Raw genomic sequence first — 72,089 nt, forward strand, 5'->3', positions numbered from 1 at the left:
CAGTGACCGCAAGGTCATCATCATCCACTGTTTTCAAGTAAGAGACATCCTTCAGGCAATACAGCTCGCACATGAGGTCCATCATGAACGAAATGTGCCTCAAATACCTGCACAAGGTCACGTGGTCCACAAGCGAGCTCTGGCCCACCTGCCTCTGAAGCTGCAGGTAGTTTTCGGTTAAGAAGTCCTCTGTTATCCGCCACGCCCTTATATTCGGTTGAGCGAGGTTCTTCTTGGCGTGTTGTTTGCGGTTCTGGCGGATGTTGCTGACGATCCTGCTGAGGCACATCAGCTTTGCAATGGTCACGTGCTTCGTTTCGTCATGCTTGACCGCGAACTTTTCGTAGAAGAAAACGAACATTTTTTTTTAATGTTTAAAATAACAATGTCGATACGATTTGCTATTGTTAAAATGAAATTTATGAATGGTTTTATTAATTTTTGACGTTACGCAACTGAAAGTAAATAGATACATTTATGAAAGCTGAAAGTTTATCTACTTTTGTTTTAAATGCTTTTTTTACAAAATATTTTTTTAAATTACACATAATATCTTTTTAAAAGTGTTTTATTGATAAAATAGTTTTGGAAAGTATTTTTTATGCTTGTCTTGTGTTTTACGTAATCTAAAAAATATGTTAGTTTTGCTGATCGTAGAAATAAATACAATTTATTATAAGTAAAACCTTCATAGTTCATTAAAATTAATAAAACATAATTAGGTTTTATTTATTTAACTTGTTAAAATACTTTAAAATCTTTGAACAACTTAGTTTTTCTAATTTACTAATTCAAATAAAATTTATAAAGCTATTTATACGACTAATAAAAGAACTAGTTTACTGCAGATTACTAAAATAAAGATAACCTTTTATAACCTTTTGTAGTGTAACTTAAAGTTTTCTCATTAAATCCAGTCTTAGTAGCTAAAATATAGGAACATAACTGAAATATAATTTACGAAACTTTAAAAGAGTTGATTATTTTTAAAACATAAGATTATTTAAGCGAGTTTAAAAAACTTAAGTTTTTAATAGAAAAGTTACTTCAGGTTTTTTAGTATTTATATAACAAAAAACCATATACTTAAAAATAGTATATTGAAACTCCAAAAATACGTTTTGTATACAAGAATAAAATTTAATTATTTTTGAAAAAAATTACAAACAAATGTTTATATTTTTTAAGTAAACATTTAAATTTTGTCTAGATTACAAGCTTATAATTTTTTGTAATTTAATGGTTTAAACAACTTTATAGTAGTTTTTATAAAATTTGGTAGTTTAAGAATATTTACTAGCTTTAAATTTTCTTTTTTAACATATTTTTCCAATTAACTTCATATTTTACTTTTTATTTACTTCAAAGATAATCTTAAATTGAAGTTTTATGATGTGGTAGTTAGTACACTAAATTTTTATGACTTAATAATTAGGTTTACGGTTTGCAATGAAATTGTTTATTTTTCTAAGTGTTTTTTATCTAACAGTTTATCGTAATAAAAATTTATACTAATAAAATTTATCTTTATTAAAAATGTTGATAATGTATTTAATAGACTTACTCAAAGGGTTGGCAACTTATCTAGATGGTAGGTCAGGTTTCATAAATAAGAATTATCGAGGACCGGACTACGAAAAAAGAATCTTAGCAGACTATGTAATTTTGAAAAACCGTATATTAAAAAAGTTAAGTGGTAAAACTTCAATGAAATTGTAATTTAATAAACGCTTTTGTGGAATTATTTGTTATGTAAGTATTTTGAATTGCCCATTATGTTCTTAAGATTTATTTTTTAATAAATTATACGTTGCGGACCAAACATTTGTTGAACATATATCTATTTTTTCCGGCCGTAAGTTGCCCAGTCTTACATTAGACAGTAAAGACTGTGTAGAAAAAATATTTCGTAGCCCGCAGATATTTTAAACAATTTAAATTTATCACAAAAACTTATTTCAATTGTTTTTAAATAGTGAGTTTGTAGCCGAAAATACCTTGCAGGACGCAGTTTGCCAACCGCTGAGCTAAACTGATAAGCTACTTCAGTGTAAAAGTTCACAAAAAAATAAAATTCTATTTTTTTATAATGAGTCTTTTTGTTTATAATGTCAAAATTACTTAAAACTAATAAACATATATTCACAGATAAAAATATTTTTCAACTACATGCTTCTAACACAAATATTAAAATATGTCTGTAAATATTATCTATTAGTATTAGGATTGATACTAAGAAAGAAAAAAAAATAAAACTAGTAAAATTTTTAAGTTATTTTAATTTTACATAGTATTGTATTAAAGTTTAATTTTTCATATATCTAATCTATTTTAACGTATTTTAACTCCAATTAAAATTTCTTTTTTAAGTAATTTACATTTATTAAGCAAACTCCGTTTACTCTGTCAACAATTTTAAATCTTATACAAATATTAACAAGCAGTACATACTGTACTTTAATTATATCTTATTAAATAGGTAACTAGTAGTTATTTTTTTTTTGTTCAAGTAACAAAGTTCAACATCTTTCATCAACCTTAACAGTATGTTTAATAAAATATTGTAAGTCATACAATCACATTTATTGTTTTTCACAAAATTACAATTTGAATAGCAAAAACAGTAAAGACATCGGTTCAAGGCGCGTTAGCCGAGCTACTATGCATAAAACTCACTCATCTGATTCAAACGGTAACTTTAACACAAGAAAAATCTTCAAGATTTCTCGTCGCTTCACACCAATTTTCGACATTTTCTTCCTTTTCAATGTCATGGAGCAAAATGCTTCCTTTCGCTCCGTTGAGCACGCAAAGTTTGTTTTCGATCGCGACAACTTCAACAGGACGCCTTAAACACGCCAAAAAAAGACTCTTTCGCCGGCTTCAACAGAGCCAACTTGCTGCAAGACCTCGCAACTTCACCGCCCTTGTTTTTGAAATCTTGTTTTTACCGGCCACTGACTTGTGCTGGTTTCTCGCTTCAACCATGCCGGGTATTCGCGTCCATTCATCAGTCACGTGGTCGTACGACTCGACAGAACTTAATGGTCCATCGCGATTTTATTCGCCAGAAACATAAATCATCCCTTCAAACACGAAGCATCACTTCTCGCTAGGTTCATGCTAGCCATCTCTTCCCAAGCACAGTCTGTAGTGTTGAATTTAATACTTGAATTGTCTTCTTCATAGTGATCAATCGAAAAATTCCGCGAAACGTAAACGTCATGCATGAAGAAACACGTACAATAATTAAAAACGCTTCTGGTGTGTAAGATACGGTTTGCCAGGAGTTGGAAGATCTTGAGTATTTTTTAACTTGCGTACTGAGATATCTATCTCGATATTCGTCTCCGATCGCAAATAGTTTATCTTTAATGAAAACCAACTCGATGTTAATACGTCCTTCTTTTATTAGTGGTAAAGTATTTACATTGTTTAAACAGCGTGTTTAGATTCTAAATGTATCACTAACAAAATTCTTTTCAGTAACATTTTGTTTTTACAAAAAACAATTTTAATTTTGTTTTAGTTGTAGTACCTACTAGTTAACTTTAACTTGTTTGACCTCATTTATTTGCGTTTTCCTATAGCTAGTATATTTATACGAGTAAAATTATCAGTAAAACACGAAGTTTTGCTTAAAATATAGTTAAAAGCTGAGTCTGATAACAAATACAGACGAGTGTTCTGCATACTACATTGTTTATTATGACTCAACTACGAAGTTACCCGACTAAAAACCTTAAGCACTGAATCTATACTTAGTTCTTTGCTTGATAAAACTTTTGCAACATATTTTAATTATAACTCCAAAAACGCAACGGAGTCTACAAGCAGTAAAGAGCTATAACATTGTTAATATTAATTTTTTCTTGTATGCTATTGTAAATTTTGTTTCCTGCAATGCATCCTTCAACAAAAGTTTGTTTTCCTTTAAAGATTATATGAACTGTGTCACGTTCGCGTCTGTTATAATATATTGTGTAAGTTTGCATTGTATAGTTCAAAACCGTGGCAAGTCATTGTTTATTGAACAACAAAAAAAGCACTCAAAAAATTTATCCGAGGACTTTGTATACGAAAAAACCTTCCGGTTATCGAATCATACACCAAGGATACAATTTTCTGTCTTGTCCAGAAAAGTCCGTTTCTTCTCGTTTTTTAATTTACATCTAAATTGATTTATTTATTAAAAATTGATTTAGTTTCATTTCATGGTTTGTTTTGTATAAGTTAATTATCTTTTATACGCTTTTAACTTGTAAGAAAAAAGATTTTCAGTTTTTTTTTTAATTACTTTTAAACCTTTCATCATTCATAACAAAAAGTAAAAATTCTGATAAACACAAGTTTTTCAATTGTTAGTTAAAGTTTAAAACATTATAATTAATATTTTATTAGTAAATTTAAATCTAAACTTGCGAAAACTAAGAGACCGGGTTTTGTTTTGTAACAGGGAATTGTTTTCTTTCCACTTATTTTAAGTTCAGATTGTGCACATGTATGAAAATGCATAGTATAGTGAAGTATAACTTATGTGTTAAACATTATTAAAAAGTTAAGTTTTTGAAACTTTATAGCACACAACGTAACCTTTTAACTTTTTTACATGAATCGGTTTTTAAGATATACTTATTATTCATGTTATTTTATTAGTATTGATGAACACTGACTACTTTATTTAATGATAAACTTTTAAATTGATATTAAAAGTAAGTTGTTTTTCTATAGGAGAGTATTTTTCCCTTCACATATCTCTTTGCTAGGAGTATGCATGGATACCCAGGCTGATCAATACAACTTTGCTGCCCTTCATGCAGACACCTAATTGACAAGCTCAATAAGCTGCAGTGCACAAGCAGGGAAATCCATTTATTTTTTAAGTTTTAATTACTGCATACTAAAATATAAAACACAATAACACTAGAGGTAATATAAATTTTCCTGTACCCCTATTACGTCATCATGCATTATGCCTGTTGTTTTTTTTCTTTTTTGCAGATTCATAAGTTTTTTGAACTAGCTACACCCCTGGTGCAATGGAAGTAAGATGATTGAATCTAGCAAAAGAACTGTTTAACCTGTATAAAAATAAGGTTGAAAACTTAAGATAATTTTAAGTCTTTGGTCATGTATTTTAGAATAAGTATTAATTAAGATTTTGGTTTAGAAAAGTTAGGAACTTTTTTCAGCTCAATCTGTGCCAACCCTGTAACTCATACTAATCCCATCAATTTTTGTATGAAATGTTTGATTGTATTTTATTATAATGAAATAATTTTCCAATAATTTTATTAGATTTCTTATTGGATTTGTTATATTTAGGCAATTATCTATATTGTCTTTTCAATGATTTATGAGTGAGTATAAAACTACTTCAAAAGTTGTATAATTTTCTCAAACTTTTTGTTCACAATCTGAAATTTTTTTAGAACTCCCAATGTTTTTATGGCTGTATGTGTCAGGCTAAATCAGTTTTTGTTTCAAAATATTGGCAAAATATCAAGATTTGTCAGTAGAATTTCTATTTTCCTCAACAAAATTTGAAAATAAGTTTGTTTTTTAGCAGATTATTAAGCTTTTTTTTTTAACAGACTATTTTTATTCTTTATAATCTAATAATAACAAATTTAAGCTGTAGTCTTTCTTTATTAAACAAGTTAAAACACTCTTCAACAGAGTTATGAAAATTGAAGAATAACACATAATTGGAGTTTCAACTTTCAAAGTTTAGAGAACAATTTTCAAAGCTCTGTTGAAGTGTTAGTTTTTATTAAAGAAAGAGTACTGTTCAAATTAGTTATGATCGTATATTACAGTGAAGTAATTTTGCTAGGATCTATTTTTTCACAATTGGATCTTGTTTTATATAGTTCTTACTAAGCTACCAGATCAAAGTTGAAGGCGACAATAGGTTTTATTTTCACTAGACTATTTCACTAAAAATCTATCTTCTCCTACTTTTTTTGAGATAAATGGTTCAAGCTTTCAGGAAATGCTCCTTGCAATGTTTAGAAAATTCTGTTGGAAAGAATTTAAAAAAAGTTAAAAAATAAAAATTTCATAAAAAAACTAAACAAAAAACAGTTTTATTATCGATTTTTAGTCATAAATTTTTTAGTATTTTTCAAAAATTTTTTTGACAGTATTTTCTAAAGAATCTAAGGAACATTTCCTTAAAGTTTTAGGTATGTATCTAGAAAAAATGTAGGAGAAGATAGATTTTTAGTCATTTCTAATTATTTGCGTTTTAGTTTGCCCCTCCTATAAGGTCTCTATTGTTGCCTCCGACTTTAACCTGCTATATCTCAAAAATTGTTTTGAATTTTTAAAGTCTGTTAAAAACATCTTGTAGCTTAGTTAAAACTCATTAAAAAAGATTAAATTGTGAGAAAGTTATTTACAACCCTATGCCCTTCAAATAAAATTAGTTTAGAAGTACAGCATGTAAAAATAAACTGTAAGTAATTTATTTGCACAGTAAAGTTTGATAAAATACACACTTATAGAAATAATAATTTCTGCTAGTAGAACAATTTTTTTTTGCTTAACCCATACACTCAGGATAATTTGTAGTAACTTAAGAATTTTTGGAAATAAAGATAAGTAACTTTATGATTACTACTTTTCAAACCTTGTATAGGTATTATTATAGAGTTTTATAGTTTTTTGTACATATACAACTTATAAGTAATTAAGCCCAATTCCTAAAAGCTATAAATATCTAAAGTCATTGTATCAAGGTTGCCAAACACTCAGACTAATAAATATTCTATAAATACTCCTGCCAGTTTTAATTTTTTTGTTTGTTTGAAAACTAAGGTTTGTTAGGATTTTTTTTTTCAAAACTCAGGCTGGTTTAGATTTGTTTTCAAATACTCAGGCTAGACCTAATAATATATTTTAGAATTATTTTTCTTTTCTGATAAAAATTATTTTGTTTTTATTATATTTGTTAAGTATTAATATTAAAGTTTCATAAAAATACATTTTTTCGAATACCTTTGTACCTTTTTTCAATTTTATAATAAACTTAAGCTAGCTGGCTTTTTTTGCCTAGAAGATAGAACAAATTTGATGAAGTTACAAAGAATTGTTTTTTAATATATACCAATAAGCTATAAATTACAGTGAATTTTTAAACATTTTTACATATTTAAGTACTATCTTTAATGAATTTGAACTTAAGTTTATTATTTAAATGTATCCAAACTAAAATGTCTTTATTATTTTTCTCTTAAAGCAAAAAAATCTACAGAATTAAAAATGTCATAAAATCTCTAAATCTGTTGTTTTTTAAAAGAGTTGAGACAGGATTTTTCTATGGTTTTTTTAAACCAATTTTATTATATACCAATAGTTTTTAGTTAATATTAAAGACAAGAAAATCTAATTTTTCTAGTTTGGATGTAATCACATTATTTTCAATTTATTTTTCGAGTTATTTCAAGCTTTTTATACATTATCAATAGACTTACAAAAGTGTCTGAAGCTAATTATTATTTTGAAAACGAAACTTCAATTTATCATACAGTGTGTTACAGTAAATACTAAATTGTATTTGTAAAGCAAGTTTTGTTTTTATTATTGCTATCTTAAAGGTATAGTTGGTTTTTGGATGCAAATTGAACTGTAGTCTTAACTACTTCAGTTTTATGATTTTGGCTGTTAATTTTTCATAATTAGATTTTAATATTTGAATAAGTTGTGTTTTATTGTAATTAATATTTTTTTTAGTTGGTAATTTTTGCTTTTTTTGCCTTAAAAAAAAGCGATCCGTTTATAATTATTTCAATTTTTTGCAATTTTATCTTGTTTATGTTCCCATTTCAAAATTTATACATATTTAAGTGCGTAGTACTAAAACTCCGTAGCATAATTGTGATAGTCTGAATAAATATCAATCAAAACCAGGGTGGCCACTAAACCTGGAATTTTAAACAATTTTTCATGTTAAATAGTAAAATTTTGATTAGACACAAAAAATTTATCATATAGACAGAAATTTTTTGTTATCATCAACATTTTTTTAGTAATTAAAACATTTAAAGTATTTTTACAGTATCTTTTCAATGTTGTTATACTGTTTATCAAAGTTTTTTTCAGTGTAAACTTTACTTCAAACTTAAGATAGGCTCAAAAACGTGTAATTTTAAAATCATGGAAGAAATTCAAAAAACCTGGAAAAAAATTCTAAAAACCAGTGGCCACCCTATAAAACTCAGTATTAATACTAGTATGGTAAATAAAACTGATAAAATAGGTTATTCTATTTAAGATAAATTTATATCACTTGATCATCTAAAGATTATGCATTGAGTCACTTGATCATCGGAAGAAAAATAACACTGAAATCTACAACTTCATACCTTTAATGAAAATTATAAAAAACACAGAAAACTGGTATTTAAACTAAACTAAAAGTAGTAAATAAAATTATTTTTTACAAATAGTAACTGTTTTTTTTTTTGTTTAGGTTGACTGCTGAAAAATTAAAATTTTAAGAAATAATCTATTAAAATTCTCAGCAACCTATTCTAAAATTTAAACCAAAATTAAGATATAAATTTAGTTAAAGGAAAAAATCTGTATTTAAAAATATCCTAGATATTCAGTGAATAGCTTGCACAAAAATTACTTGTAAATGTAGTAATTTAGCATTTGACATGTTTATGTACACAGTAAAAATAACCAAGTTTTTATGATTCAAGCTTAAAACTTGACCATATAAAAAAACATTTAACTGCACATTTTAACTTATCTGTAGAAAAACATTAAGTTTGTAGATGTTAGAATGCATTATTTTTCTTTCTTTTTCAATAAAACTGTTAACTAAACAAAATTAAACTTTAAAGTAAAAAAAATGATTTAGATCTTTTTACTATGAATTTAATGGATGCAGATAGTTTAGAAGTTTTGTATAAAAAATTCTTAGAGGATAAAAAAATTAAAGTTATACAATTAAACCTGCAATGTCATAAGATAGTACATGATATATGGGATTGTGATGAAAGTATTATACAGTTAAATGAATTGAACAAAGTTTTTAACCTTAAAATAAAAGAGCTGCAAAAATCTATACACCTTGTTGATGATATTTCAAATAAAGGTGTTAAATCCTCTACCTTTTCAGAACTAAAACAATTTGTAAAAACTCATCTGCAGTTTTGTAAACACATAAAATTTGTAGTCAGAAAGGCAAATATATCAAGTGTAAATGCAATTTATACAAAAAGCAAAAGTTTACTTTTAGAATCAAATAGAAAAAAAGCAGAGGATCTAAAGAAAACGAGAAAAAAAGACCAAAATCAAATGCTTGAAACAGCTTTAAAAGTAACAAATGATTTAAATATTGTAAATAGACGCATAAGTGAAAACATATATCGAGCTAAAGCTTATCTTGAAAGTCTTGTAGTAAGAACAGAAAGTATGAAACGAATTTATAAAGAACAACAAGAACAAGCTAAACAGATAAATATTGGTAATAGATTATTGTCAAAAAAATACCGTAGAGAGATTACTTCTAAAGTTTTGTTTTATTTAGCTGTAATACTTTTTTGTTTAGTAGTAATTTTTATTTTAAAATCACGTATAATTTTATTATCTTTAAACTTTGAGGCATCTGTTTATAATTATACAGGTACCTAAATCATATTGGTCCTTAAAAACTTTATAATTTACTATTATACTTTAGTTTTTTTTAATAAGTTACATTATTTTATAAAAGTCGTAATACTTAAGTTTATTATATATTAACTATATAGTTTTTAGAGATTTTAAGACTTTTTATATTATTGTAAACAGTTTTTTTTTTTATGTTTACAATTTTCTTAGTTAAATTGTCTTAAAATATTACAACTGCTGTAAATTTTGTGACTCATTATTTAGAAAATATCAACTAGTAAATAATTTGCTGCTATATATACTGCATTTTTATCAAATCTGTTACATAAATTTAAATTTTAAAACAAAAATTTTAATTTATGTATCAATTTCTATCTAAGATAAATTACATTAAAATGACATTAAAAAAGCATATTATACTATAATGCAATTCAAAAATATTTGCTTTAAAAGCATATTTGAAAATTTTGTAACTGTTTCTTTTTTTATTAATTTAAACACTGCCTTTTTTATTAGTTATACTAGTTGTGAATTATATGTCTAGCTGAACAAATAGTTGTCAATTATAAGTTTTGTTAGTTTTACTAGATTATCTTAATGATTTTTTTACATATAGTTTATTATATTGAGAGTTGTATCAAATGTATAATTCCAGAAAGTTTTTAAGTATTTGATTTTTGAACTTAAACTTCATCTAGTTGTCTGATCTTATAAAAGAATCAAAACCCAACACCAAAGAGACTCAAAAAATCAAAGTTACTAAGGTAATACTTTGTTTATATCTTCAAATAAAATTATTTTTTATTTAATCTATATATATGAATTATGTAAAATATATATAGAATTTTTTTTTAAGTTAAGCCTTTGAAATTATGTAGTGAAATAAACTATTAAGCAAAAATAAAGCTTTATTAATTGCTAATATATCTGAATATAAGTTCTGAAACTTTTAAACAATTGAATATGTACGTTTAGTTGATTTGTTTAGTATTTAGTGTTAACTTACTTTTAGTCAGTAATTCTCATATGGTTGCCAATATCTCAAGTTTCAGGGTTGGTTAACAAAAAAACTAAATAGAACCTTAAAAAAAAGTTTAATTGTCTTCGTTTTTTCTATGATTAATCCTTTGTTTAAAAAAAAATATTCTGATTTAAAAGTAAAAAAATGAATAGAAGCGATTCAATTAATTTTAATTCTACTATTTTTACCACAGAAAACTTTAAAATGGCAACTGTTAAACGACCAAGAATCAATTTGCACATTCCTTTTAGTAAAGAAAACAGGTGCATTTGCATTGAGTACCCAGGCAATGTTAAAAACCCTAAAAAAATGATACAGACTCTTGGTGGATTAAAAATGATTGAACATGTTAGTATTTATTTGATTTGGCTTATACTTTGTATTATTTTTTTTGCATTAAGTACTTTTTATGTTTTAATCATTATGCAATAATATTAAAAGATTTGTATAAAATTGTTTAACTATAAGTGATATAATGATTAAAAATAACTGTTTTATCTTTATTAACAGACAGCTTTATTTTTTAATAGTTTAGTATTTATAAGTTTAAATTTTTAAGTCTGGTGATATTTATTTTCATAACAAGTGTTAAACATATCTAAAACGCAAACTTAGCACCTGTTTTTTAGGCTAATTAATCAAGAACTATTTAGTTATATAACAAATGTTTTATTAATACTTCACATACATATGCACACTTTTTTATTTAGTTATAGGTATAATAAGTAAAAACAATGTTTTCAAATAAATCTCAATTAAATTATCCAATAAATCCTTTGATAAGGTTATTTAATGCAATAAATTAAGAATTAATATTCTTTAATATACGAAAGCTTGAAAGTGATTGAATTTTCAATTCCTTGTCTTAAAATTAAAGCTTATTTTAATTAGTAATTTTTGTAAAATTATTATATAATGTTTATTGAAAAGTTGTTCAAAATCAACGAAACTAAATAATTTTTAGTTCCGTTGACCAAATAATACCATAATCTTCCAAGGCACTTTTTTTAACAAATTTAAACATACTCTCGTAAATAAAAGAACAAGTTGCTAAAACAAACAATTAAGATACAGCTAGTTTTCTATAAATTTTCTTGAAAACTTTGAAGACAATGTTTTTATTGTTAATCGTTTTAGTAACCGTTTGGTTTTTTATCTTAATTTTAGTAAAATTTAGGCAATATTGGCTAAATGTCAGCTTTTGTTATTTCAAATGCTTGAAAATTTGTGAAAACAAATTTGAGAACCCGCTCTTTTTTTTTTTTTGAGTAGATTTACTTCCTTACCAGTAATATGCTTATCAAATGACGCATTTTAGGGTTTTTCGCAAATAGGTAAGTATATTAGTAGTGAGCGGGGAGTATCATAAAATTTATTGGCGTTGCTGTAACTAAAGTTACTTTAAAAAGTTAAGAAGACGTGAGCTAGCATTCTAGAAGTAAAATGCTAAATGTGTCTGTAGTGTTTGAATACCAGTTTAAGTTTCTAAAAACTAAAATAAAATTGATAGCTTCCGGAGGTCATATCTAATAAGATATTTCAAACAAAAAGTGAATAAAAAATCTGCCCAAAAGTTCTAAAACAATAGGCTACACAGTTAGACTAATCCAGTCGGTACATTATTTAATCTAGTTATAAGCCCAACTTGGTGCAAACTAACGATGGTTAGAAAAAATGAAAGTCTAAAATGTGGAATGTCAGTCTAAATTTTCTAAACTTAGCGTACGAACCATGTTTTAAACTTACACAAAAAAGTTTCAAATGTTAAATTATGGATTTCATCCTGAGCTTTCTTCGAGCCAAATTCTCAGCTTTAGTAATTTTTTTTATAAAAAGCATTATTTATACACTCTATTCCATTTCCACTGATAAGTGTGTACATTTATCTTTTATCTTTAATAATTTTAAAAAGAGGTATTAGAGTACTTAAATTATTTTAGGAACAAATGCTACTTGCCATAAGTTAAAGTTTATTCTTTTGTATATTTAGTAAATTTATTCCTATCAGTTGCAAAATATTTTAGTTAACAAATCATTAACTAACAATTTCTAAAAGTTATATACTAGTATAATACATAACACTCCTACAATCAAAACAAAAATATAAACATAGAAAGTAATAATGTTTAATATGATAGTTATTAACAATGTTACATGACAAAAATGTTTGAATAAAACAACAACATTCTTCAAAGTACTTAATTTATTAAAGCTAACAATTTTTGTTCTAGTAACACATTCCAGTTTTGGTCATTAATATATTCATAAATTTTTGATTTTATTGTACTACACTTTATTTACTACTTTAGTACCTTATGACCAACTTAAAAATTTGTTTTCTTATTAACTCAGAAGAAAACACAACAGGGTGGCTACTAAGCCTAGAATCTTGGAAAAAACTGGAAATTAAAAAAACCTGGAAAAACCAGGAATTTTAAACATTTTTACATCTTAAGTAGACATTGGCAAGAAATTTCTCCAAATAATAAACAAATACTTCGGAGTAGACAGTAAATTCAAAAAATACTTGAATAAGAACAACATCAAATTAAGTTACAGCTGTTTGCCAAACATTGAGACAATCATAAAGAATCACAACAAGAAGCTCACAAACTGCAACAAGAATAATGAAGATGAAACATGTAACTGTAGAAACAAAGAGAAATGTCCTTTGAAAGGCGGTAACTGTAGAGCAAAAAATGTCATATACCAGGCCACAGTAAAAACTGACAATGCAACCAAATCATATATTGGTCTAAGCGCCAACCAATTCAAAAAAAGAGTGGCAACCCACAGAACAACAATAAATAGCAACCCAGAAGATAGAAATTATATGCAATACAAACAAGCAACTGAACTATCAAAATACATCCACACATTGAAGAACGAGAATAAAAAATTTGAATTGACTTGGACAATACTAGAAAAAGAATATGAATCAAGACCTGAATAGAAACATGCAGGTTATGCTTGAAAGAAGCATTAAAGATCCTTCAAGCAGATATGAATTTTATTAATAAAAGATCAGAAGTAATGAGTTCTTGCAGACACACAAACAAATTTTTATTATTTTATTGGAATGAATCAAAAACCTAATAATTTAAATATTAATAGCATTTTAATCATCTGTTAGTTTTTTTTTTTTTTTTCAGAATTTCGTTAAGAATTTGTTGTGTTTTCGTTTACATTGCATTTAGTTTTTTTTTTTAATTTTTTTATTTATTTATTAGTTAACACCAATATTTAGTTCACCTAATTATGCATTTTTCATTAAAATTTGAATAGTTAATGTTTATTTATTTTTTTACGCATCAATGAGTTCAGATTCACATTACTGCCAATGTCTAAATGTTATTTACTGTTTTGAATTTATTTGACAAGGTCAGCTAAGCTCACCGAAACCAGGTAATAAACCAAAGCAGTGCTTAAACATTTGTTTTATTATATTTAGCTCTTTACATTGTGTAAGTTGAGCACCTTTTTTGCAGTCAATTTCAATAGTACATCTTAAGTAGTAAAATTTCAACTTGACATAAATGTTTATCATTTAGATTAAAAAATCATCAACATTTTTTTTATTAAAAACACATTTAAAGTAGATTTTCATTAATTTTTAAACTTTGTTATAATTTTCAATACAGTTTTTTACCTTAAACTTAACTTTAAATTAAAAACCGAAAAATGTGTACTTTTAAAAATCTGGATAAAATTTTTCAAAAACCAGTGGCCACCCTGCACCATTAATTTTGATATAAAAGTAGTGATGCTTATATAATTAAATTTGATGGCTATTATTTTATATAATTATTTTAAAAATTAAGCACAAAGTCTTTAAAGCAATGAAATAGTATGTTTTTAATTCGTGGAAATTGCAAAAAGTACTTGTATTTTTTTGTAGTGTTTAAATTAAAAAGCGTAGAACGTATTTTTTAATATATAAAATAAACTAAAAATCCTTAAATGAGTTAGTTTTAACACGAAGCCATTATTTAAGTGTATTTCATTAAACTAAATATTTTTGCTATAGCATGCAGTAGTAAAAGCAGTATTTTAACCTAAAGACCAATATAAAGTTGTATAAACAAAAGGTAAAATACAAAGTAGGCTGTTAGAATGCATTTTTGAGAACAGTATACCAAAAAGTGTTTACGGTATTTTTAATGTTGCATATTGTACTAAAAAACCATAAATGTTTAAAAATAAGTTGCTCTTCACTTTTTATAAAGTTAAAATTATTTTGGTTAAAGTATACAGGGTTGCCAAAAGAAACATGGATTTTGAGAAATTTTAAAATAAGTAAAAATTTGGAATTTTAACAAATTTTACATGTAAAACGAAATCTATATAAGATACGAAAATTCTATCATATACTATAGAATTTTTATGTTTTTAGATTTTTTTAGTAGCATTATAGTTATTTTCTATAAATTTATACCATTGAAGACAGATCTTACCTTTAATTTTATTTTGTGCTAAACATGGAGTAAAAAACTTATACTTTTATAAACTTGGAGAAAATTTTCAAAAAACCTTTGGCAATTCTGAGTATAATGTTTGAAATTTGTTGTGGTACTGCATAAAAAAAGTTTGTGCTATGTATCAATTTTTTTACAAGTATTTCAAGCTTAATTAGTATCTATATTTTAAAACAAATTTGTGTTTTTTCACTCAAAAATCAATCTATCATATCAAACATATTCCTACACAACTATAATTGTGTTATTATCATCTTGGTATTGAGATTTTATCAATTTTTAATAGTTTTCTGCCGCATCCAAACGTTGTGGCTCCAATAAGACACTTTTTGCAGAACAGAATTATTAGTTTTAAATATTCACTTAAAACTGATCATGCCATTTCAACTATAGCAAAACTTTATTGATCTTGACTTTACTAAAGTGATTCTTAAACTTACTTGTTTCATTTGTCATCTCAATCAAAAAAGTTACAATGTTTCAATATTTGGAGATGTATAACACTACCAGGGCTAAACTCTTATTTTTTTACTACAGTGTTATTTCTTCCTTACTTGTCATTTCAAAAGAATTTGAAAATTTTTTAAGTCGAAACTTTAAAGTTTTTCTATACTATCATATTACCTATTCGATTAAATATGCCATTTGAATATCACTAGAGTTAAGCTGTGGTCCTAAAGTATGTTTAAATGCATTAAATTGTAAAGTTTTAATTATTTTTTACTTGATTGTTTCAGAACTTACTGCATACGCAACAGTTTTTCCTTTATTATTTTTCCACAAAAACGAAAAGTTTTAAATTTTATAGATTTTATTTTCTTTTTTTAGGCTTTGAATACAGACAGTGATCTCTTATTGAGATTCAGACCCAAAGACCCCACCTCCAACCCGATCAGAGGAACAGCCTGCGACGGAACTAACTTGGTGCTGAGGTTTATTTTGCACATGTTTGTATGATACTTACTGTATTTTATAATTGTTTCCTGTTGAAAAGGAAGTTTTTATTTTTCAATTGTCGTATACGTAAAATGTTTTGATTTTCATGATATTGATGTAATGTTTGTTTGTTCTAAGTTAAATCTCAAAAAAGATAAATATAAAATATCTTTATTTTTCAGTTTTAATGAATAACATTTATTACTAATATAGTTTAATTTGTTTATTATGTTAAAAGACAAAAATTCAAACTTAAACAAACTACAGACACTGTATAACTTTGTAAAAAATTAAATTGAAAATAACTGCTATAATTTTTCAATATAAAAACTGATATCAGCTTCTTTTTATATGATAAAATATACAAATTGTAGGATTAAGAAATACCGTAGTAAGAAGACGGGAGAAATAAGATACTTTGCTGACATAAGCAGAGTGGTATCTACCACTTACGAGTAAGTTTGTTTACTTTTTTTTTGTAAGATTTCGAGTTTTAACACCAAGCTAAACTGTTTCTTTTCAAGTTTACATTAATTTAGAACGTAATTGTTAAGAACTTTTTTTTACTTTTATCATAACCCCTAAACCGCTAAATGCTTTTTTAACTAATTTTATATCTTTTTATACAAAGTAATTAAGATAAAGACTAAAAAATCACAAATATTGACTGATATCATGGAAGGACGGTTTCAAGTACTTTAACAACGTAGATACCAAAACACTTTTTCACCAGGTTCAAGCAGCTCGCCGACTTCCAGTCGGTTCCCGCCAAAACCGACCCCACCGACAAGCGTTTGAAGAGCGTTGAGAGGTCGGTGGACTTCAACCGGGTGCTGAGGAAGTGCCAGGGCGCGAAAGAGGTCAACGACATGTTCGACAAGGACGCCCCGCTCCACACCCCGCCCTTCTTCATGAGCAAGGGCAGGATCGGCCAGTACAACTACAAGGACATTGCGGCTCAGCTGGGACAGTGAGTGGTTTTGAGTAGGATGTTTTTTGTTTTACGTTATACCCATTTTGACGTCAGAATATTTTTCAATTAGTAAAAAATATTGTGTTGAAAGAGTTAAGTTTCTTTTTGACGTTTTTTTTTTTTACAAAAATTAAACTACAAGGACATTGCGGCGCAGCTAGGACAGTGATTAGTTTAAAGGTTGCCTGGAAAAACCTGGTATTTTAAGAAGTTTTTAGATGTAGAATAACTAAATTTTGATTAGTTAAAAAAAATCTATCATGTACCATAGTTTTTGTGTCATTGTGAAATTTATTTATTACAAAACACATTTTAGGTAGCATTACAGTATCTTTTCAATATTTTCATGCTCTTAAAGACAGTTGTATCCTTAAATTAAACTTGAGCTACAAAGTAACAAAATACATGTATCCAACTTTTTCTTTTAAAAACCTGGAAGAAATTCAGAAAACCTGGTAAAATATTTCAAAAAATTTGACAACCTTAGTAACTTTTCTATAGTACTTGTTGATGCATTTAAGCTGTTAGTTTGTAAACTTTATGAAAATATTTATTTAAAAAATAGTGTTGTATTATTGTATTTAAAGCTTTAAGTTTTTTTTAAGTTTTCTAAGTAGTTATAATTGATATTTTTACTAACAGAGAGGATTTTTTACCTAAAAAACATGAGGTTTGATATTTATACAAAAAAAGAAATTTCGAACAGTTTTTTAATCTAAAATTATGAAATTTAGATTAGATAAGAAACTATTACTATACACAACAAATTTTTTGCATGTTATTCAGAGTTTTATTTAATATAAAACACATTCTTCATTTTAGTAATTCTATACTATTTTATGAATTTTTTAACCTTAAACTTAATTTTCTACTAAAAAGGCACAAAAAACTTTTACTTTAAAAAACCTGAAAAAGAATCTGAAAAATTAAAATAGTTTTGTTAAAAACCAGCAGTCACCCTTAAATATATTCATTAACGCATGTTTTTTTTTTGAATTTACTATATTATATTTTTATGTTTCTAATAATTTTAAAACTTAATTAAACATAGAAGCAGTTTACATTTTGATAAATAAGTTTATAGAAACACTACTTATGTTTACTACTAAAGTCAGCTGAATAAACTTATATTTTCTGCATTAACTTTTTTTTATATGTCATATAATGAGGAATAATATTTCCAGCAACAAGCCACACAACCCGATCAATTATTCGTTTTATATAAAAGACACGGACGAAATTCCCACTGTGAAGCGGCAGGAAACTGAACTTGTTAAAAAGTACGTCGGAAACAACCTGGAAAAGTACATAGCTGCTGCTGAAAAGGTTGCTTTTCCTTAACTAAGTCATAAAAGAGTGGTATTTTTATTTTTAAGCAACAACTAATCAAACGGTTGGTGTTTTTAAAAAAAAAAATTTAAAACTGTTCCAACAAGTTTAATTCCATCAATATTCTAGTTAATAAGTTCTTCAATAGCTGGAAGACAAAAGCTTATTTGAAGCAATATTTCACAATAAGACTACTTTTATTTTTCGTTTGTCGCCCAAACGACCTAGAAATTCTTCAACTATTCGACGTTCATCTTACCAACAGTTTGCTTTCAGGTGCTGACCGATCGTCCCGTCATCTCCCGTCCCGCCTTCAACGTCCTCGTCGAGGGTATTCCCCAGCACCACATCGACTTCGTGCTGCCCTTCTGCGCGTTCAGGTGAGCTGAAAACCATCAAGTTTTATGAAAGACATAGATTTTAATAAAACAAATAAAAATACAGTTCACCACGTGTGAACATGTTAAAAAACTGTAATATCACTGTGCTGCTCAATAAATTGAAAAATTAATCAATAAAAGTTACTTTCGAATTTTCAGTTAAGATATCACTGCTTTTGTTATACCTAATGTCAAAACATCAAGTACCAGATGAAACCAACTTTTTCTTTTCAGGTACGAAACGGGTCACTTCAGGTCGTTCTGGGTGAAATACGGTTTCGACCCGTCCAAGCATGAGGAGTGCCACCAGTATCAGCTGTGCGACTTCCGCGTCAGAAACAGTCTGTTTATTTGATGATCTTTTTTTTTTTTTACTTCCTCAAAGGTAGAATTTTTTCCCTTTTGTATTTCTAATGAAGTTTAACATCATTTTCACATAAAAAAAATAGTTTATTAATAAGGTCTTAGGGAGGTGCAATATTTTTTTTGCAAGATTAACATTGGCTCTTGTTTCCGTGAGAAACTTTTTTATTTATAATTCTACCTGCTAAGTATCTTTAAAGTAAAAATTTATTGATTAACGAATTTATTTTTAAAACAATGTTTCGCTTTATTTAAAAGATTAATGAGATCTTCAGTTATAATAAATACTTTAAAACCAAAAAAATACATTTATTGAGACATTAAGACGTAACTTAAGTTTGCAAATTGTATTTAAACACATAGAAACAACTAAAATTTTAACTTTCTTGTTGGATGCTAGTCAAGAACCGTGGTTGTTGCTCTTGAAATTAACTAGGAGTATGCAATATATCTCTCAAGTACCTTAAGAACTACGTAATACACTTATAAAGCTATACTGTCTTGTTTTAACACAACTCAAGTTTTTAATGTATTTGAACTTGTGTTTTTATTTTTAGAACGGCTCACTTTGGGAGTTCCAATAAACCAGAAAAGCGAACAAGTAGCACAAGTTGCAAAAAAAAATAAAAAAGTTGGTAGGGTCAGTTACAGGAAATACAAAAAACCTGTTAGTTTTGTTTGGTATTTGATATTTTATTTTAACAAAAGCTGTAAAATCTTGAGTTTGAACGTATCTTTCACTAATTTCATTGTTTTTTATATCTTAAACAACAAAGTTTAACTAAAGTTTTAAATAAAGTGATTACTTAAGGTGTTTAGTTTTTTTTATCAATCAAAACTTGTAAGTTTTTTTTTAACTATGAATTCTAGCTTACGTTAAAATTCCCTTTCGAATAAGTTAGGGACTTAAATTAAATTATTTTCGCGACATGAAACAAAACATTAGCATTTAATTAAAATAACAACAACTAAATTGGACTTAAAATGCAACATAATTTGTTTTGAAAATTTTTTTTATTTTAAACAGAAGCCAACAGCGAACACTTACGTGTTTTCGGAAGGAGCGCTGCCGCCCCACCGGCAAATGTTGTACCAGGTGTGTTTGAATTTTAACAAAACTGCTTAAATACGCTTTTTATTGCAGTTTAGTTTGTTTTTAATTAGTACATTTTTTAAAGGTTTTTTCCAGCTTTTTTTTCCTTTGTTTACTTTTAAAGAATTTTTTTGTATAAAATAAAACTGTGTATCAAACTAATTTTCAGATTAATTAGTTGATACTAAATACACAAATATGATGAAAAAGACAACTTTGTAAAAACGTAGTTGGTGTTTTTTCAACTGAAAAGAAAAATTATATAAGAAAATAATTAAGTTATTTTTCTGTAAAACAAGATTTGCGACATCAAACTGAAGGAGGTGGAGGAGGTCGTGTCGAGTTCGAGGCTGGAAAGTTTCGACAGGAGCGGGGACGGGTGGTTCAAGAAGGGAACCCTGGTGAAAATAAGAACCATCCTCGACAACGACATTCAAAAGTTAGATTTAATGATCAGTTAGCAAAGATTTCACACATTTTTTTGATGCTTTTTTAGATAAAAGAATTAGGTATTTGTTATTCACATATGCTTTAAGGGTAAATAGGATAAACAGTTTCATTTTTCAAATAATTTTAAAGTAACATTTTATCAAAAGAGTGTATAGTTGTACAAACTTAATAATGAACAATTTTAAAACTAAATAAAATATCATAAACTGATAGTGATATGTTTGTGTTATAATTGTCTACAGGGTTGCTAAAAAACTTGAGATTCTGGAAAAACCTGGAATTTGTGAAATTTTGAAAAAAAAAACTGGAATTTTGAACAAAAATCACAAAAAAACCTGGAATTTAAATAACTTTTACATGTTAAATAATAAAATTTCTATTTAAAACGAAAAATCTATCGTATAAATAAGAAATTTTTGTCATCATCAAAAATTTTTTTATTAAAAAAAACATTTTAAGATATCTTAAGATATTTTTCTATGCCGTTATTTCTATTTAACACAGTTTTTTACCTTAAACTTAATTTTAAAACTCTGGAAGAAACTTTGAAAACTAGTTTGACATTTGGCAACCCTGTGTCTATCTATTGTTCACAAACATACAATTTTCATATCTTAGTTTTCAAAAAGTTGTTTAATATAATTTAAATTAAAAACTCCTAATAAAAGTAGTTTAATTATAACTGATCAGTATCGAAATACATTATCTTTAAGAAAATTATTTAAAGTAACAAAAGTACTTCAGCATTTATCTATACATGATGTTTTTATATCTAAATAACAGTTACTCTTAATACGGTAAAAACATTATTTTTAAGTTGTTTAATTTAGATAAAAATTTTACTTGACTCTAATATTTTTAGAAATATTTTATATTTTTTACTCTTTCTTGTTTTTTGTTTTATTCATTTTTATAGTGTCAAAGACATAATAAGAAATATTAAAAGTATGAAATAAGAGCTCTTTTTATATTGAAATTATACTCATAAGTTTTTTGTCCTCAATAAAGTTTTTATTAAACTAATTCAATTGCCTTCGACAGAGTTGCAGCCATAAAGTATGCGAATCAAATGAAGAACTTGTGCGAGGACGATGACGCGCAAAGTGACGACGAAGATGACGATTATGACGTCATGGACGATGAAAATAATGAGTACGAGGACGAGATGGATCAGAGCTTCGATTTCATCAGTTAGTTGAATATTTTTATTCTTTTATTTAAAAAATAAGTATTACTCATAGTATGTTTTTAATTTGTATTCATATTGTTTAGTTTTATTACTAAACATTATTACTTTTGTTTATTGTTATTACTTTTTAATATTTTATTACAAATATTATTAATTTATGTTTATGTAAATATCTCAGGTTATTAATCAACTGTGTCACATCGAAATTTTAGGAGAATTAAATGGTTTAGTGCATTTAAGTTGAATTATTTTTTTAACTTGCACTTTTATAAAGTACAAGGTGTTGAACAAACTAAAAATTACAAAAAATTATTGTTGTTAATAAAGTTTTTTTTATGTTTATTATACGTACAAGACTGTTTCTTTGACACAAATGCTTTGTAAACCTTATCACAAAGATAAATGAACTGATGACTTAGATCAAACTAACTCAAAATTTGAAAATATGTTAAATTTTTGCATCTTAAGTTTAAAGTTGTTCTAATGTGCACTATTGAAAATTGAAATCTTTTTAATATAACATTTAGAACAGTTTTTGAAAGTTTTGTTCTCATTTTATGTTGTTAAGTTATATTCATACTCATACTATTATGTTTAGGTAAGTATCTCAGGATAACTGAGTCATAACAAACAAAAAATTTAGAAGAATTTAAATAAATGAAAGTTTTTCTAATGTGCACTCTGAAAAGTAAAAGGTGTTGACCCGTTTAAAATTATAAAACGTTGTTATTAAAGTTTTTTTGTGCTTATTTTACGTACGAGATTATTTATTATTTATAAAAGCTATATAAACCATCTCATAAAGATGCATAAACTTAAAGCTATTACAGTATAATTGTAAATTTATATACAACAATATCTGTTGTATATATTATGAATATTTTTTTGACATTTTTAGAGTTCTAAACTGTAGATATAAATATTTATTATATAATAAAACAATGAAATTTGCTTTTTTCTAATGACTATTTAAGATTTTATTATATTTAATTAGCCTGTAAATAAGAAATATATAATATTAAAACAATATTTTAACAACTTTGTAAAATGTATTTTATTTAATATTTTTATTCACAGATAACATTGCATGACTTTACTAAAGAAATAATTATTAAGCTTTCATTTTTCTGCTTTTATTTACTTGTTATACCTTTTAGCTAATTCTTTTTAATTTACTATCTCAAAAAAGAATTTTGATTGTTTTATGTGAAATTTAAATTACATGATAAATATTTATGTTTTTTCAGATTTTAAAACTTTTTGAAAAATATTTTTTTTACTTCATATAAAACATTTTCTATATGTTACAAAAAGGTATGTAAATAATGAGCAATTAATTAAATTATCTTCTATTTTATAAAATTTAGTTACACCAATACGTTATATATTTGCTGGTGTTAAAGTATAATTATAACTATTATAAAGTATAACCGACAATTAGTTAATTAATTTTTGAATATGTTTGTGTTGAAAACTAAAATTTTGCAGATGATTTTGAGGAGGATTCTGATTCAAATGAAGATGGTTTGTGTTATTTTTATATACTTTAGTTATTAATGTAAACTTTTCAATATATATATATATAATTTAAGATTTTTAAAAATTCTAGTTAAAAATGTAACTAGATTTACTTTACTAGATTTGAAATAACGTTGTTATTATTTAAATTTTTTTTTTTTAACAGTTTTTAATTGATATTTTAATTATAAAACGAAATTCATTTTTCGACTACTATTTATTAGTTTGAAAAAATTTTGTACTCAGCTTAAATACTTATGCTATTTTCTTTTCTTTTTTTTGTATAGACAAAATACTATAAACTGATATACTTAATTATTTAAATTTATAGGTTTTGATCAATCTATAACTGAAGAAGCCTCTAAACTAGTAGATAAAGTGACAAGGCAACAAAGTTAAGATTGAACTGCACATATTTAAATATTTTATATGGAACTGTTAGTAAAAACACATTTTAGTATTTTTAAGTGGAGGTGTTTTTTTTTTAAATCGAGTTGTCTTACTTATAATTTTGTTTTTGCAAATATCTGTTACAATTTTTTTTAATCAAAACTAAGAAACATTTTGGTATATTTTCACAAATTTGTTAATATAATTTTCTATTAGGTAATTCAAGATAAAAAAATTAGGGAGTGTTAGTTTTTAAGAAAATCTTTACTTTTTTTATAAATGTTTTTTTTTTTATTTATTTAGAGCTAAGTTTAATTGTAAAAAATATTAATGTAAATTAAAAAGTTAGAAAATCTTTAAATTTATGATGACTCTTAGTAGATATTTAACATATTCATATTTTCAAAAATTATTTTATTGTTATGTATTAACACTTTAATAATATATTGAGTAAACAACAACAATTATTCTGGCTGAAAGTCTGATATTGGCTTCTGCACTGCTAATTCAAAAAAATAACGCTATATCCAGTCCAAACATGTATGAGTTTTGATAGAAAATGATGCTCCCATAAGTAGTGGTATAAGCAATTTTTATAGAACTTACGAAATAGTTTTTTTTTAATTGAATTTATTTGTTACACCAACTAAAACAGGTTTTACTTTTTATAGTTTGTACTTTTACGTGAGATATATTTTGTCTTCTTTAGTTGATAGTAATTTTTGATACTCTTAAATTACCATTTATTTTTGTTTTTATTTTTTTATGCAGAAACTGCGGCCTGCAAAGCAAAAATCTGCGAGCCAAGATGTACTTTTCAGCTAAAACATATTTTTTATAAACAATGAAAAAACAAATGTTTATCGTAGTAAAAACGTACAACTCTTAATTTAATAATTACTTGTTACAAGTGCCTTATTATTGCTTGTTTTGTCACATTTTTAGATTAAAATACTATTTTCTATTTATCACCGCAATTGTTTCAAACAACTGCGGCCCGCGAGCAACTTTTTCTACAAAAATTTTCCTTGCTTGTAAAAGGCTTCCAACCTTTATATCTTAGTGAATATACTTAACTCATTAAAAAAGTATTTTTCTTCATCCTAAGAAAATCTTAGTTTCAAAGTTTAAGAAATGTTTATGCATTAGTAGTATTACTTGAGGCGCTCATGTTTTCTGTCAAGTATTTTTAAATATACTTTTTCACTACTGAACTATCTTACTCAAATATATGTGCTTTAAAAAAACTTTAAATTGGTTTTAATCGAACTTATTTTTAATTGGATGTAGTCTTTAAATATGCAAGTATTAATAATACAGACAAACTCAGTACAACTTTATTAAATGTTAATGATAAACTTTTATTATCAGTATTATAACTTGTTCGCGTTTAAAATAGAATCGTATGTAAGTAAATTTCAGACAAAAGTTCACTACACCCCCAAAGGTAAAAAAAAATGTACTGTAAACAATAAATGTTTAATTAATTACTACATAACACTTAGCATAAAATCAATTTAAGTTTGGATAGAAAATAATTTCTGTAGGTATTTTTAACTTATTTAAAAGTACTGTAACTTTCTGAATACTGACAAGAATATTCCTTCAGGAAAGCAAAATTCTGTTTGTGTTCAAAATTATTTCGAAGCTAATTTATTTTAGTAGTGTTTTTCATTGAACTTTTATTTGGGGGTTTGTTAATTTATTTTAAATGGATATGTAGCGTTTTCGTGATTGTATATTTTTTGATATTGTTAAAAAAACCCACATGTGTAACTAAGTTTGTTTTCAGACTAAAAAATTTTTAATTACTAGTTTGAATTTTTTTTTTTTATCTAGAAAAATTACTTTCAAAAGTTAACAAACAAAAAGTTCTAAGTATTTAAACATGGGTTTTTTATTCTTAGCTTTTTCAGTAAATTCCGTCTTATTCTAGTGTTTTTTGTTTATTTTAAAAACAAATAATGCTAATTTTCACACCTGCTAGACTAACTGAAAAATTTTGCTGTTAGCATCAAGTATCATTCCACTCATAAATTTATTTAAGAGAAACTATTTCTAAACACAACGGTAGTATGGTGTCTTCCCACCCTGCTATAAATAAATTTCATCGTGTCCAAAGGCTTTTTTATTGCACGGTATAAAATCGTGTTGCTGCAGGTTTAAGATAATCAGGCCAGTCGCGCAGTAGCATTTTATAATTTTTTAATGACCGTATACTTTTTTTAGACGTTTATATATATAAATATATAGTAGTATGATTATATAAACTTGATCACTTTATTAAAGCCCACTTAAAGAGCTTTTAAATAATTTATTTATAAAATTCGATTTTAAAAAAGCAGAACGAGCGTTTCATTAAAAACAATAAAATTATGAAATGAATAGGACTTTGCTAAACAACCATACAAGAGTTATACGAAAAAAGGAAAAACACAACGACGTAATTATTAAATATTGTACAGTTCAAATTTTCAGTGCAAAAATTAATCTTCCATCTAAACAAACAACTAAAATTCAAAATTAAGTGACTATGCTATATATAATTGAAGACCTTTTAAATAAACATATTTGACTTAATAAGTTTTCTATGCGCAGTAGTAAAATCATGTTAAGAAACTTTTTTAATTATTTAACGCACGAGTAAAGTTAATGAAGGTGTCTTTTTGTTTAATTACTATTTTTCTAGGCAGTTATGTCAGTTTTTGCTTTTACAGTAGTCTTTTTTATTTATTTAATTCTCTAAACATATTTATAAAATTTCTCTGCAGAACTATTCTCGCAATTCTTTAAAAAAAAACTTTTAAAAAGTTAATATTCAACTAAGAAATGTGTAAGTTTAGGTGTGCATAATAAACCATATTTAATTAATCTAAATAATAAACATTGAATTAAAAGTATTTGGAATTAGCATCTATAGGTAATATTTATAAATTTATTCATTAGTTGGTCATTACTAAGCCAATTCAGATACATAATGTTACTTTGCTTCTAAAAATTTGCTTCAAAGACAAACTTTTAACTATTGGCAGTTGTTTTAAATGCTATAAGTATATGTCTGTTTTTTCATGGCGAAATATATGTATAATAACTATACTTTATAACCAGAAGATTACGCAAAACAAGGTTTACGAAATTTTAAAATAATGCAGTTGATTTTTTCTCCTTAAAAAATGCATACATATATTTTTTACATCTTTACTTCTTACTTATTTTAGCTTATTGTTTTTACTCATAACTATTTTCTTTTAGTTCTAGACTTTCCAAACTTTGGATTAGAAACTAACCTGGATATCCAAAGGAAATTAGCTTTGTCAACTTTCTAAGTAAAAATTTTACATAGTACCTAAAAACTTAAAGATAGTTAAAAACTTAAAACATGTTTTATTATTGTTATTAATATTCTAATTAATAACTAAATCGTTAGGTAGGTTAATATAAAAGCTTTTAAATTTTTAAAATTTTATCATTCAAAAAATTAAATTTTTTTAAATAAAATTAAAATCTTTAACGTAACAGTTTTTTATAAAAATAAAATTTTCTAATATCTACTATCTTTTAAAAGGTTCAAGATTTTATTATAAAAATGTTTTTTGAATAAGTTAAAAACTAAAATGATATAACTCTTGGAGACTATCTAAAATTATTTTTATGTATCCTCAGACTAAGACTTTTTTTTTATACACGTTCTTAAAGAGTCTTTCTTTGTATAAGCTACAATAAAGTGTAAAATTACAAAAAGGATAATAACATAGAGGTAAATTGCAACAACCAATAATCTAAACTGAAATTTTAACTAAGTCAACTACTTAATTTTTTAAACGTCCATACTCAGAATATTCAACTCTCGGAGTTGAATGTTGCAAAGTCAGAAACCAGTGGTCGACAGATACTAAACATGAAATCATTAATTTTTAAATCTTGATTTCATTAATTAATAAACAGTTTATTTTTAGTCAAATTATTATTATAAAAGACATTTTACTTTATTTAGAATCTAGTGTGAGATCATTAAATACTTTTTCTACGAATTTTTTGTTAACTGATTCCTAATGACTTATCTAAAAAACTTTTCTACCAAGAAAACTTTTTTTTTTCAAGTTCTGAACGAAATTGTTTTATAAGCATGTGGACATGTTTAACATAAGTACGACCTATGAAATTTTTTTTTAAGCAAAAGTTATATTTGTACATAAGAGGTTTTTTTTTAAAGAAAATATTTTTAAGATTCACATTAAAATAGAATTGTGTGAGCTATGGTTCTTAAAATTTCAATTTTTCAATTGAATAGACATAATATTCCAAAGGTTTGAACTCTAAACAAAACTTTCAGTTTTTTTTTTAATATCATTTAAAGAAAAACTTGATCAAAAATACAATTTTTGTTTTAAAACTCTAGAAAGGTCTGAAAAAAGAAAGGTCAAGTTTCGATAGATTTTAGTAAAATTTTGAAATATTTGTGGAGCTTTTTAAAGGGGTCATTTTATAGAAACAGAGTTATTTTAACTTAGCTAATAAGCTATGCTATAGACTGCATGCTTGTTACAAAAAAATATTTTTTTTACACACATAAGTATAAAGAGTTTTTAGTAGTTGTTACTAAATTAAGATAAATAGTGTCGTTTTTTTTCCTCGGTGTTAGTATTTACAGTATATTTTTTTAATAAAAAGTGCCTGTAAATTTATTTGAGTCGAAGAAAATATATTTATTTTATAGTTTACATTAATAAAAGAGTAATCAGATAACACAACATTTTTTTTTAATCATTTATTATACAAACAAAAACTTCACACAAACAAAAATTAGAGGATGTAAATTATAAAATTGCAAAATTAAACTTAAAATTAAAGAAATGTAGACCAAGGATGATTTCCTTTCAACTCAATGCAACATTAGACAAAATTTTCTGTAAAAAAAATATTAATTTAGTCTATTTAAGGACTATATTTGTCATGAATTTAAGTTAACTTAAGATATATTTTCATCTACTCTGGAAAAAAATGTAACTAGTCAAAACAATCTGCTGTTATTTAAACGCAAAAAATACTTGTAATGCAACCAAATCTTGTGGTAATTATTACAATTAAATATTCAGCGGATTAAATTAGTTATACCCTAGTAAATTAAAAATAAACACAAACAATTTTTAAAAACTACTTCAAAAAAAATTACCTTTATATCTAAATGAATTCGGATTATTTAAAACTGTCGCTGTTTTTTATAGCATCCATCACCATTAGTCCAACTTCTAACCAACTGTCAGGTTTCTTCGAGTTCATTTGGCTATTTTGAAAACGCTGTTGCTCGAGCCTCCTCTGCTCAGCCAAATGCGCCGTCTCAACTTTAATTTCTTCCATTCTTCGACGCGCCTTTTCCTCTTCAACGCGGTTTTGATAAGCGCTTTCCCGTTCCAGCATGGCCTTGCGGGCGCGTTCATTTTCGATCCGGTGCCTGTGAGCTTGTTCCCGCGGAACCATGTTACTGCGGACCCTGTCTCTGTCAAGCACGTTCTTATTATTTCCTTCGCCCACCATTGCACTTCGTCTTCTTCTACGTACAGGTCTTTGTTTTTCAGAACTAGCTTCAATTTCTCTTTGCTTGTTCAAGAGCTTGCTTTCCATATCTTGCAGTTGTTGTGCTTTACGGTTTAGCTCATCCGAACGGTTGAAGTTTTCTTGCAACATCTTTGCGTAAAGAAAGTCTTTTTCAACGTTTTGTTTTTCAATAGCGATTTTCGAGATTCTTTCGCTTTCAAACAAGATGCTTTCAACTGTAGCTAGTTCTATTTCTTTTTCATCCCATCCGTCCGGTTCAGACTGGCTACGGGATCCATTTTCCTTAACTGTCCTTTCAGCTCGTTCTCTTTCGTCTTTTTCCTTCTCAATTAATTCTTGCAACTTAGCAACTTCGTTGTTGTTGATCACCGCATCAGTCTTGAGCTGTTTTTATAATTAAGTTGTATATTAAAAATGATTATTTATTTAGCCCATATAAATTATTTTTAGATGTATTATCTGTTTAATAGAGGACTAGGTTTCAAAATACTTTAATTCAAACTAAATAACTTATAACTCCTAGCTTAAATATTAACTTATTTCCAAGTTACTTAAAAAATGTTTTTACAAAACAAAACCACTTTAATTTACTCCACAGATTATTACGTTTATTACTATATTTCAAGTACAAATGAATGAAAAGAATTACTTTTTCTGTGAGAGTAACAAACTGATTAACGAGAAAGTTGTTCTTCAATTGATCCGGCCTCTTAAATGTGTCTTGGCGGCAGAGAGGACACTTTATCTTTCGTTTTCCGGAACGTTCCCAGACACCTAGGATTTATTTTAAAATTAGTTATCAGTTACTTTTAGATATATTTAGTTTGCCCAGTCTTATACATGATGAGTAAAAGTATAGTATTTACAAATTACACAACAAATTTATGTCAAGTATTGAAAAATTTAGAAAGATTTTATAAAGAAAAAACAATAACTAACATTTTATGCACTCCAAGCAAAATGTGTGCTGACACTCAAGAAGCTTAGGAACATGGAAACTATCGCAGCAGACAGAGCAAGTTAAAAAGTCCTCTTGAATCTTGTCAACCAATGGCAGTACTGAACTCATGTTTTCTTTAACTAATCAAAACAGGAGCTTAAATAAGAGTACACCAAATTTTTAACTTTACTTTTATTTATCGAGTTTTAAAATATGTTTTACTTAATTTAGATACTATTTAGTATGGTAAAATTTAATGAAATCATGAAAATAAATAGTTTTAGTTTTGTCTAAATTCAGCTGTTCATTATATTTCGATATTAAATTTTTAATTGTATGTATTAAAAGTTAGCTTATATTCAAAATCTTGTTAAAAAAAAGTTTAGCATTTGATAAACTCTTATGAAAGTATAATTACAAAAAACAGCACTTAATAAAATCAAAAAATTTTTTTTTTGTTTAAGGTTTTAAATTATTACTAAGTTAAACTAGCCAGCTTAGTTAATCTATTAAGAAGAGCTAATCTATTTTTTTACATCACTTAAATATTATGCAATTGTAATCATAACAGCTTAAATGAATGTATTGCAACTTGTAACACAGTAGTGTATTTATATACTTTACAGAAATCAACACGAGATAATGTGAAAGTAAAAGTGCTAATTGAATTACATTGGGTAAAAAATTAATCAACTATCGGACAGTCTTTAGATAATATTTTTTCACTTTAAACTAATATTAAGTTTGCTTAAACTTTGCCTAATGTACAAAAAAGTATAAATAGTTGAATTTTTTTTTAACTCAAATCACTATGTGCTTTTTTTTTAGTTTTTTAATTTCTTTTACTTATTTGTTGTTTAAAATTATAGAATAAAAGGTAAGACTTGTTAAATGGCTGTTTAAAAGCTTCAAGTCTTTTCAAAACAAATACTAACGACGGCTAATGTTAGACAGAGAGGTATAACTAGTTTTAATAAATTAAATACTAAGAAATAATCTGTCAATATGGTAAAAACAATATTATATAGTTTGCTGTCGAGTTTTTTTTTTTTTTTTTAAGTGACACGCTAAGTATTTGATCTTTAAAAGAGCTTTTAAAAACAATATTTTTTTTGTTTCTTAATCATTTGCTAGATTATAGTTGTAGTTGTGCTACAAAGCTAGGTTTACGGTTATTAAGCACAAAATTTGGCTTATTACGACTTGAAGACTGAATCGGCTAGTCAAGAATAAGTTTTCAGTGCTTTTCACGAAACTTGTCTAAATTTATTTTTAAGGCTTTTTAACTAAAACAAGAACTAATTTATTGACGTCGGTCGTTTTCGTTATAATGTAAATCATTAAACTTGTTAACTAACTGTTAATAATCAAAACAGTTTTGCTTTCTAACTTTTCTTAAACTTTATGAATGTAAAAATTGGTCATACTTTTTTTGTTTAAGTATAAACAACAATCGGCTATAAAAAGAAGGTGTATGCTTTTTACGAGTTTGTATAATGTTTCTAAATGCGCAACGTTTGAATAAAAACTTCAAATTTTAGCTTGAAATATTTCAGACAGAAAATTTTTGGTATACTTTTATAAAATATAATACCATTGATGCTTTCATAATAATTTTTGCTTCAACCATGTAGTTAAAACAGTATACTGTATGTATAAAAAATTTTAATATATAAAAAAGACTATAAAACATCTTTACATTACTGTAAAAACTTAGAATAAAATGCTAACATTGACTTATAATACTTAAATTTAAAGGCATTTTATGACACCATACTTATTTAAGTTTCAATAATAAATAATTTTTTAAACAAATTCTTTTAAATGATTGTTTGTTATAAGTAGCTCTACTGTAGTTCGAAATCGAAATACAAATTTCCAATTGTAAAAAAATTAAAACAATAAAATTGTTTTTTTTCTGCTAAATTAAAGAACAAACAGATTGACCGATATTGACGTGTATTGAGTAATTTTAATCTAATTGGTTTTGAATGGCACTGAGTTCTACACGTAGGAATAAAATGCATATACAGTGCTTCCTCGCTAATCCGGCCAAGTTGGGCAAGATTTTTTTGAAAATACGGCCGGATTTGCCTTTGGCCGGATAAGAACAAAATATCGCTTTTTTTACAAATTATGGACCTTAGTTATATTATGAATGTATATAACAAAACGTACTACAAAATTTCTGTTAATTTAATTTATTTTACTTTATTCAAAGAAAAAAAATTAAAACAGACAAAATTAAACCAAACAAAATTTTATAAGTTCAAAATTAATGGAAAAAACTACACTGTTAACACTTTAACTAAATTAAGATTTTTTTTGAAAAAAGAAAGAATGGAAGATTGTTTTACAGTGCTTTCTCGTTTCTTAGCAGAAAACTCACGAAATTTGATGAGTTATAACAGTTTTAGGCACATTATTGTTTGCCATTTCGCAAACTTTTAACTTGTTTTTAATTGTTAGTTGAACGCGTTTTCGTTTCTTTGCTATCTTATCTATTTTTAACCAGATATGTTGATTGTAGTATATTAAAGTGTAACTTGCTTAGCATAGACAGAAAAATTGCAAATGAATAATAAACAAGTTTGTTACAACTAAGCGGGAAAAGTATGAAAATAAACTTAAGATTATACAAATGATACTTTATTATGACGTAACAATACATTGCTTGCATACTTATAAAACGTAAATTGAATACTTTTTCGAAGTAAAATGAAATTAAACGCTAAAAACGCTAAAGTAAATAAGTCGACTTCTCGACTAAAACCGGCCGGATTAGCGAGGAACCGGATTAGCGAGGACCGGATTAGCGAGGAAGTACTGTATATTTTTTTTATAAGCATTAACTTTTGAAACTATTAAAAAAGAAATAATGTTTATATGTTGCTCATCAGAAAGTATAATACCATTTGTAGATTTAGCTTTGATATTTTTTTTTTGCATTATAAAATGTAAAACTGCCGATTAATTGAAAATTTAAGAATACAAAAATAGAAATGCCACTAATTATCATGTATAGTTTTTTCGAACTTGATTTAGTTTCTTTAGGTTTTTTTTTTTGGATTCTGATTATGAAATAAAGTTATTTTTTAATGTTCTAGTGTCTAAATTAGAGGTTGATAACCACATACGTATTTTTTAGCTTTACAAAACAAGTATAATTGAGCTTTTTTATACAAATGTTTTCAAAAATTCTCTTAACTTGATTTTCAGTACTCAGTATAGCTTAATTAAACGGTCTTTTAATTACATTTTTATGAATTAAGCGCCTAGCGAAGACTTTTTGTTATCAAATCTGGCCCGTTAAAGACTTTATTTGAAAAATCTGGCTTGTCAATTAAAAATAATGCATATCCTTAGTCTAAATATTTCAAATAACAAACTTTCTTGAAGCTGTTTTACTTGTTTTAAATTTTTCAGGAATAATAATTAAAAATATTTGATTTTGTTGGTTTTTGTTGGTTTTCCTCCTACTTCTAACTCCGACTTCTACTACAACAACTTACTCTGAGCTAACTAACTAAAGCCTTTAACAACTTTCAAACAATTCAAATTGTGTAGTTTGACCTTTTTTATTTATGCTTTTTTTATATCTGCTGTTATAAACAATGCCTTAATGTTTAAATGTAGACATGTTATCATTTGTACTTAAAAAATAAAATGTAACTGTTAAAGTATTTTTGTGTACATTTTACAAAAAATATTGACAAAAAAGCATTTAAGTTAATTCTTTTAGCAACACTTCTTTTTTAAAAGGCCATGTATACTGATCTAACTTTACTAATTGTCAACTTTTATAAACTTGTTTAGGTATAAATTAATTTATTTTTTTTTGTTTACTTTCTAATTTTTTTATATTACTTCAACATTTTGTTTTATTCATTGCGTTATTGAAATGCTACTTTCCATTTTATTTATTTTAAACTGGAACTTTAAGTGTTGTAAGTTTCTAGCAAACGATTATTAGTTAAAAAATAAAAACAAATGGTATACCATTTCAAAGACAGAATTTGAAAACTATGTAGTTTTTTACTGTTCTTATCAGGGGCGTCGCGTGGGGTGTTGCACTGCCGCAACTGCACCACCTTGAAATTTTCTAAGAAAAAAAATAAGCATCTATAACGTTTTCGTTATTTTTTTGAACGAAATCTCTTTTAAAACTTCAATTTAAAAACGACCATTTTGCCCACTTCACTGCCGCAAACTCTTAGCTGACTGCCGCAAATGAACTCAAAAAAGCAAAATTTCTTCAAGAATTACCGCAAAATCAATATCTTGCGGTAATTAAGCTAAGTTGAAAATTCCCTAAAACAGGACTTGCTTAAGTATCATCTACAAGCTATTGTAAACATAAAATAAAAACAAAGCAAGCTACTGCAAAGGATTAAACTTGAGTTTATGTACCCACATGATTTTTTAAATTTAACAGATCACTTCTATTAAAAGATTTGTCATAAATTGGATATTTTGAAAAAAAAGATAAAAACCCTAAATCACCAAAGTCTTAAAAATTTGATTTTTTATTTTAATCTGCATACATAAACTTAACTATAACTGATTATTGTTATCATAAAGTTAATAAAATAAATAATAAAATTCAAGTTCTGAAAAAAAAAATTAAGAAGTTTATTATAAACTTCTAGTTCACTCTTACAGAAAAATATTTTAGATTCATATTAAATAAAAAATAGTATTATTGAAACAATCACATATTTAAATAAAGTAAATAGCCTTAATTTAGAAACTTTGATTACTTAGAGTAGTTTAACATTTTAGGAAAATTTAGTCTACCTCTACTTTATATAACTTTTGGTTTAATTTTTTCATAAACAAAGCAAAAATTTTAGATAAAATTGTTGAAACATGGTTGCTTTGCCTCATAATCAGGATAACTTAGAAATGTTAAAAACTCAAGATGACCCAAGATAAATTAAAACAGACCAAATTAGAAAAATGTTCAGGCTGACTAAAGCAGTTTTAATTTTTACTCTGAAAATAACAAGGTTATTTAAAATTAAAAAATAAGTGTTTTACCCCTATAGCCACATGAAAACTAACTAACCAAACTTTTACTTCTATAATGATTACATATATATAAATTATCTTTAAAATTCTTGAAAAGTTCAACAGCCTCACAACTAAACTTAAAAAAGTTGAGCTCCTGAGAAAAATACTGTCATCAAAATGAAAAACAAATAAATATCAAATAAAGAAAAGATACCCTTAAAAAACTATTGAATTTTAAACCTAGAACAAAAAACATTAAAATTAGAAAAAAAGTTAATAAAAATGTTAATGTTTGTAAAAAAAAATGTGCAAATTAGTGAGGAGTAAGGGGGGAGGGTGTATAGGCACTTTTTTACATGTTGTTCTTATTTTAACTTTTTCAGAAAGCTAATAGTTACTCTTTAATAAACTTGAAATTTCCAATTAAACTTTTATTTACAACCAGTCAAAGCCAGAGAGTACAATGGTTTATTATACAAGGAGCAAACCAAAACAGCAAAAAATACAATTTTACTGAAAACCTATATTCTCCATCATTTTTAAAACAATTTTTAATTAAACTTTTTCATCCTAATTTTTTTAAAACTTTATACTTTTGTTGAAGAGAAGTTTTTAATTTTTAAGTATCAATATATATTTTTATATATACAAAAAAAACTTTTGTTATAACTTTTTTTTTCTTGGTGTTTTAAATATCTAATTTAGCTATTTTTTTTTTGTTATATAAAAGAAACATCTAAAGATTTTGAGGCCAACTTATAAAAAAAAGATATTATTTTAGTAATTTGATTCATTTGTTGTTTGAGTTTATATTATAAAAATAAGGATTCATTTGTACCTCTGACTGTGAATTACCATATCTCAAAACTTTTAAGAATTTTTTATATTGATAAAAGATGACTTGTAGTTAAATTAAAACTGTATAAAGTAATTTCAGTAAAATAATTTTAAGTAGATGTTAAGGGCATAAAGGGGGGGGGGGGGTAAAACATTTTTTTAAACACTGTTTTAGTGTGTGCCTCCCATTATGAACCTTTTGTTGCCTTTGACTTTGACCGGCTATATCTTAAAACATATACTGAATTTTTAAGATCTTTAAAAAGCATCTTGTAGCTTAGTAAAAACTACATAAAATAAGATCAAATTGTTTCATCCCCCCTATGCCCTTAAAAGGAAAGCTTATCTTCAGGTGTAGCAAAAGTTCAGTTGTTTTCAAACTTGACAGTAAAAACATATTTTTATTAAAATAATTGATATTTTTTTAAATTCTGCACCACCTAAAAAAAATACCACGCGACGCCACTGGTTCTTATATTTGTTATTTACTTATATTTATTAAATAAATCATACTTAATCTAACTTATTATTTATATTATTTTAGATAAAAACTATTGGAGAACCTAAACTATTTGTACTTGTTCGGTTTTGCTTGATAAGAAATTTAAAGTTTTTAGAAATAACTTAATTAAATTTTTCCCGTTAACCAAAAGTTTTATAAAGCTACTCTTTACATCCTACATTTAAGTAATTTTTTGTTTGCCCATGTATTTACGCTCAAAATTAATATTTGTAAGATTGTTTCAAGAAACAACAAAACTAACTCACTTACATTGAAACTAAAACACTTTGATTTTTTTTTTTGACTAATTTTTTTTTTTGATACACATACATTTCGTTCTATAATCAAACATTATAGTTAAACTTAAAACTAAACTTAGACGTTTATTAACATAAGTTTTAACATACTTAGTAGTAGTAAAAGTATAAAATTTTAAGTTTTTTATTATTATATTTCTATAAGTTTAACATCTAACTGTAAAATGCTTTTAGTTTTTAAATACTTAATGAAAAGTTGTAACATAACTGTCAGTAAAAAATATATCATTTTGTTCTTAATTTTAAAGTATTTTTTTATAAATCTAAGCTTAATGCAAATTTAAAATTAGCTCTGTTGAACTTATTTACTTTCGAAATATTTGCAACTTTATCAGCAAAAACAAAATTTATATTTTAATGTTTTTTATGGTGTTTTTAATGCTAACCTGAGATTTTAACGTTACACTCACAAAAAGATAGGATCTTGTAAACGTTGTGTGAATAATGAATAAAAAGTTACCAAAAACATGTAGAAACAAAAAATTAGAATCAATTATTTTAAACATTTAATACATGCCATCTCTTTATACATTATTTGAGTTAAACAATTTAAACTTTTAGTATACATGTAAACTCTTAGCATAGCAAATACTAAAAATAGCAAATACTTAAGTGCTACTTAATATTCAAAAAGAAACTAAACTTTGCTTAGTTACTTACTGCTTAACGAAGATGATAATAATAATTATAGTAATTCACATATAAATTACGCGTTACTGGAGACGTTGTTTCAAATATTTTGACACTTAAAATCAGGCTTACCGTTTTGATTTACAGTTATTTGCAAAACTTACTCGAGCATGTAATTTTAAGTTGAAACAAACAAATGTTTGTTATGTATCTAGAGTTCAGTTAGAACAGCAATTAATTTGTTGCAACCCAGCTTAAAATAGTTGTAACATACTTTAATATATTTTCTATACATAGAGCTACCTAGTTTTATGTTACTAATTTTTATCTAAACATTATAAACGGTAAACATCAATTACATAAACTCAAAAGCTAATTTTCAAACAAAATAAGAAGGAAGAAAACTTGTTAAATATTAATATTTGTCTATTTTTAACTTTTAATAAAGTTTTCTAAAATTTTTCCGATAAAAGGTTTATAAAATGTGTTGTATGAACTATTTTCATGTCAATTAATCCTATTTACTATGAAAACGTCATTAATACAGGTAAGAATTTCAAACCGCAGAACTATTTTTCTGTATTCGCTTCATAAGCTCATGTTAAAGTAATTTATCAGTAAAACTTACGTAAGCTTTTTCGTGAAAAAAAGAAAACAATTTTTTTCAGATTTTAAATTTCTCGAACTGCAATTAATTGCTTTCAATAAAAAGCTCTTATTTTCACTGTCAGTAAGCTTTTAGCATGCTTATAGTTTGAATTTACTTAATCAGTTTAAGCTTCAAAATAAGAGATGTTTAATTATTTTTTTATTAAAAATTTACTCTTGCTTGAAATGTACTTGTAAATACTATAAATTTTTAGTGCATAATTATTTTTTTTAAAACATTGCAGCAGCTCAATTTCTTGATATATTTAAAGAGTTATGAGGTTTTGTTTTAAGTTTTAAGGTATCTTCAAGTTTAGTTGCTGTCTTTTGTTAAACATACTCAGAGGTAGTCAAAGATAAGTATTTAAAGTTTAGTAAATATAGATTTATGAACCATCAGCTAATTAGTATTAAAAGTTGCTAGTAATTGTAAAAAAAGCTTGGTTAAAGCTAAAAAGTTTGTTGAAAGCAAAAAGTGTCAGCAAGTCTATTTATTTTCGGTTTATATTTTTCTGTAAGAAAATATTTACTACTTTTAATATCATTATTTAGATTAGCTTTTAGAAAATTACTAGACGTTGCTAAATCATGTTTGTACTTTTCTCCTATTTTACCCATGTTGATATATTTTAGAAATATCTAAAAAAACGTTTTTTTATTTTCGTTTAGTGAATCATTCTAAAATTTTAATATAGGTTAAAGTTGAAAAAATTAAAATTAAAAGAAGAAGTATTCATTGCAAGCTATTTATAAATTAAACTATATTAAAAAAAATATTTCTTTGTTTTGAAAAATTTGTGAAGACGAAAACTTCTTTGTTACTTTTTGAACTTTCACTGATTTTAACTTGGCCATAATTGTGCAATTGACACTAATGGTAAAACTTAAACTTTAAAAACTTGTTTAAATTTGCAAGCATATTAAACGTACACTACTTAATTAATAAAATAAAACAAGTATAAACGATAATTTTTCATACAAATGAAATCAGATTAAAATAAAAAAAAATGAAAGTGATACTTGTCGGACCTTCGAAGTGCGGGACTAAATCAATGGCAACCGCTTTTGAGGAGTTGGGTTTGAAAAACTACGACTACCCAGAGCAGTTCGTGTACCTTAGAGATGACTGGATGAAGGTGATGGCAAGGGGAGGAACAAAAGAAGACTTCAGGAGAATGTTTGCAAACTGCGACTCTGTAACCGATTCTCCGGCGTGCTACTTTTGGTACGAAATATTACAAGCTTATCCCGATGCAAAGGTTATTTTTTTATGTTAATAACAGAATGCAATTTGGTAGTCCTTTTTTTATACGATTAACTTTAAAACATTTTTGTGATACAACAAAGTGTGTACATTAAAATATGACTTAGAAAAGTAGAATTATAAGTGAAAGTATGTAGTTGCTTGCAGTGGCGTAGCGTGGTATTTTGGTCAGGAGGTGGGCAAATTTTTTTCTCAAAAGATCTCTTAAATTAAAACTTTTGTAATTGGCTGTAAAAAGATCTTTTTTTAACTAATATAATTCAAATAAATTAATTAAGTAAAATAAGTTTCAAGTAAGTGTTTAAAAAAATACTTATATATTACAAAATTAAACAGAAAAAAGTATAAGTTTTATTAGAATTATTTATACTTGCACAAATGTAAGCTTACTAAATAAAAACTGTTTTTACTACTTACAGTAAACTTTATATCTTTAAAAATGAATATATTCAATAAAACGAAAGTATCTGTTTTATTTACGAAAAAAATATCAATTTCTTTAATATACAATACAACACTGATAACAACACCTCATTGCACATAATTTAAATAAAGTTACATAGAAGTTAAAACAGACCAACTTTATAACTGTTATTACAATTTATCACAACTTTGTAAAATAGTTAAAAGTACCCTTTTTAAATTTAATTCATCTGACTGTATTTGTTTAAAATAAAAATCACAAACAAAGTTTATTTCTCATAGGCCGACACGCTTTTTCTTGTATGTTTATAAAAATAAAGATCAGAAAACTAGCAGTAGTCTTAACATTTATTGTAGCATAAAAAAAAAATTGTAAAATTGTTTAATTTTTCTTTAAGCGTGACGTATTTTGTAAACTTTTTGTAGAAAAATCTGTCATAAGGTTATACTACGGCGGTGCACTAATTAGTTGCGTTCTTTTTGAGTCTAAATTCTTATGAAGTTAATGAATTTATAAAAATTTTCCTTATGGAGTTTTTCATCAACATCGGTGTGCACTTTCGCTTGCGCACCAAATCAGTATATTAGGTAATTTCCCTTTGTTGTCACTAATTGGTATTCAAAATTTCGTTTAACTTTTCGAATACAAGATAAAAATATTTGAAAAAAGGCAAATTAGGCAGAAAAATAAACAATAAAGGATAAAGATATTACATTCTATCTTTTTACTTCTTTTCTTTTTTTTTTGGGTGGCACGCATGCGCCAGTGTCCCTCCCCACGCTACGCCCCTGGTTCCTTGCATCCTTTAAAATCTTAATAACTATTAAAAAGTTGTTAAAAAAGCTTTTTATGTATAAAAACTTTGAAATTCTTGCAGTAGTATTTAGCTTTATTAAAGCTTTAATTGTAGTTAATACATTTTTTTTTTGACTAAACATTAGAGTTTTGTAAATATTTAGTTTTATCAGTTTTACATTATTCAATAAATTTTATTAAAGATACATTAGTCTAAACTTATCAAGTTTGTTTATAATTTAAAGTTATAGTTTTATTAAAATCATACACACATTGTTCTCAAAGTTTTAAAGTATTTCATGTTTTTAAAACATTATTCGTTTCACTAATTTATATGCTACTTTTTTTTTAATTAAAAGATTTATTTTAAAAAAACTAAAGTATAACTACAGGTTTTTTTCGTTTTTAGCAATATTTTCGGTATCTGTTTTATTTTCAACAGCTTAATTACTACATATGAACAATATTTGTTTACAAAATTTTTCTGTTTTGAAAAATTAAAACGTTTTTTGTACATTTAGCTGCTGTTTTAAACTATCTTAGTATAAATTTTAGTTAGTTTTGACACAAAGAAAAAACGAAGATGTTTGGTATGAAAGTTTCCTCAATCAAGTAAATATCATTAATTCTTCACAAACTATTGCAATGAAATTGTCACCATTATGTCGATATCATCAAAAATATATTCAAAATCAGTGTTAGTTTTTATTTATAATGTATGACAGTGGTATTTACGGTGTGCATAAAAAAAATTTGTAGTGTGCAAGAACTAGTGGGGTGAAACCTTATTTTCATATGACATTTGTTTTACCTTTTTCTATTATAAAACATAGTTATACCATAAACTAACCGTTCTTAACCAGTTATATTTATAATAAGACACTTAAAACATAAAAACTTGTATTTTTTAGTACTAGTTTATACTCTTTATAGTCTCGTATACACAGAATTAGTTTCACTGTTAATATGTGTGCATTAATTTTGAAAGGGTTATTGACCACTGGTGTATGAAATAGCGTTATAATAAGTTTATAACTATTTATCTAGAAATATTTTATTTTAATTATGTATGATAGTTATACTATTTATTTTTAATTATATAATAATAATTATATAAATTTAACTAAATTATTATTTTGAATATTTTTAAACAGTTAAGTTTTTTCTTGGTCACAACTGTTTTGAACGTATGAATGACACTCTTTGCAAGCAGGCCTACAGAAAGCACATAGCCTGCGTGCTTCAGGTCTGTTTTTATATTAGTCTTTAAAACTGTAAAAACTTTACTTTGAAACCTTTAAGTTTTCCTGCTCTTAAACTATTGTATAAATTATAAGTTTATCTTATGTACAACATTATAATTTTTTAGCGAGTTTAAACAAAACTTGTATACGAAATGTAGTCCTAAGTTTTTATAAGAGAATATAGTTTAATAAGATACGATATTTGTCGCTCTAATTATTTTATGTTGAAACTACTAAAATCATCTCTGCTATCCTGACGTTAGCTGAAATACTATAAATAAATTATAGGATAGAAAAAATAACAAAAGGTTTAAACTTTATTGATACTTAAGCTTCAAAGAGCAAATGATATCTTTGTTAATTAATAAACCTTCTTATGTTGCTGTTTTATATCTTTTGAATTACAAATTAAGATAAATAAAAACTTAAGTAATTGGAATTTGAAAACTTTCAAAAAATGAAGGAAAATGATGGTATTATTGAAAACAAACAAAGTATTTACTACAAAACTGGAAAAGTATAAAACATTTTATTTTAGTCGATGTTTGTGTTGTCTTTTTTACCAAAACTTTGGAACTATGTTTTTTTCTTTGCTTAACTAAGTATTTTTTTTACTTAATTTTTATACGCTGTTGAAGAAACGTGGGAATTGCACATCTCTTTTATATATTTCTTACTTACTTGATGTCTAAAAATAAATCATCAAACAGAAGTAATTACTAACTTCACGTCTGAATAGGAAATTTTTAGTTTTTAAGTCATAAAATAAAAATTAAGTAGAGAAAAGTTTATTTTATTGACTAAAAAGCTTTATTAAACACGAGTTTAGAAAAAGCCTAATTTTTCTGAAATTTGTTTAAAGTTAAATAAGCTCTTAAAACTTTATTTCAGTTCAGAAAAATGACAATGCCACTATCGACAAACTATATTTTTTTAAAGGATGTTATTTTTTTCTTTTGAAGGACATTTAAATTTCTAAACTAAAAAAATTTGATTAACATCAAATTACTAAAAGTAAAGTAGTTTCTACTGGAATTTACGCTGTTATTACAACATAGCTATTACTTTACAGTATAAAAATTATTTTTTTTTCAAAAGAAACCAAAACATTTATTGTTTAATGAGCAAAGCTTACCAATACTGCTAAAATAAACAGAAAGCTCCAAAGGAACAATTGCTCGTCTACAGTCTCGATCAGGGATGGGATCCTTTGTGCAAGTTTCTCGATCTTCCGGTTCCCGACAAACCTTTTCCTCATCGCAACAAACAGGGATCGATCGTTCAAGAGATAATAGACACTCACCCTATGTTTGTTCGAGTGAAGAAGGAAATTCTTACGTATGGTTTATCACTTTTGGTGTTTATTGTCTTACTCGTTTGCGCTGTTGTACTTATGATTGTTTATTTGTGAGCCTAATCTTGTTTAGAAAATAGAGCTTTGGTGCTACTTTTGATAAAGTTTATAAAAAAAAATTGTGTTTTCAAAGTAAGATTTTTTTTATAACTCATTTTTTACAGTAACTTTTACTTTAACTTTTAATTCGTATATAAAAAAAAAATCAAATCAGCTTGAAACAGTTGTATAAAACTTAGTTAGTTCTAAAAAAAATTTTTTTAATCTAAGTCAATACTGCAAAATATAAATCTAAGTTAATGCTATTCTAAACTGGAAACTTTTATTTTAATTTTAAAGCAAATATCACATACGAATATGTATAAATATTAACTTTTTTCTAGAATTATCTGTTTACTGCTTTTTATATACTATTCATGTTGTTTATCTAACATTTAAGTTAAAAACCTAAGATTAATCTTCAAAATGTTTAAAGAAAAAACTTAAAACAAGAGCTTAGTATTAGAATATTTTTATTTTAATGTCATTCAGGGTTATAAATCTAACTATATAGCACTATGGTTTAAGTCTCATAGTACATACGTTAAAGTGCTCTATTAACTTTGTTTCTGTTTAGTTTTTATAAATTCAAAATACGACAGGTTTTATTAAAATAATAAAATTATGTTTTAAAAGGTTACTGTAAACAAATTTTTTGCTTATGGCAAATAAAAACAGATAAATTAAGTTTTCAAATTTTATTAATTAAGTATATTTATTGAAAATATTTATCTATACTCAAAAATTAGTTGTTGAAGTACAAAACAAATAAAGAAAAACTTAATTAAATAATTAAAGAAAACTTTAAGGTCAGTGCAGGCATTTTGATTAAATTTTTTTTTCTAAAAGAAAACTTTTTAATACCAATATTGCAATTAGGGTTTTTACTGTAACAAATCAAAAAAATGGGCTAGCTTTCGATGTTTTTTTATAAAAGTTAAAGCTGTTACTTGTTTTAACTTAGTTTTACAGTTTTTAATGAGAAAGGTTTTATCATTTAGATTTGACAATAAAGCTTTAAGTTAAAGTTCAGATTTATTTCAAAATGTATGACTTAAAGTTTTTTCTACATCAATTTTTTATTAATTGTTAATAAGTTAAAATAATGATTTCGTTCACAAATTTTAAAAAACAAATGTTAAAATAACATATCAGTAACTATAAGTTTCTAAAATAAATAAAATAAAAAAAGAACCACTCAACAAACTTTAAAACTCTTTACTTTTTAGATTTTAAGTTTTATTTCTGAAAAAATATCAAGTACTTCTAAGAACTAACTGTTTTTCATAAAAATGTACAAACAAGACTATTGACTTGGTAAAATACATATAAAACCTGTTGTTGTTTTTCAAATGGTTTATTTAAAGCAAAAACAGTATCATTTTTCACAAGCTTTTGCAAAGTAAATAAATATGTTTCATAACTATTTTGTAGTACAGTACAAAAAAAAGCCATAGTTTTAAATAAAAAAGTTATCCTTTAATCTTAAAAGTAAAGTATGTTTCTCAAGGCATTACTAAAACTCTTCTAGTAGTAATAAACGTTTTTCCTTGTTAAATATTAACACAAAGTTTGACCTTGATAGTTATCTAAATAGTAATAAAATATTTTTGTTATCGTTTACTTGCTTTAATTTATTTTGATAAACTAACTTCTTATTAAACTTTGAAAGACATCTAAAGTAAACTAAAAACTGACAGGTATTAACTAAATTTAGAACTGTTCTTTAACAATTTTCAAATACTGGCTGATTAGAACTGCGGGCCGAAAAACGTAAATCTACGGCCCACGATCTATTTTTAATTTAAAAACTTTACTTTTAGATAGTTAACAGAATTTTTGTGGTAAAAACTTACAGTTTAGGTCAGGGTTTCCCAAAGTGGGCGATATCGCCCCCCCTGGGGGCGATTTTAGTAATTTGGGGGGCGATAATTAGTAAGGGGGCGAAAGGGTGGGCGATAACTAGTAAGAGGGCGAAAAGGGGCGATTTTAAAATTTGGGGTTGTCGTAAAATTTTTACTTTTTATCTTGCTATTTTACTAATTTTAGCTTGCTATTAAATATTTGACCCTGAGGTAAAACTTAAACAAAAAAGGTTATTGTGTTTATGTAAAATATAGAAAAAAAAGTCAAGTACTTATGACTCCTACTTTCAAGTTAATTACATATTTTCATTCATATAATTTCTTATTTAACAATTACATAGATCATAGACGATCGGAATTCCTCTCACTATTTTTTAACCTTACATATTTAGGATCATAAATGGTTTGTAAAAATCTATGTTTTCTATATTAACTATCACCTCATGATATTTCCAATTGTTTTTTGAAAAGTCACTAAGTTAGACTTCGAAATGAAACTATACAGGATTGCCAATTTACCTAGAAAAACCTGGAATTTGACAATTTAGACAAAAAAAAATCTAAAAAATCTGGAATTTTTTGACAATTTCAACATATTAAGTAGTAAAATTTCGATTTGACACAAAAAAGCTAGATCCCTAGATCCTAGATCATATAAATAAAAATATAGATCCCTTCGTGGCAGATCTTTTTGAAGTAAACGACTCACAGAAAACCCTCTCAGACTTACAAACTGACCTTGAAATTAAAGTATTTTTTTCCAAAGAACGATATGAAAGCCTTTGGACTCAACAAAAACTAAGGCAAAAGTATCCAACCATTTGAGAGGAATTTAGATTATTGTGTATAGTTTTTCCTCCTAGCTATGTTGTTGAGAAAGCTTTCAGTTTAGTTATCAACATCTTAAGCAAAATATCTAATCTAGATATTTGTAAAGGAGGTGACTTGAAGCGTTATTTGACTGATTTAGAATCAGATTAGAAAAACTTGCAAGCATTCATGAACCTCATCCTTCGCATTATGTTAGAATTCAGTAGCAGACAATATTTTATGAAATTTTTTTTTTTATTAGATCTTTTAAAATACTTCTTATTTAACCTGGTTGGTATTGTATTTAAGTAGTCATTTTATATTAAAAATTCTTTTGAGTTATTTATTCTATAACAGGTTTGCATAATGCCTAATAAATATTAATTACGGTAGACTTCCTCTTGAGTTCGCACTTTTTACCCAAAAAAAAGTGCAAACTTATATTTTCTTCAAATTTACTTAAATAAAGTCTATTACTAACTAACTATTAATAAAACAAGAAATGCACAATATTTAATAGCTTTTATAGATTTCATTTTTTATGAGTGTTTGTTTAATGTTTTAGTTGATTTCATATTTATTCATAACGTTATTGCATATAATATATTTAAATTTAACATTTAGTAAAAAAAATGGTAATGATTTTTGAGTTTAAACTTTTTGATTTTGTTCAAAGTGCGAACTGAAGAGGAAGTCTACTGTATTTATAAAATGGTTTATGTTTTAAATATGTTAATACTTTGTTTTGACCTGGTTATTTTTGTAGTTTATATTTGTCGAATTACATTACACTAAAAGTTTTTATAGCATAGTAGTTAAAGTATTTGTTTGAAAGAAATCTATTTGACATATTTTTGTTATTACTTGTTTAATCTGTATAAATAAAAAACACCTTGATGTCCATTAAAATTTTTATTTCAAAAATTTTTTTTTGGTTTTAAAAGAGTATAGATTTGATGTCTCTATTTGAAATGACTTCAAATTTTTCATTTAAAAGATTATTAAACTCAAATTTATTTTCTAGCTTGATTTATTGTTGTTGTTTATTTTAATAGTTCAACACTAGCTTTTATGTTTTCACTATTTTCTTCTGGTAAATTATTATAGGCTAATAACTAGAGAAAAAATAAAATTAAACAGTATTAATTAATCCATCAAAAAGACTGCTACAGTTACAAAACAAAGTTTTAACATAATTAAAAGAATTTTTTAATTGATTACTTTCTGTTCACAGAATTAACTGTAAAACATATGATTTTTTTTGAATTTAAATTAAGAAAAAAAAAATTAAAATTAAGGTTTAGTTTCCTTAAGGAGTCAAATACTATTTAATGGTGTTCTACTACAAAACATATAGTTTAAAAACTTCAAAATTATATTTTTAATTTTACAACTAACTTGCTTATAATATATCTTAGCATTGAAGTTAATAATTTTACTAAATTAACAGAAGCTATTGATATAACCCTTATTCATGAGATAATAAACCAGTCGGTCAAACTTCCTAAAACTATATAAGCAATGATGTTTCAATATTTATTTCATGATGTGTAAAATAAGCTGTTCATCCTTTTGTAGTTTTTTAATCTCTGGTATTTAGTTTTAGAATATGCCTATTTATAAAATAATTTAAGTATTTTGTGCGGCTTAAATAAGTTACTTAGTAATCACTTCTAAATGTCCGAAATTCGTTAAATGAGAGATAGTTATAATGTCAGGTTTCAGTTAAGATTTCAGATGGGTAACGTAAGGTCCAGATCCAATCAAATTTCGACCCGCTAAGAGACTTGAAAACTACTTGTGCAAAGTAAACAAAATTTAGTTTTATGATGCTTATGATTTTGAAATACACTTTAAATTTGGTTTTCAGTTACTTTAGTATTTCCTAGATCACAATAATAGTAAATCATTTTATTACAATTTTGCTGGAGTTTTCTAATTTTCATATTTTTTATTTTTTTAATTATGCAGCCTGCAATTACATTTTTTACGAGTTGAAACTAGAAAAGATTTTTTAGTAAATATGAATTGCAGACTACAACAGTTGTCCACCACTACCCTAAAAGTTTAATTAGTTTTAAAACAATTCATATTTCATCAGGATTGATTACTGATTACACAAGGCTTTTTAATATTTAAGTATTTTAATACACTTTACTGGGCTTATAAGAAAAAAACAGTAACTTATTTTTTCAAGCCCTGTAAACTACTTTGAATACAGCCCAAAAGTGCGTGCATAAGAAATACCAGACTAAATTACATTTCGAACACAATTTCTTAGGCTCAAAAGTTTGTACTCAAGAGAAAAAATAGTTTTTAAAATCGTGGGGGGCGATTATTTTTCAGATTTCTAAAAAGGGGGCGATTTAGTAAATGAGTTTGGGAAACCCTGGTTTAGGTCTTAATTTGATAATTGCTAGTGCATTATAATTGCTTATTATGTCAAAACTTTAGTTTAAAATAGTTTTTAAATATTGATTATTATAGTCATTTTAAATAACTGCGACCCACAGAAAAATTTTAATAAAGTTGGTCCGAGATTTATAAAAGACTGCTGACTCTTGGATTGGCAATATATTTGTTAAAATACTAACGTAGTTCTTCTAAAGTTTGTTTTTCGATAGTTAAATTTATATAACCTAAAAAAACTATCACTAACTACTTAATAATATAAAGTTTCGAATTTTATTTTTCATACAGGTAAAATTTACTTTACACGGCCATGACAATAGTCTACATAATATTTAAACTTTGTTAGTATAACATTTATATTCTAAAATGAAAACTTCTGCTTAAAATATTTCATTAAGTACAAACTACAATTATTTTTGGAGACAAATAAAATCAGCACAAAATTGAAATGTAAAAAACCATATAGACAGGATATGGTTTCAATGTTGTAAACAAGTATTTTGTATAGGCTAAGCTTTACAGAAAATAAGATGCGTAATAAAATTTAAACTTTGTCGAAAATTTTTAATCAATAAAAGCTAAAATAATTTTTAAGTATGAAAGTCTCTTTTCATCTTTTTTTAGTTAATGCATAAAAAATACTTTGTTAGTGAAGTTTAATTTTTAAACTAATCCAGTTTTTCCGAAGTTTGAAAAAGTCAAAAAAATGTACATCTGTTAGTTTTCAGTAAACTATTATACTGACAAAATGTGGTTAATTAATTATAAAAAAAATAAAAAGATTAATAAGTAAAAAAACAAAAAGAAAGTTACCGACCGAGGTTAAGGGTTAGGGGTAACAGTGATAGTAAAAATAAAATGAAAAAAGTAAAAAAATAAAATAAGAATAAAAAAATTGAAAAATAAAACAAAAACTAATAAAGCAACAAAAAATAAAAAAAATAGGAGAAACAGTAATAGAAAAAACAAAATAAATAAAAAACTAATAAAAATCATTAATCAAAAAAAAAAATTAAAAAAATAAATTGATAATAGTCAAATTAAAAAAAGAACAAAAAAGTTATCGATCGAGGGTAAGGGTTAGGGGTAATAGTGATAGTAAAAATAAAATAAGAAAAAAAAACTACCCTTGCAAAAGTGACCCCTTTTGCAAAATTGACCCCGTGCAAATTTGTCTTTGTGCAAAAGCGTCTTCGTGCATAGTTGACCATTCGTGCAAATGTGTCCCTCTGTGCATATTAGACTCCTACCCCAATTAAATAGTTATTTAAAGCTCAAATTTTTTGATGTAATCGAAAATATCATTTTATACAAAAGTCAAGATGCATGTGTTACAAAAAGTTTAGCAAGTGAAGTATTAGAAAAAACTGATTAAAATTTTTTGTACCATTTATATTTATATTTCAAGTGAGTACCCACTATGACCCTTTCATTGTTTGAATTGCTCGTTAGTTTTACGCAAGTGACCAAAATATTACGCAATAAAGCTATCAGTTTTTATTGATGTTTTTGTTTATTTTCGAACTTAAGCTTTTCCCGTTTATCTAAATATTTAGATTAAAAAAACACAATTAACAACATTTTTGTCAATATAATAGTTTATTGAAAACTAACAGGTGTACATTTTTTTGACTTTTTAAAGTTTAGGAAAAACTGGATTAGTTTAAAAATTAAACTTCACTAGCAAAGTATTTTTTATGCATTAATTAAAAAAAGATGAAAAGAGACTTTCATACTTGAAAATTATTTTAGTTTTATTGACTAAAACTTTTCGACAAAGTTTAAATTTTATTATACATATTTTTTCTGTAAAACTTATGCTATATTTAACGTATGTACCATGAGACTTAAACCATAGTGCTATATAGTTAGATTTATAACATTTAAAGTTATTTAAAGTTTAGTGCTATATTAAATTTTTTTTAATTAGTCAAATACTAAGTTCTTGTTTTAAGTTTTTTTTCACAAATTTCAAGATTAACTTTAGGTTTTTAACTTAAAGTTAAAAGTTAAATAAACAATATGAATAGTATATAAAAAGCAGTAAACAAATAACTCTAGAAAAAAGTTAATGTTTATACATACTCGTATGAGATATTTGCTTTAAATTTAAATTAAAACTTTCAGTTTAGAATAGCATTAAGTATTCTGCAGCATTGACTTAGATTTTTAAACATTTTTCAGAAGTAACTAAGTTTTACACAATTTTTTCAGTCTGATTTGATTTGTTTTTTATATACGAATTAAAAGTTAAAGTAAAAGTTACTGTAAAAATTAATATTATATGTTTTGGTTTTAAGCAAAGAAATAGAGAGATCTCAACTACTGGAGGAGAAATAATGAATTTATTCTTTCAAAAAATTATTTTTCAAACTAAGTTTCGGTCAAAGACCTCGTCAGTGCTTAAATAAATCTAAAAAAAATATGTGACAGTCATGGAAAATAGCATTTAAAAAATTAAATTAAAACCAAATTTTTACTCAAAATTTTTACTTTAGAAACTAAACAAATCAAATTTCAAGACTGAGTTTTAGGTAAAGCTTAAATTTTAGTTAAGTTTTAAAATCAATATAACAACAATAATAATAATAAAAGCTGTATGTAGCTTTCTTTTTTCTTCTAGTTAATTTACAGAGCTTAAGCAAAAATGTAATTAATAAAGTGAGCTGTAAAAAATGAATTGTGAAAAAAGAATCATACTTTGAAACACTTATTTTTTATAAACTTTATCAAAAGTAGCACCAAGGCTCAAAATTAAGCTCACAAATAAACAATCATAAGTACAACAGCGCAAACGAGTAAGACAACAAACACCAAAAGTAATAAGCCATACGTAAGGACTTCTTTCTTTATTGGAACAAACATCTCATGCGTTTCCATCACTTCTTTCACAATCGAGCCCTGTTTGTTGCGATGAGGAAAAGGTTTGTCGGGAACTGGAAGATCGAGAAACTTGCACAAAGGATCCCATCCCTGATCGATATTGTAGACGAGCAATTGTTCCTTTGGAGCATTCTGTTTATTTTAGCAGTTTAATTTTCAATTTAAATATTTTCGTCAATAACTATTATGAGAAATTAGAAATTTTACGTTTATTAACTGAACTTTGCATGTTGACCAAATTGCTGTAAAAAAGTAAACAGTTTTAATTGAAAACTTACTTGTAGAACATAAGCAATATGTCTTCTGTAAGTTAGTTTACAAAGTGTTTCGTTTATATTGCTGACATTAAGGCAGTTGTGTCCCAGTGCAAACATTACTGTAAAATATTTACCGGTGAAGCTTGAAATAAATATATTTTGATCTAATAAATTTGTTTTTTGAAATTTTTTGCAGTTTTTATATTTATTTCAAGTTAAGTACAACAAAAAAAGCTTCTAAACGTACTTGATTAAATAAAAAGAACATTTAGTTAGTTTTGACATTTTTTTAATATTGACAAACATGTAATGTTTTGTTGCTGACTAAAAAACGTTAAAACTTTAAAAACCTTGATGTTAAACTATTTGCAATTTGCTTTTTATTTCTAATATACATTTTTACCGTTTACACATTTTTTAAGACAAACATTGTTCTTCTACATATCTCAAATGAGTACGGTTAGTCGGAGACAGCATCATTGGTGGTGTGGAGAGCGGTTTCATTTTGACCATTTGCTTGTAAAAACTTTTGTACCATTCGTCTTCGTTTGACCGTTGTGTCAAAACAAGCTGTTGAAGTGTAATTTAATTTTTAATAAGTATTCAGTTTAAAGTTTTTTGATCAAATAAAGCTCAAAATAGTGTTTACAAAACTTCTTCATAAAGTTAAACATAAACAATGTTTAAAAAGATTTGTAGGATTAAGTACAAAACCCTGACATCGGGATGAAATTTTAAGAGATGTAAAGAACTAAAAGTTATTAGTTATAGTAGAACTTTTTTAGTCCTATTCTAGTAAACACACTTTTTTAAATCACAAAAATGTTTTAAAGTCAATCTTACATCAAAAAGATATATATATATATATATATATCTGAACTGAACTTAGTTTGTAACATAAAAACGAACAACATCATACTAACCTTTGCATCGGGGTATGCTTGTAATATTTCGTGCCAAAAGTAGCACGCCGGAGAATCGGTTACAGAGTCGCAGTTTGCAAACATTCTCCTGAAGTCTTCCTTTGTACCTCCTCTTTTAAATATTTTAAACCAATCATCTCTCTGGAACATAAACTGCTCGGGGTAGTCATAGTTTGTCAAACCCAACTCCTCAAAAGCGGTTGCCATTGATTTAGTTCCGCATTTCGATATACCGACAAGTATTACTTTCATTTTCTACACTAGTGTTCGTACTTATAAGTTGGACTAAAGTTGTATCCGTTTTATAAAAGTTTTATTTTGGCTAATTTAGAATATACTTTAACAGCTTAAAATCATCAAATTAAATTAGTACTTTTACCCATTGGCTTACTTAGCAGGTTGCAACTTTTAACTGGCATCTAAAGCACCAGCTATTATAGTTACAAAACTTACTTTGTTTACCTTTTTCTGCTACAAGGTTTTAAGCAAAATAAATATTTAAATTAAACATGGTGGTTAATAAACAAATATAACGGAAAAATAATGACAAAAACAACTAAAGATTAATAAAAAAAGTAAATAGTAACAAAATATTTTATCGAATGATAATAGATATAATATAGTTATGTTTTTGAACTTTAAATTATAAAATATATACTTAGGTAACTCTATTAAACTTGTTAAAAAGATTTTCTATACATAATAAAGTTTATAGTTTTTAATAACTTTTGATCAAAATAGCCTTTTTTTATTGTGCTCTTATATAAAGAATAAAGAGTTTTTATCAAAAAAAGCATGTTTAAAAAGACAATCAAAATATATCAAAACTAAATAAATAAGCAGTCAAAAGTCAAACTTCAAGTTAACTAAATAATCAATCAAAAACTAACTAATTGAAAACTTAAACTAAATTACGCCTTAAAATAAAAATCATGAATTGCTGCTTTTTTTTTAAGTCAGGCTTACAGGTTTTAGTTTTTAAAATTAAGCATTAGAATAAAAAAAAAAAACTAAACACTTATCAGTTACTTTTAATAAACTTAACTACACTATTATTTAAAAAAACATGTAAAATAGAAATATATTTAAAGTTGAAAGTCGACTAGTTCTTGACTTTAACTGTGGTATTACACGTTAAGTAATTTCAAATAAACTTTTTGTAGAAAATTTTTCTTTAAATATCTGTTTTTTAGTGTTTGTTCGAGGCAAACAATTTCATTCAAAAATAACCTAATTCGTATCAATTTTGATATAACTAATTTCATTTTATCTTGTATAATCTTATAAATGATGTTAGCAGGTATATAATATAAACTAAATTGATAACTACAAGGTTAACTCAAACTTTTTTATCATAATTGTTTATCTAGTTCATATCATAACTTTTATCATAATTGAATTTCTTAGAATACGTGACCATTAAAAGTATTTTGAACTTTAATTTTTAAGTTTATTACCTAAAAGTTATTCATTAAGCTCGTCTAACAAAACAGCGGCTGTAATCAAAACGGGGGTTTTGTCTTTTATTAAACATAAAATATGTTAATGTTATTTAAATTATTTAAATTTATATTAATATTTTAAAGCTGAATACTCAAATCTTTTTTAAATACTTTAGATTATATTTAAATAACATGCTTTAGAACAACTTCAAACTATGCATTCAAAATCTTAAACATTGAATAACTTACTAATTTTTAGCAAAAAGTTTTACAAAAAACTATAAGGTTAAAATTCAAAGAAAATCTTTTTTAACTTTAAAAAAAAAAATTCAGTCAGTCTTTTACGTAAATATTTAATCGATTATTATAAAAATGATGTTTAAACGAGCAACAAATTACATTAAACAGCTTACAAAGTAACGATGGAATTTTAAATATATAAAACCGTAGATATCTCAAAAAGCAGGGGTCGGAAAGTACTGCCCACGACCATGTATTTATTACAAGTAAGACGCGGCCCGCAAAAAGTAAAATAAGGCCCGCTAGTAAAATTTTGAAACTTACACTAAATAATACAACAGGGTTTTCAATGAAGAGTAAGAAAAAAGGTCTTAAGTATATTTTACACAAAGATTTTAAGCTAATACTAGGTTTTCTTGATTCTGGAATTAAAAAAAAAAACTCTTTATTACGGGGTCTGTAATGAAGATAAAAAGGAAAAGCTCATATTGTAATTAAAACCACGACTGCGGCCCGCGAATATTTTAGTTTTCAAAACTTAGCCCACGACAACCAAACACCTGTCAACTTCTGTCTTAGACCCTTTGACATAACTTACAACTACGTAACCACTTACAGTTTTTGTAAGCTATAATTAAAATACAAAAGATCAAAACCCTTATGTTTAATAACAAGGTAGATATAAATATAAAAACTATAAAAGTAGTTTTATATCTTACTTGAGTAATTAGTTTTATTTAACTCAATAAACATATCTATGTTTGTAAAAAAACAACTAAATTTTTCAAAAGTTGTGCAACTTGAATTTTTTTAAAGTTCTTATTATCTTTTGAGATAAAAATCAACAGGAAATGATTGTGATACTTAGCGGTCTAATATAACTGCTCTCGCTTGTTACTTATTGCTGTCATAAAAAATGTTCCAGCATTTCTTTAGTTTAAAAAACATCAAAACTGTAGTACAGTGAAATTCATTCTTTCTGTTTAAGTTCAAAACTAAGTTCAAAAATTAACTTTGGTTTATCTTTAGGTTTTTTTTGTCCTTCACGTCTGCAATTTAGTCTTCAGTACTTTGGGTCTGACAGAGTTTTTTACATTTATATTTTTTTAGTTTTTACGGTATCAGTCAAAAACGACCGAACATGGTGTAACTGCAGAATCTTATAAAAACACCAACATAAAACACAAAGCAAAGCCAACAAGCTCGTAAAAATAAAAAATAAACAAATAGATAAACTTAAGTAAACAATCTGATTAAATTTCCTTCGCCTTCTTAATTAGTCTTCAAAATAATCATATATCTTATTTAAACATTATATTGCTGATGAAAATTTGAAATAAATTATGTCATCAGTTAGTTTTTCCACTTATTAATATATATATTTAAGCTTTTCACGTAACGATTGAATTCTGTATGCTTGTTTATTAATATAGCTTTTTTATTATTATTTAGAATTTATTTCTTAATTAGTATTTACATATAATTACCTATTTTATTTTTCAGAACATAAAACTTTTTAGTTTAGTCTCGTAATTTATTGGTACTTTAATAAGCGTTTTGATATTTTTAATTCATACGGTATTTTTGCTGTATTTATACTTTACTACTTAAGCAGCTTCCGTTATTTATTTATTTTTATCCGGTTATAACCTTTTGAAAAATTTAAAACACTACTTTGCAATGAACTTTACTAGTTGTACTTATTTTTTTAAACAAAAACTGTGTACAGTAGATAAATGCATTTAAAGTTTAGTATAATGTATACTATATTGATTTAGCTACTTTATATACTGTAAAATTTATTAAAAGTTGTCAAGCCCTCACAAAACATCTAATACTTCGTTTTTGTAAAATATTTTTCATTCATCATCAAACTTGCTGCATACTGTAATAAGGTTCTATCGTCTACTAATGTGCATTGCGCACGTGCTAATTATAAAATCTAAGCACTTTTAGTTTAAACATTTTTTAATCTTTAAAATACTGATATTTTATACCATCTAATTCCTAAAAATAACATCTTATAATAGTTATTTGATAGTATTATTTTTATATGAAGCATCATTTCGACTTGTATTTTATGTTCTTATAGTCCGACTTTATGACTTAGTAAATCTACGTAAGTTATGATAATAAAGACAGCATTTATTTCTTTAAAAACTGATTAAGAAGCAACTTATTAAAACTTATTACAGTAGAATTTTTAAAGTATTTCATTATCATTTTTGATATGAAGTTCAAATTTTTGGTATAAATATTCAACAATAACAGTTTAAAAAACAGAGACTTTTACATGTTTTTAGTTTTATTATATTTGTCTTTTTTTTTCAAGTAAAAGTTAGAAATTTTATCATTAGCTTTTTTAATAAATTGCAAATAAAACAAATTTTTTAAATTAGGTGTTAGACTTAAATTATATAGCAATTTTAGCCAGTTTTTTGATAGGCTTTTAAGTACTATTGAGCTTTTATATTGAATTCAAAATCAACACCAAATATTTTGAATTTGGAATAGTATTTATTAGTTGTCTTTTCTAAATTTTACGGTATTTCTAATAACACAGCAAGACTTGATATTGATGAAAACTGTTTCAAATTTTCTATTTCTTGTATAGTATTGAAACAATTGTCTGCATTGTTATGTATAAGTTTAAGTATATTTCGTTATAACAAAAACAACTGATAAGGGTTCTAACTGTAATTGCAGTCATATATTTTATTGGTCATACGCTAACGTAAACAGGATTTCTTTAGCAATACACGGCGCAATTATTTTTCACAAATTTATAAGCTACTGCTTTAAACCAAACAAATAAAAGTATACCCAATTACCCTAAAACATGTTTATGTTAAATTGAACTAAATAAAAAATGACTTATAAGATGTTTAGTTGATTTTTTCTCAACAACTTTCAAACTTTGTCATGTTGAAAAATTGCTCATTTCTAACTGACCCCTATAAATCCTAAGAGGTATAAAAAACAAAAAGTATTTAAACAACCATTATAAACTTCTTAAACTTTTTACTACTTCCTTTGACGTTAGTAGATGTATAAGTTTTATTTTTATTTTTTACCAATATTAATTAAAGTTTAACAATGTACATTAAAAAACTTTCAAAGTTTAAAATACGTGTTAAATGCACTATTATACGGATCATTGGCTTTTAACACAGTCCACTGAAAGATTGTGGTTGATTTTAGAGTTGGTCGATCATGCGTTTATATTACACTACTTACTGTCAGTTACTTTAGATAAGTACTAGTCAGACACATTCGACTGTGATTTCAACTTTGAAACAGTTTTATTTTAAAATAGTTGTTTTTATTTTTAGATACTACCTTTTTTTATTAATATAGCGTTTTTTTTTTCAGCTAGACTAATACAAACAATGAATGAACGAATGTACAAAGCGTTTGCAATCATAGCTCTTTTTGTTTCGACGTTCAATTTGTTTCTGATATCTTACGAAAAATTGGTAAGTAAAAGTCAGCAGATGCATTTTTCTTAAACAAGTTATAACTTACAAAAATAAAGACTGTTTGCTTACTATTTCAACTTACCATTTAAGTCTAAAAAAAAAGTTTATATCAACAGGGATTGAAAGAAACAGCAGAAACGTTTGTCAGATCAAAAAGAGGTAAGTTTACTATATTTTCTATTATTAAGTAAAACTATTTAAAAAAAAACATTACAATATACGAAAACTTTAATTATAATTCGTTTCTTTGAAAGTTTTTTATGGCCTTAATGTAGAGCTTTACTTTTAATATATTTTTGTTTGGAAAAACAAGTTATAATACAGATGTAATTATTTTTTAATAAAAATAGTGCATTAAAACAAGAAAAATCGGACAATATACATAAAGCAACAAAACATACACTTTTAAAGTAAATAATCTAAAACAGCTTTTTACTTGATTTTTTTCTTATGTTACATGTTTTTTAATTATTAAAAAAATATTCAAATCCCTATATAAGTCTTATAATACTTTAGTTGTTAAATATTTTTTCGGTAGCTATAACACAAAACAGTCATAAAAAAAAAGCAGCATATTTGTAATCAAGTTTTTTTATTTTTTTATTGATTTAAATCGTAGAATTTGTTTTAAGTATTTACTGATTTTTTAACTTTTTTATACTTATACTATAGTTATACTTTTTTAATTGCTTTATAAAAGTTTTTTTAGGAACTAATCATACTAACTTTATAAATTTATACAGTTATAGATTGCTATAATTGTTGTTTAGTCATTTAGTAAGTATATTTTGTTTTTTTTTAATTTTCATTTCTATACAAGGTTCCCTATACTTCTTAGATCTAAAGATAATCTTATTAATCTTTTTTGTTTATTAAAATATTTGCTTTTTTTTTTGTTTTATATCAAGTTGTACAATTTTATAATAGCGATTAATTTTTTTTAAACTCGAGTTTATATTTCAAACTAACAATTTATGTTTGTATATTTTTTGCATGAACTATCTTTTAATATTTTTGGAAATTGAGATTTTTTCAATATTAGTAAGAAGAAAATAAAAAACCTTAAAAACATCCTAAAATTTTTTTTTAAATATTGCTTCTGCATTGTTTAATTTTTTAAACTTAGTTTTCAAAAATCTATACAACGATCAAAACTCTCTTTTAAGAAAGGGAAAATACTAAGAATTTTCAAAAATATTCATAAATTAAATTTGTACATAAAGCTAGCTAATTTTTCTATTAATTTTTAAACATACTTAGATTAGAAAGAAAGCAGAGTTGCCATAAATGTCATTGTGGCGATAAGCGTGTTGCCAAACAATAATTGAGCATAAAATTTAAAAATTAAAACAAACAAAAGTTAATTAAGTATTAAAAATTAATATGTTTTTGGTAATCCTGGAAGGATATTTTATACCAATAACTAAATAAGCATTCAAATAACTATTTTTTAAACCTTTTATGACAAAATTTATGTTTTCTGGTAATCAAACTTATAATATAATAATAAAACAACCACAGTTTTTAACCTAACAATAGCAACAAAATTTAAAAAATATGAAAAGATTGATATTCAACATCAAACCAGTAAAACTTTATTTTTAGCGATGGTAAAAAAATACGTATAACAGACGCAGGCGGCAAGGTCACGTGCGCCGGGGACGAGGTCGACTCGATCCTATCCGAGGAGGGAAGTGACGCGGAGAAGGTCCGCAAGCTCCAGTGCAGCGTCCAGTCCCTGTACAAGAAAGTTGAGGAGACGGGGGAGGATCTCACCAACGCGCTCTTCTACACCAACGACCTGGCCACAAAGCTGCAGAAGACGCAGCAGCTAGTGGACGAAAACAGCAATTTACTCGAGAACCAGCTCGAGTACCTGCAGGACATCGAGCGCGCCCCAATGGCACCAAGGGATTCCTCGGCGGTCGTTGCAGCGCCCCAAGTGGCCCAGCCCGCCGAAGTTGCGCAGCTGAGCAAGAGCGTGTCCAATCTGAACAGGACCTTGAACGTGTGGGTGAGCAAGTCGGTGCTGGCGTACGAGAGCCAGGGGAGGCTGTCGGCGCTGGCAGGGGCGGAGAGAAGGAGCATGATGGAGAGGATCATCAACGTGGAGGCGGCCATCGCGCCCGGAGGACCAATATCGAGCGCGGTGGAAAGGCGGTTCGGGCAGGTCGAGGTCAACATGGAGAGTCTGGCGTCGTGGGTCAACGCCGTGAACGAGACCATGTACGAGAGAACGGAAGTTGTTCAAGCGGAAGCTAAAGTTCAAGAAGAGACGACGGCCGCGGCAACGACTACGACGGTTTTGCCCACGACGACCACGGTCGCCGCGACCAAATCTCTGCCGGCCGTACAGTCCGCTTCCGCAGGTGAGGCAATGAAAAAAATTAAAGAAATTGAAGAGTCGATTAGAAAGAACTATCTTCTGGTGAATGGTGCTCGCAGCAACATTGAAGCAATTGAGAAAAAGTTTGAAAGTAAGTAATTATTGTACAACTTAAATATATAGTTAAAAAAACAAGTTGTGCTGGAATTTTATGTTAAGATTTTTTTTTTTATTTACAAATTTTTATTATGTAATTTTACGAGCTTAGTTAAAATATAACAAAAATTTACAAATACAATTAATTGTTCTTATTCCTATTACGTGAGTTTCATTACTAATTCTTTAGTTACACTTGTATACCAGTTAGTTTTGCCGCAAATAAAACAAAAAATTATTATGTAGCTAATTATTAGACAATGATAACTTTTGAACAAACTGCAAATGGATGTATTTTTATTCAAACATTTAACAACCGCGTAAAACTTGACAGAACACGCGAGCGAGAGTTGGTACAACGCGCCGAACGGCTACCAGTACTACTTGTCGCTGAACGCGTTCAAAACCGACTCGTACGCCAGATCGAGGAGGTACTGCCAGTACCAGGGTGGCGACCTCGCTCACGTGGGAATGAGGGATGAAGCCATTTACAGGTTTGTTTGAATTGTCAGTACATTTTCACAGCCTTGTTTATTGCAATATGCCATTTAAACCATATGCAAGTAGTTTCAGAACATAAAATACTTGTTTTTTTTTTTAAGTTTTATATATATAGTTTTTTGCTCAGGAAACTAAACTGTTTGAAGTGAAAGAAAATGTTTATGAAAGAGGATTAAACTTGCTAAAATTTTGAAAATCAAGGCGTTTAAGTTTAATAAGTAGTTTATACCAGTCTTTCTCTAAAAGTGCATAGAATTTTTTCAGACATAGTTTTAAAAGTTAAAAAAAAAAATATTTCTTACTATTTTTAATCTCCACTTTTTGTTTCTTCTTTACTACTTCTAATGTATCACATACAAGTTTAAACAATTTAATAAAAATCTAGCAGCTTAACTTAAAGTAAATACACGCTTGATAGTTTAGTGTGCACAATCCATCCACAACTGGCTAACTGTGCACAGATTTCTTAAAAATTGTAAACCACAAATCTATAAAAATTAAATTCAACAAATCTATACAAACTAGTGATATTTGTTTGGCCATTTTCAAACAACAACCAGTACCACTCTCACTCACAACCTTATCAAATACGTCATTACCAAACAAGCATTTCCTGAAAAACCAACTCAAATTTCTCAGGTTCCTCTGGAACACGCTCCTCTCCCGCAAGCGCATCTTGTGCCTGTGGATCGGCCTCACGGACATGCAGCAGGAGGGCACGTGGAAGTGGGTCGACGGAAAGTCGTCCGAGGACGCGTGGACCAACTGGTCCAGGGGGTTCAAGAAAACTTCGAGGGTGAGCGAACTGGAGGACTGCGCCGCCATCAGGAGCGGCATCTGGCACCCGACCGCGTGCTCCGGCGCCGTCAAGCAGAAGGTGTGCTCGTTCGTGTGCGAGAGAAGAGTGTTCGCGTAGAGATTTTTTTCAACATGCTGTAATATTTTTGCGTTAAATTTTAATTTTTTTTTTCAAATGTACTGTAAGTATTAACTTTTTTTTTACTGTAAAATGTCTTTTTTAATTCTCAAAGTTTTTTTTTTTTTTTTTTGTAGTAAAGATTAAGTGAAATTCTGTGTTCTTAAAAGTTTTACTACCAACGATCATCAAAGTTTAAATCAACTAAAAACTTGAGTTAAAAGTATGAATACCACTTTTAATTAATTCTAATTAATTCAGCTAATCCAGTTTGATTCAGTCTGCTTTTTATACTAATAACTTTTTAATTTATAACCAACATAAATTCTTTTGTAAGGGTGGATCTAACTACTTTTTTATTCATAATTTTCTATATAAAAGAAAGTAATTTAGATAACTGCAACAAATAAAGTGGGAAGTAGATATTTTGTTTGATAAACTATTAGCAAAGTTTTAACAATAATATTAAACATTTCAAATTTATATCGTCATATCAAAAGTAACCAAACAAAATTATAAACATATTTTAAATGATGAAATGTTAAATAACACTATTGTTTTCTAATAAATTGATAAATATATGATCTTTGTGTATAATAATTGTGTTTTTTTACTTATTCTTTGATGATTTATTCTAATAGATAATTAGTTTTAGAGTACAAACTTGTTAAGTACAAACTTGTTAAACCTATTTTTATTATTAAAATATATAAAAAAGGGCTAAGCTTTTAACTTTTTGAATAGAATTAAGACTTTCAAAAAGTTGAAACATTTAAGAAGTATTTAAAATTATTACAAAGTCTTTTATCTTTTATTTTAATATAAAAAGCAAAAAACTACACAAACTTTTTTTTACCGTGTTTTCTTTTAGAGTTTGAATTTAAAAGAATTAACAGACTATCTATTTACTTGAACATTTTTAATTTTTTTTTTTTGAACTCTATTTACTATGTCTTTTAAAAAGTAATAAGTTTTATTAGATAATTTTTTAAGTACTTAAACGTAGTCTAAAATATTAACCATATAACTATATAATAAATATGATTTTTTTTGTTCGTTATACGTTAGGTATTACTTTACCAAACTTCGCATCTTTAAAAAATAGAATTACCATTTTATACAAAAAAAAGTTTTTCAAAACTAAATTAGGAAAGGCATAAAAATGGTAAAAACAATTGCATATGATCTTTTTTAGTTTTTAGTTAAAGTGATTAATTTAACTAATAGAAATAACTTAATAAGTTAACGTTCATAAAATCATAGACTTGATGTTTTTCGAATTTGTATCTTAGATTTGTTAAACTATTTAAATTATTTTAGTCTTAATCTTCATAGAACTAGATTATTTTTAGAATACCTAATATTTTACTTAGTATCACTTACGAATGTAGCTTTAAAAACTTTTCTAAAATATTTTAAGAAATGCTACTAATGAACAAAATTTGACAGAAAGTTGTTTAAATTGATTCTTTAAAAATGTTGATATTATTTTAATTCAAATGAACACGTTTGCATAATAATGATTAGATAGTTAGGTTATAAGATAAAATATAACCTTTAAAATGTAATTATTACCTATGTTTAAACATGCCTGCTGCATTACACAAAAAGAAATAACGTGTGTTGAACTGCAATGCATCGATTAACACATAAGAAACATACGATTCATTAAATGTTTGAACTCTAACAATATACCTAAACCTAGTTAGAACCATCTTCAAAAAAGTTTGAAAAAATGATCTTTCTCCAACATAGCTTGTTGGTGGCTTATCGTGGCTAAGAAATAACAGTTGCAATAGTACAAGAAAATAGTAAAAAGAAACTTTTTATACTTTATACCTATACTTATATATTAATATTAATTAAACTTAAAACCTTCACTGTGTAAAACTAACAAAAACTTGTTGTATAATATATTTTTTTGATTATGATAGATATAAACATGTCAGGTAAACCATTTTCTTAATATAAAAGTTGATCCTAAAAATACATTTAAAATAAATCAAAACTTGTATGTTGTAATAAAGTTTATTAAGCCGTAATTGTATTCAAAGTAATTTTTGTTATAAACAGTTTAAATAGAAACATTAAAAGTTAAAAAAAAATAACTTTAAAAGTACGTATGCTTTCATTTAGTATTTTAAACTTTATCAATTAGTTTTAATGCAGGTAATTTTTTTTATTAAAAACATAAAAATTGTACAAAATTTTCTTATTTTAAAACTTATAAAACATATTGTTTAAATAATTTATTTTAAGTATGTAGTTTTTTTGCTTACTAACACTTAGGCATAACTTAAAAAAATAAGTACTTTTGTTTTGAACAAAGTCTAAATATTTAAGATTACTTATATAAAATCATTATTCATGATAAGATAACATTATTGTTCTAAAAATTAAGCCTTCGAATACTTTTGTTACAATTCAATTTGATATAATCAAATAAACTTTAGTTAAACGTCAGGGACAAGACATTAAAAGACCCGTGGTGTGCGACTCGATAACCGAAAGGTTCTTCTTGCACCAGGTCTTAGGACCAGATAATGTGAACTTTTTTTTTGTCGTTCAATAAACTATAATAACATCAAAATTATTGATTAAAAAAGTACCTAAAAAACTTTTATACAAGTTTAGATAGAGTTTTAAGTATTTTATCTTTAGGCTAGTTACCATTCTTTATAAAAACTAATTGAAAATTCTTTATTTTTTACTACACTATACTCATAAAATTTATAAAAAGATAATTACATTAAAACTCTTTAGTACCACGTTTTTTTATTTTAAGTTTCAAAAAACAAATTTTACTTACTTCATCTATTGAACTTTATTAATTGATCTTGCAAAAACTAATATTTAAAACAAATAGTGCTTAAACTTATGCACTTTTATTGTTAATACGAGGTTAAAATATAATTATTACAACTTTTACTTCAGACTGTAATATAAAAGGTTTAGAGGTCGAGTTTTCAGGGATAAACTACGGTCATAATCCTCAAGTTTTTAAAAACTAGGCAAACAGTGTATTTGTAAACATTAAAGTTTATTTGCTTATTACAAAAAGCAATTATTAACAAAACTATTTTGTTTAAGCGCTCATTCAATACTAGTCTTTAAATCAAGTTTTTTATTAAGTCTTAAATTTATTTTTTTTTTTTGTAATAAAATTTATAAACAGAATAAAATCTAATAGAAATAAAGGTGTTAAAGCTAATCTTAAAATACAACAAAAATCACGTAAGTAAATTAAATATTTTTGACTGCTATAAACTTTTTCACACATCTCGGAATCACGTTTTCTTAATTCTATTTTTTAAAGATGCGTATTTTGGTCAATATAGATCCGGTAACAGGAACAATTAAATTTGTAAACAATACTTCTTTTGCCATGGTTTGATACTTAATCAGGTCCAGGCTTATAACAGGATTAGTGCAAAAAATACTGTGGGCTATATTGCGTATCAAACAGATTCTATGAGCGATTGACTTTTGGTGCCTTAAAATAATTTAAACTTTTTTTTTATCCATAAGACTAGTTTTATTTTCCATCAACCTCTCTTTGTGGAACGTAGTTCCAGTATTAACTATTATTCTTCTAGTGACTTAGGGGAACAGACCATACTCCCTCCGTGCCAAACTCAACTTTATTTTTCTATTAAAAAACGATTGAATATGCGAACACTGGCCAGTACAAAATGTTTTCTTTTTGTTTACTGTAGTTTAAACTTATCTTATTCTAGAACAATTAGGATTTCTAAAAACGTAAGATTTATTTTTAATTGGGTTAAAGTTTAAATTTTTTGTTGGATTTAAAGCAATCGCTACTAAAAATTTTACAACGTCGTGAACATACTAGAGTATGAAAAATATATAAATGTTTTTTTAATCTCTTTTTTTTAACATCTAAAATATTCTAGTAGAAATTCGTCAAAGAAGAGCACTAATGACTTTATTTTATAAGTACTTTTATTAAAGTTTGTATTAAAGACTCTAAAAATCAACAACTATAAAAACACATATAAATGACTTACAGAACAATACTAGTCTTTACGTCCTCAACTTTGCAGATGATACAATGTTATCCAAACATTCACAAAAGACACATATCTAAATGAAAGTAAAATTTTTAACACAGAACTAAAAAAGGTATCAGATTGGTTTATTAGAAACAAGCTTAAACTAAACCTTAATAAATCCAGAAGCATGGTTCTATATCAATCAAAAAATAGTTTTAGGAAAAATATAGATCCTAATGTAAAAATAGGTAAAACAGTTATAACAAAGACAAATAGCTATAAATGTTTGGGAACAATTATAGACAGAAATTTAAAATGTTCAAAACACATAGAAACTATAAAAACTAAATTACAAAAAACAATGGGTGCATTATGTAAAACTCGACACTTCTTAAATGAAAAAGCATTATATTTGATCTTTAATTCTTTACTTATGAGCAATGTTAGATATAGCTTGTTGTGCTAAGGAAGTTCAAATAAAAAATGTATAAATGATACCAATGTTTTCATATACAGAGCACTTAGATGCATACATTAAAAGAAATATGATGATAGTGTAAGTGAATTAAGAACTCAGAAAAAAAATATTAGATGTTGAAAGTATGTATCTATATGAACTAGGTCTGTTTGTGTTTAAGTTTAACAATAACTTGTTACGAGATAATTTTAAAAATTACTATAAAAGTGTAAAAAATGTCCATAATTATCATACCAGGTCCTCAGAAACTATTTTTTTCCTACCCAGATTCAACAGCAAAATAGGTTATAAATAAATCGCTATCCTACCAAGAAAGTAAGTTGTAGATTGAGCTACCATTATGTTTAAGGAATATAAGTCACTTTGGAAAACTCCAGTATGAACTTAAAAGTTATCTATTAAACAGTGATTAACAAGGTCATTAGTGATCATTGCTACTCATCTATTTACTATTGTTTAAGGAGTCAATGATAAATTTTTAAGATTTTATTACAATACAATGTTTCACTCGTTTAAAAAAACGAGATCTTCAGTTGTTTAAAATCTTATTCAAATAGAATTGTTTAAGGAGTAAATAGTATTTGTCATTTAATAAAAACAACTTTCTTTTTTTTTCTGTTTTTTTTGTTCAAAATTTGAGTTGTTTGGTTACAATAACAGAGGTTTAGTCTAGAGTGCAGCATTTTCTATCTGACTATTCTTTGGATCATTTTTTTTTAAGATTACTATTTTAAATTAAGTTCAGAATACTCACAAACTTTTTTTTAGCATACTAACGTAAAAAAAATCGCTATAGATATATACACTTTAACAAAAAATGAAGTATTTAAAAAGTACGCTGAGATAACTGTTTCAAGCAAACTTATGTTAAAAAATCTCTTTTGTTAAAAAAAATCAAAAATAAAAAACTTCTTTTTTATGTTTAAAAGTATTGTTTGCTTCGTAGTATAACAATTTTAGACTTAGACAAGTATTCAAAATATAAAAAAGTATAATTAAAAACAGAAGAAGATTTGTTGTTGTTAATATAATAACACTTTTAGTACAAAATGCTGATAAAATTAAACGTAAAAATATTTCTGCGTATCACATTTTTGATTTCTTTAAAGTGATTTTAACCTTTCATTCAAGTATTCAAATGTTTGCTATAAGTATTGTTTATCTCCTTTTAGAAATTGGTTTGAATTTATATCGATTTTTTAGTTCATATCTTACTAAACAAGTTTTTAACTACATATCTATACCCAAAATTCAGTTAATTTTCGTTTAGTTTTTTTTTCTTTCATTTCGTTTAACTGATTGTTTTATTACTAAAGATTTAAATGACAAAAAATTAAATCTAATAGATAGTAAGAAACTTTATAAGTATGTGGTGTACGACTCGATAACTGAAAGGTTCCTTTGTACACTAGGTACTTAGACCAAACTTTTTGAAAACTTTTTTTATCGTTCAATAACCAATATATATATATATATATACAGAAGGGTTATTGAGCTTAATATATATATTTATTTACGCATTTTCGAAAAAAGTTAAAACTAAACGAAGACTAGGTTTTTAAAAACTTACAAGTGAGTTTTGTGATCCGGAAAATATATTTTTCTTTGTGTAACTGTTTTTTTAATGTAAGAGGTCTTTAAAAAAAAACTGTTTTGTTTTATTTATAGCAAAAAGAAATACTAATTTTTAGTAGACTTAAGTTAAATCACATGAATGGAACTACCTTTCATAAAACCAGTAGTGTATATTATAAATGAACGAATGAACTCGTTTTATAAAGATTTCCAGTAAAGCAAAATGAGAAAAATTATGAGCCAAAAGAACTTTTTTTATCATTTATCTAACCGTCGGCGTTTCAGCTTAAAAATCACCTTTGGCAAAATTTACTTTATGCTAAATATTTTTTCTTAAAATAAACCATGGAAAATTATTGTTAATGTTTTTTTTTTGTGTATGTCAGTCGACCACTTAATTTCGATCTTGCAACTTTAACTCGGAGAATGGATAGGATTAGAAACTCTACACCAGGGTTTCCCAAAGTGGGTGATATCGCCCCCCTGGGGGCGATTTTAGTAAGTCGAGGCGAATTTTAGTAAAGGGGCGCAAGGGAGGGCGATAACTAGTAAGGGGGCGAATGGGGGGCGATTTTATAATTTTGGGCAGTCATAAAATTTTTACTCTTTATCTTTTTATTTTACTTATTTTAGCTTGCCCGTAAATAATTGACCCTGAGGTCAATTAAACGTCCCGAAGTGGATTATGGATTCCTTCAAAGCAGATCTTTTTGAAGTAAATGTTGACTCACAGGAAACTTTCTCAGACTTACAAACTGACCTTGAACTTAAAGTAAATTTTTCCAAAGAACGATATAAAAGCTTTTGGACTCAACAAAAACTAAGGCATTAGTATTCAATCATTCAGAAGGAAGTTAGATTGTTGTTTATAGTTTTTCCTTCTAGCTATGTTGTTGAGAAAGCTTTCGGTTCAGTTATCAACATCTTGAGCAAAATATATAATCTAGATATTTGTTAAGGATGTGACTTGAGGCTTTGTTTGACTGATTTAGAGCCAGATATAGAAAAACTTGCAATCAGTCATGAATCTCATCCTTCACTTTAGATTAGACTTCAGTTGCAGACATTATTTTCTGTAAGGTCTTCAGTTTTAGTTGATTTTATAAAAGATTTCTTACTTGAGCTCGTTTGTATTGTACTTAAGTAGTCTTTTTATGATAATAATTTTATTAACTTATTTATTCTACAACAGGTTTGCTTAATGCCTAATGAATACTAATTACGGTAGACTTCCTCTTGAGTTCGCACTTTTAGTCAAAAAAAAAGTGAAAATTTAAAATTTCTTAACTTAACTTAAATAAGTATATAACTAATTAAGTATAAATAAAACAAAAACTTTATTATACTAAATAGCTTATATAGATCAACCTTTTTTAATAAATATACTTTTATGTTTCAGTGGATTTTACGTTTAATCATAACAGTATTGCATTATATTATGTTGAATTTTGCCTTTTGTAAAAAATATGATAAGGCATTTTTGAGTTAGCACTTTTTGATTTTGTTCAAAGTGCAAATTCAAGTCTACTGATTTATTGAGTGGTTTTGTTTTGACTTGGTTTATATTTGTTGTTTTAAATTACACTAAAAGTTTTTATAGCATAGTGAATATAATATTTGTTTAAAAGATATTTATTTGACATATTTTTATTATTACTTGTTTAGTCTGTATAAGTAAAAAAATCTTGTTAAACAATAAAGTTTTTATTTCAATAAAGATTTTTGGACTTTAAAAGAGTATAGATTTGAGGTCTCTATTTCGAATGAATTTAACTATTTCACTAAAAACATTCTTAAAGTCAGTTTTATTTTCTAACTTGATTTATTGTTGTTAAAAAACCGTATATTAAGGATTTCACACTATTTTTTTGTTTTATCTTAATTCAAAATATTTTGGCAATTAAAATGTGTTGTTTATTTTAATATTTTAACCCTAGCTTTTAATTTTTCACTATTTTTCTCTGATAAATTATTATAGGTTGAATTATAGGATCATTTTTGAACAGAATTAAATAAGCCATCGAAAAGACTGCTACAGTTACAAACCAAAATTTTAATCTAATAAAAATATTTTTAATAGATTACTTTCTGTTCACAAAATTAACTGTAAAACCTTTAATTTTTATTTATATAAACTTGAAAAGAAATTGTTAGGATTAAGGTTTAGTTTTAAAGGTTATTCCAAGTCAAATACTGAATCATGGTATTCTACTAAAAAACGTATAGTTTAAAAAGTTAAGTTTTTATCTTTTCAACTAACTTGCTTATAATATCTTTGAGCATTAAAATTAATAATTTTTCTGTAATAACAGAAGCTATTGATTAAACCAATTTTCATGTGAGATAATCAACCAGTCGGTCAAACTTCCTAATACTAGATCAGCAAGGATGTCTTAATATTTATTTCATTTTATGTAAAACAAGCTCTTAATTCTTTTGTATTTTTTTTAATCTTTGGTAAAATAGTTTTAGAATATGCCTAGGTTTCAGTTAAGATTTTAGATGTGTAACGTACGGCCCAGATCCAGTCAAATTTTAGCCCGCTAAGTAACTTAAAAACTACTTGTGTGCAAAACAATAAACTTTAGCTTCTTGATACTTATTACTTTAAAATACGCTATCAATTTGGTTTTCAGTTCACAATAGTACTTCCTAGATCGCAATAAGAGTAAATCAATTTCTTAAATTTTGCTCGAGAATTTTAATTTTCTTATATCTCAGTTTTTTAAATTATGTAGCCCGCAAGTACATTTTTTTAACAAGTCGACACTAGAAAGGATTTTTTAGTAAAAATGACTTGTTGACTACAAAAGTTGTCCACAACTAACCTAAAGGTTTCATCAGTTTCAAAACAATTCATATTTAAACAGAATTGATTACAGAATACAAGACTTTTTAATATTTAAGTATTTTTATACACTTTCCTGGGCTTATAAGAAAATAACGGTAAATTATTTTTCAAGCCCTTTAAATTACTTTGAACATTGCCCAAAAGAGCGTGAATAATAAATTCAAGACATTTCGAATACAACTTTTTTGGCTAAAAAGTGCATACTCAAGAAGAAAAAAAATTTATAAAACCATGGGGGGGCGATTTTTTTTCAAATTTCTGAAAAGGGGGCGATTTAGTAAATGAGTTTGGGAAACCCTGCTCTACACCATTAAGCTACATACTGACTAATTGTTAAAATTATGTTTTAATTTAACAAATAGAGATCTAAACTCCTGGAGGAGAAATAATTAATTTATTATTTTAAGGTTTTATTTCACTAACTAAGTTTCGGTCAAAAACCTTGTCAGTGCTTAAATAAATCTAAAGACATGTGACAGTCATGGAAAATAGTATTTTAACAATTAAATTGATATAAATTCAAATTTTTTACTTGAGAACTAAACAAATCAAACTTTTGTATTAAGACTGAGTTTAAGGTAAATTTTAAAATCAATATACGATTATGACAAAAGTTTAAGTTTATTACTTAACAATTGTTACACGCTAGAGCGATGATCACAAGTAAAAAAGTAAACAAACTAACAAGTTGCAACAGACAAGCATTTTATAGTTTTAGAAAAGTAATTAGCTAATTAATTAAATTTTAGTAATTTTTAGCAAGTAAACTATCTTTAGCGTAAAATACAATAATAACAAAAAAGTGCCAAGCAGCAAATTGGCCATAATTTGAAAATTACAGTATATACTCACAATGTAGTCGATGGCGAAAACAAACATAATTACAGTCCTTCGCGTATTTGATGGAAATTTATTGAGGAAATGTTGTCGGAGAAAACCTTTGTTTTTTATATGGGGGCTTTAAGAAAAATTAAGAAACACTATTATCAATGGTACAAAGTTCATCTGCAAGGAACAGCAAGAAGCAATTTAACTGAGCTTAAAATTAAAAAAGATCATCTTAATAGAGTAAATGATGAATTTAAATGTAAATTTTTTTAGTTATTTCTTAAGCTATGGTTATTCCTTGACTTTTTTCAACTTATGTCGACTCATTGACATCAAAAAACATATGGTTATTTCTTTTAAACTTAATTGGATATGTTTAAACAAAACAGACAAACGAGGCTAGGCAGAATATTTTTTATTTTATTAGAAAAACTACACACAATAAATATAATCAACTGGGCTCGTTTGGCAAAACTTGTAGATTTTCGATTATCGCATTTATCATCTCCAGCTGTCATCGGTAGCCCGTAAAAACACAATCTGAATAATATATATCAAATTAAAGGATTTTGAAATTTAAGCATTCGTAGCTTTAAAATTTAGTTTCTTAAAACAAATTACTTTAAAATCTTAAATAAAATTACTTTTTGATGGCATAATTTGGTTTATTATTTTCTAAAACTATCATTTATATAGTTATTTCTCTTAACTAAATAAGATAGCTCAATTTACTGAAATGTAAAGAGCTTATTTATATAAATAATATATTTATTATAAATTATCACTACCATTACAAAAAAAAAGCTTCAATGATTAATATAAAAATACCT

At 26.0% G+C, this 72,089-nt stretch overlaps 5 protein-coding genes across 5 annotated transcripts in view; 3 read left to right on the forward strand and 2 right to left on the reverse strand.

Moving 5' to 3' along the window:
• The first annotated feature begins 10,278 nt into the window (after positions 1-10,278).
• Positions 10,279-23,839, forward strand: LOC145829822 (general transcription factor 3C polypeptide 5-like). The gene is made up of 14 exons (XM_082937690.1): positions 10,279-10,388; positions 10,839-10,993; positions 15,949-16,052; positions 16,431-16,511; positions 16,790-17,026; positions 18,214-18,355; positions 18,635-18,738; positions 18,973-19,079; positions 19,659-19,768; positions 20,129-20,197; positions 20,494-20,633; positions 21,686-21,834; positions 23,322-23,357; positions 23,683-23,839. Exons 2-14 carry the CDS (start codon positions 10,850-10,852, stop codon positions 23,748-23,750), a joined length of 1,491 nt encoding a protein of 496 aa, XP_082793816.1. The 5' UTR covers positions 10,279-10,388; positions 10,839-10,849; the 3' UTR covers positions 23,751-23,839.
• Positions 23,840-39,191: 15,352 nt separating this feature from the next.
• On the forward strand, positions 39,192-43,896 carry LOC145829755 (uncharacterized). The gene is made up of 4 exons (XM_082937624.1): positions 39,192-39,443; positions 41,223-41,364; positions 41,822-41,913; positions 43,068-43,896. The coding sequence occupies exons 1-4, from the start codon at positions 39,192-39,194 to the stop codon at positions 43,320-43,322; spliced, it is 741 nt and encodes a 246-aa protein (XP_082793750.1). The 3' UTR covers positions 43,323-43,896.
• A 7,255-nt stretch (positions 43,897-51,151) lies between these two features.
• On the reverse strand, positions 51,152-52,706 carry LOC145828685 (uncharacterized). The gene is made up of 4 exons (XM_082936440.1): positions 52,455-52,706; positions 51,960-52,101; positions 51,553-51,695; positions 51,152-51,406 (listed from the first exon to the last, which is right to left on the reverse strand). Exons 1-4 carry the CDS (start codon positions 52,704-52,706, stop codon positions 51,152-51,154), a joined length of 792 nt encoding a protein of 263 aa, XP_082792566.1.
• A 4,806-nt stretch (positions 52,707-57,512) lies between these two features.
• LOC145849890 (uncharacterized) lies at positions 57,513-62,114 on the forward strand. The gene is made up of 5 exons (XM_082954988.1): positions 57,513-57,612; positions 57,732-57,774; positions 59,247-60,092; positions 60,432-60,591; positions 61,238-62,114. The coding sequence occupies exons 1-5, from the start codon at positions 57,526-57,528 to the stop codon at positions 61,512-61,514; spliced, it is 1,413 nt and encodes a 470-aa protein (XP_082811114.1). The 5' UTR covers positions 57,513-57,525; the 3' UTR covers positions 61,515-62,114.
• Positions 62,115-71,661: 9,547 nt separating this feature from the next.
• The window catches only part of LOC145829269 (uncharacterized), a 6,516-nt gene continuing 6,088 nt past the window's right edge, over positions 71,662-72,089 (reverse strand). The window contains exons 6-7 of the mRNA XM_082937018.1: positions 72,088-72,089; positions 71,662-71,799 (exon numbers count right to left, since the gene is read on the reverse strand). The exon at positions 72,088-72,089 is cut by the window's right edge and continues 1,376 nt beyond it. The gene's annotated coding sequence lies outside the window, so the exon portion shown is untranslated. The remainder of the gene's footprint in view (positions 71,800-72,087) is intronic.

Source organism: Thalia democratica, chromosome 2 (genome assembly GCF_965202585.1).
Source record: "Thalia democratica chromosome 2, ktThaDemo2.hap1.1, whole genome shotgun sequence".
NCBI lineage: Eukaryota > Metazoa > Chordata > Thaliacea > Salpida > Salpidae > Thalia > Thalia democratica.

Coding starts and splice junctions, on each gene's coding strand:
- LOC145828685 (XM_082936440.1), bottom strand. CDS start 52,706: ATGAAAGTAATACTTGTCGGTATATCGAAATGCGGAACTAAATCAATG. Junction 52,102..52,454: donor AAGCATACCCCGATGCAAAG/GTTAGTATGATG, acceptor ACACTTCAACAG/CTTGTTTTGACACAACGGTC. Junction 51,696..51,959: donor GAGATATGTAGAAGAACAAT/GTTTGTCTTAAA, acceptor CAAATTTATTAG/ATCAAAATATATTTATTTCA.
- LOC145829822 (XM_082937690.1), top strand. CDS start 10,850: ATGGCAACTGTTAAACGACCAAGAATCAATTTGCACATTCCTTTTAGT. Junction 16,512..16,789: donor GTGGTATCTACCACTTACGA/GTAAGTTTGTTT, acceptor CTTTTTCACCAG/GTTCAAGCAGCTCGCCGACT. Junction 19,769..20,128: donor ACAGGAAATACAAAAAACCT/GTTAGTTTTGTT, acceptor TATTTTAAACAG/AAGCCAACAGCGAACACTTA.
- LOC145849890 (XM_082954988.1), top strand. CDS start 57,526: ATGAATGAACGAATGTACAAAGCGTTTGCAATCATAGCTCTTTTTGTT. Junction 60,093..60,431: donor AATTGAGAAAAAGTTTGAAA/GTAAGTAATTAT, acceptor AAAACTTGACAG/AACACGCGAGCGAGAGTTGG. Junction 60,592..61,237: donor AGGGATGAAGCCATTTACAG/GTTTGTTTGAAT, acceptor CAAATTTCTCAG/GTTCCTCTGGAACACGCTCC.
- LOC145829755 (XM_082937624.1), top strand. CDS start 39,192: ATGAAAGTGATACTTGTCGGACCTTCGAAGTGCGGGACTAAATCAATG. Junction 39,444..41,222: donor AAGCTTATCCCGATGCAAAG/GTTATTTTTTTA, acceptor TATAAATTTTAG/TTAGTTTTGACACAAAGAAA. Junction 41,365..41,821: donor AAAATATATTCAAAATCAGT/GTTAGTTTTTAT, acceptor ATTTTTAAACAG/TTAAGTTTTTTCTTGGTCAC.